The sequence below is a fragment of the Ochotona curzoniae genome, unplaced genomic scaffold (assembly GCF_017591425.1).
Source record: "Ochotona curzoniae isolate NIBS_2020 unplaced genomic scaffold, NIBS_Ocur_1.0 contig_883, whole genome shotgun sequence".
Classification (NCBI taxonomy): Eukaryota; Metazoa; Chordata; class Mammalia; order Lagomorpha; family Ochotonidae; genus Ochotona; species Ochotona curzoniae.
This window is the reverse complement of record NW_024466599.1, coordinates 22019161-22073604: the sequence shown is the minus strand read 5'-3', so window position 1 is coordinate 22073604 and position 54444 is coordinate 22019161. Positions and strand designations below refer to the sequence as shown.

The following is a 54444-nucleotide window of genomic DNA, read 5'->3' as shown; positions in this document are numbered from 1 at the left end:
GGTGCCTTGGCCTGACCCAGACATGTTGTCCGGTTCCCCTCACCTCTAAACCACTTTGTCTCAGCTCCCTCACCTACCTGTGCGCACAGTGTCCCAGTCTGTGGAAGTCATCTCTTCCCTTCTTCCCTCTCAATTATGCCCTCTATTGTGCCTGATTTTTAAATCCCCAGATAATCATCAAGGCTGAAGTCAGGGCTAAGGCATAAAGGTGGTTTATTCAGGTTAGCCTAGGTCTCCCAGCCACCTGCCCCAGCCCAGCATGGCTGGGTGGGGGAGGGGCAGCCACAGCGAGGCTGCTGCAGGATCCACACGGAGGGCAAAAGTGAGAGCCAGAGAGAGAGAGAGAGAGAGAGCGCCCAAGCCCCCAGTTCTTATACATTTCAGGCTATTAATTATACAGTCATGATTTAGCAGGCTTCTATTGGTGGGTTTGAAACAAGCAACTTTCAAAAAGTACAAATTGATGAGCTATTGGGCTGTGAATCTTATCAAACACCAGGTACCTCCTTCCTGAGGAGTGGTCTGCCTACGTGACCTGCCAGGTGTCCTGCCGGGTGTCACGTAGACTATCAGGCCTGGAGTTCACACAGCCTCCAGCCAAGCCATTAAGGCAGAGTCACACAAAAGGCAGAAAACATCTAGGTTCTTCACCTCAGCTACTTACTCCAGTACATCCTCAGACCCCCTTCCCTAGGGAATCTGCAAACCACCCCTTACCCGCTGCCTGAGGACAGGCTAGCATGTCCCAGTCTGGCATTCCCTGTCTTCCACACATGTCTTTTTTTTTTTTAAGAGAATAAGCAACTATGCTGGCCTACTGGTATAGCTAACACAGATTTAGCACTAGCCAGGTCCAAAATGCCTGCCAGCTACTAGCTGCTTTTCTCCCAGCAGTTTAACACCTGCCTAAGTACAAGGCAACCTAGGTAACTGCCTAAATTTGGGGAGAACACCTGGGTTCTAATCATGACCCTGAATCTGGGATCTTCTGTGATTCACATCTTACCCTGGGCCTTTAGTTTCCTCATCTGCTTTTACATAGTTGCATCTCCCTAGGCTGTAAACAAGAGCTAGAGGGCTTCCTGGGGACTCTCAGAAGACCATTTATTCCATTCATCAGGGCTCCACATTCACAGCGAAACTGCCTCCTAGATGCCTTATCTCCTAATACCATCATACTTACACATACACATATTGTGGAGGCTCAAACACTCGGTCCACAGCCCCTGCCACTTCTGAAGGTCTCAGACCCTTGTCCTCTGTGAGCGTGCCCAGATGTGCCTGGAGAAGTGGCACTAAGGATACAGAGGAATCAGGGAGGCCAGGGAGGAGGTCATGGCTAACCTTTGGGCAGGTGGGGATGAAGGTCCAATACCCTGAGGTTTCTTTCTAAACAGGATAGCTGGGGACAGAACTCAAGCAAGAGTGTTTGAAGGTGAAGTCACAGGTCTTAGCACCTCCGATAAACAGCTTGAATTTTGGTGTTGGAGGAAGAGGGAGGAGTAAAGAGCAGCAGGAGGGTTTCAGTGTTGATGCCTGGGATAAAGTGATGCTAGCATCTACAGGGAAGAGGAAGCTGGGTTGGAGTAAGGAAGGAGTGCTCCCTTAGAGGTACCACAGGGAGTCTCCCTGCCTCCATCCCTAGGGTATGGCTGGGTAGAGAACTTGAAGCTGAAGTTGTCCTTCTGGATGTTGAACCTCCCGCCAGTGTCCCCAGATCCCCCGCAAGGAGGCCAGGAGACTTGTGCTGTCCAACTTGTATTCTCTGAGTGTGCACAGCCACATCTCATGACCTTAGAATCCCAAAGGGGCAGTTCATTTGTGACACATTGGGAGCTGCTCCAGGAGACAGATGCTGTTCAGGGATCCATCTAGGGAAAACAAAGAGGTAGGACTGCCCCTCTCCCATACAAAGTGCTGTGAGAACTCTCTGGAACTTAGGCTGTGTGGCCAGGACTTGCTGTCAGAGGTACCAGCCATGACCTACTCAGGCAGCTCCATCTCTGAAAAGCTATTTGCACGTGTCCTGCTCTTTCTGGGAAAAGACTGATGGCTCCTGGGATGCAAGCAGAGAAAGCTAAGGAGATGACAAACATTCACCTATGGGTACCAGCCCTTCATGACGGAAGGAGCACCTGTCTCCACCAACCATGGATGGGAGGGAGCCCTAGACCTGCAGCAGGCTCAGAGCTTGCCAAACAGCTGCACTGGCTCCAAACCATCCCTTCTGGTTAAGCCTCAACTCCAGACTGGTTGTTTTTTAAGTTTCAACAAGATTCAAACATGCCAGTTGCAAAGCTGCTCCACGAGTCTTTCAGAGTGGGATCTCGAATAGATGTTGACACAGCCCGTGGGGCTCTGCCTCCTGCCAAACCCCCTTCAAGACTCTGAAGATGATTATTTAAAGTAATAATGGAAAGCAAAACAGGAAATTCTTATCTGTTGTGGCAGGAAATTCTTCAGCTATGTGGAAGGTGCTGCCTGGGGGGTTTGCACCCTCCAGAAACTGTTTGGAGATGAGTGATGGTCCAAGATGGCGCCAGTCCTTCCTTCATGCCTCCCTCCCCCAGCCGAGAAGACAGAGAATTAACCAAGTGCTGGGAGTCAGGCTTTGCATTATCTGGGATGGTACATTTCTCTTGATAACATATTCATTGTCTCCACTAATAAATTATGGTTCTGTTTTTCTCCTGCCCTGGAATGAGAAGTATCAAAATCAAGCCAAATTAAGATATTCCATTTTAGGCTTGCACGCTTCTTTCTTTTAGTATGTGCTGTTGGATGTGAAATCCCTGTGGGCCTGAGGGTGCATTTGCCTTTACTAAGGACATGTGAGTTCCCTTAATGGTGACCCCTTCTTTCACAGACATAAATACTAAGGCCCAGCGAGATGACACAACATGGTCAAAGTCATGGGATCAGGCACAAGTGGCAGCAGAAGATGTAGGATTGCAATAGGCTGTGTGGGACATGAGGGCCCAGGCAGGTAGCATTGCTCTCCACTGCAGATAACAGCGATCCCCTCCTCAATAATTTTAAAGATTTTTTTTTAAATTGCGAAGTCAGATATAGAGAGGAGGAAAAACAGAGAGGAAGATCTTTCATCCAATGATTCATTCCCCAAGTGATCACAATGGCTGGAGCTGCACTGATCAGAAGCCAGCAGGCAGGAGCTCTTCCAGGTCTTGCACGTAGGTGCAGGGTCCCAAGGCTTTGGGCTGACCTCAACTGTTTTCCTAGGCCACAAGCAGGGAGCTGGATGGGAAGCGAGGTTGCTAGGATTAGAACTGGCTCCCCTGTGGGATCTCAGCATGTTCAAGGCAAGGACTTGAGCAAGGACCAGGCCAGGCCTGAGAGCCAATGTTTCTGTCCCATTACTTAAATGACTGTTAATATTTTTCATTGAATCCTTGGCTGTCATCTAAAATTCCTGTTCAAAAGATTTACTTATCCTAGCTCTTGCATTTGGACAAAATCTCATCTTGGCAGCTCCAAGCAGCAGTGAATTAATGTTCAAATCTCCTTGTTCACACCTTCTCTGCTCTCTCCCTTAACCATGCATTGCTTAGGAGTAAGAAGTTCCAGATTCTAATAGCAAGGCTGTCACTGAGCCAGTTTCCCCATCTGGATTTTGTGTGACAGCCAAAGATTTTGTTTTCCATGGAGCTTTAAATGTCATTCTCTAAAGGCCGTGTGAGCCCCAGCCCACTGTGACTCCAGCATTCTTTACTGAAATGTACCTGTCTGGCTCCTTGTTTCTTTTGGAGTTTGAAAAATCAGCCAAGGTAACTCACATGGTCTCTTATGGTGCCAGTGGGATTTGATCCCCATGTGGCTCCCTGCTCCCCCGGCACTGGCCTCTTTTTTAAGATGTTGTTCAGCAGTGGCAGCTCCCTTGCTGCGAGGCCTCTGTGCTCTGTATCCTGACATCTTGCTTCTCTTCAAGCCACTGGCTCACTTCTAACTTCTTCCCTTCTGGGCTCCCAAGTTTGTACCCGGCCATCCTGTTTTAGACTGATGCCAGTTAGCATTATCTGGTTTTGAGGTTCTCCCTAGGCCTGACCCGAACATTGCCATACCCATTCATTCATTCATGTTTTCATTTGTCGGTTTTACATTCTAACTCTGTTAATTTGTGGCTGCAATCTTACTTATAGTGTGCCTTGAAATTTACAAATTGCTTCTGTTTATCCCTTCCTACGCAGTTGTTAGGCTAACACTTGGCAGCAGGTATCCTGTGTCTGTGTTCATCTGTTCAGGTTGCTGGAACAAAATACTGCACAGTGATCAGCTTGGAAACAATAAAACATTTCTCACAGTTCTGTAGTCTGAGGTGTACAAGATCAAAGTGTTGGCCTTTTCAGTGCCTGGTGAAGACCCAATTCTTGGTAGGAAGGAGGTAAGGCAGGTCTGGGTCAGGTGGAGGCAGGTGGGCTCTTCTGTTAAGGTGGCTTTTCTAAGAAATCTTTCCCAATTCCTTCTCATTTGAGATGACTCCGTCCTTTTGTTCCTGGTTGTGGTCCAGCTGCTGTGGGCATTTAGGGAATGAACCAGCATATGCGAGATCACCCTCTGTTTCTTTGCTGTTCAAATAAATCGATTTAAAAGGCATGAAAAAATCAACTTCTCAGAGTCATTTGACTAATCATGGAAAGGGTAGCAATGATTTCCTGGGTTTCTGATTCTGTCCTAGATGAAATGGAAGAGGTGGTGTGTGAGCTTGAGAAAATGTTCTAAATTGTGAAAATAGGGATACATGAGAGATCCCCATCACAAGAAAAGAGGCAGATTAGATAGGATGAAGCCCTAGAGGAATCTGAGAATGAGACCCTGTAGGTATATGGCTAGATGGGAAGCTAAGGATGACAGGGGACTCTCCAGCTTCCAGTACACCTGCTACAGGTCCAAGTACTTCCTCTCCAGGCTGGGCAACCCCTGGTAAGAGCTTGAGTTTTTCAGAAAGAGGCTGTGTCAGAAGCTGGAAGCCAAATGCAAGTGGCTAACCATGGGTGAAGGGCAGGACACAGAGTATTTGGGAGGTGCTCTGGAGGAGAGACAAGTCCTCAGAATTTCTGTACATGGAATTGAGGGGACTTGTCAGCATCTGGCAGAGCAATTTGATCAAAAACAGAGGACCTGCTCCTCACTAAACAGCCTTTAACGCTTGTCAGGGCTGAGGACCAACAGAATGATAGCTTGTTCTGGAGGAGCTGAGGGTCAATGACCAGAAAGTACTTGATGGCAGGAGTGAGCAGATCCATGAGCATGAAATTAGAGCAGAGAGAGACTTTTTCCCTATGCCAAGTTAATTGAGCAAGTGAGAGAGTGTTTCTGTAATTGAAAAAAACATTTGTCCTTTGTGTGTCAAGATACTTCTCAGAGGAATAAAACTGGTACAAAAAGCGTTTGTCCAGAAGCTTTTTAGTTTGATATAGTTTTATTTGTTTATTTTAGCTTTGTCTGCCTGTGCTTTTGGTGGCTTTTCTAAGAAATTTTTCCCAATTCCTATATCTTGCAGAGTGTGGCCTATACTTCCCTCTCCTAGTTTGATAGCTTCTGGGTGCAGATTTAGATCCTTGATCCATTTAGAGTTGATTTTTGTATTAAGTGACAGATGGGAGTCTTACTTCTTACCTCTGTAGGCTGCTATCAAGTTGTCCCAACAGTATTTGTTAAAGAGACCAGGCTTTCCTCCTGGATTATTTTCAGTTCTCCTGTCAAAGAATAATTGGCTGTACATTTGTGGGCTCCCTCCCAGGGTTTCTGTTCTGTTCCATTTATCTTCTCTATTTCTGTACCAGTGCCAGACTGTTTTGATGACCACTGTTCTGTAGTATATCTTGAGGTCTGGGATTATGATTCCTCCAGCTTGATTTTTATTCTTTAGGATAGCTTTGGCTATTCATAGTCTCTTGTGCTTCCAGATGAACTTTTGTATCATCTTTTCTGAGAAGAATGTTATTGGGATTTTGATTGGGATTGCATTGAATCTGCATATTACTTTTGATATTATGGTCAATTTGATGATGTTGATCCTGGCAATCCAGGAACACGGTAAGTTTCTCCATCTTTTAATGTCTTTTTCTACTTCTTTTTAAATATTTTATAATTTTTTATCATAGGTGTCCTCCACATCTTTGTTTAGATTAATTCCTAGGTATTTAAGATTCCTCTCCACTGTTTGAAAGGATACTGTGCTTACAGTTTCTTTCTCAGCCCTGGAGTTATTTGTGTATACTAGTGCTATCAATTTATGTTCATTATTTTGTTTCCTGTTACCCTGCCAAAGTCTCTTACGAGTTACAGTAGTCTCTTGACTGAATCTTTTGGTTCTCCTATGTGGAAAATCATGTCTTCTGGAAACATTTGATTCTTTAGCAATACATTGGTCATTTAGTAGCATGTTATTTAACTCCATGTTGTTGTAACTTCTCTATTTTTCTTACTAATGGTGATTATGTTTTATGGCTTTTCATTTTAGGGGATGTGTGGTAACTGTAATAGAGACTATCTTATATGAAGATACAATGCAGTGTGAATCTCTACTTCCAGATCAAAGATGGACTCCCAATGGAACTGTGAAATATATCTTGACACTAGGATGGTGGACTCTACCATTGTCCATACCTACAATGTCAGGATAAACTTAAAGAGCAGAATGACAGACTTAGGTCTATTTATGAAGGACTGTACTACAGTAATGATATGGGCTGGAGCCAGTACGGGGAGGGGACTTAGGGAGAGAGTAAAGGAAATCCTAGAGCCTGGAACTGTATCATAAAAAAAAAACCCAGAAAGTGTTTGTCTTCCTCTCCCAAGCTAAACTTTCTGCCTCCCCCAGGAGCCAATAATTATCTTTGTGTTTTATGGGAATACCTGTCCTGTTGGGTTTGTCTATGACATAACTGGTTTTAACAAGAAGAGTTCCATGTCCCAGGAAACCCACAAAGCAGGACAGTGAGTTACTCAAAAGTTATTTTTGTCTACTGAATCCTTTTTATCACACAACACACACACACACACACACACACACACACACACACACACACACACACACACACATCTCCTCTTGGTTCAACAGATTCCCTCTGATATCCTACTCCATTTTTGTTCACCAATGGATTGTTGACCTTTCTCTAAGTATAGTCAATGTTCTCACTGTGACCCCTTCCATTGAGATGACTCCTGAGCCTCCCTCCATCACTCCTCACCAGCCCTCACTCTTGGGAACTGTCCCATCGTGTTAGGCATCCCTGAAGTCTGGGGTTTCAGTTTCTTCTAGTCCTGCAGCTGCCATGTCTCTGTCCAGGGAATGTCTTCCCTGTTCTCACTTTGCCCATTTAGGATACTCCTCAAGGCTCGCATGTCAGTGTTGTGTTCCCATTGATTTGCACCAAAGCCTCCAAGAACCAGGACAGCAGTGTTATCTGACAGGTAGGTCAAGCAGAAACAGAGTAGGATGGAGTGCATATGCTCCAAACACTGACTGCTTTTCATTGTAGCAAGCTTTCAAAAGAGTGGACCACCCATTGGTTTGTGTGTGTGTGTGACTTTTAGGGTTCAGTGCCTCATGGAGGAAATTTGTAGGAGAGCACATGATTGAGTTGGGGCAGGGATTGAATTGGGCCAGCGTCATAGAGATCAACCTGGAGACATGTTAAACAGCAAGAGCACACTTCTCTGCACTTTATGGGAACATGCCTTGAGAAACTAGCTCTTGGCTTTCCAGTGGGTTGAGAGAATTCTTTTCCTTTCTGACTTTGTACTATTCTCAATCCTCAATGGCTGATCAACAAGTTCCTTGTCACACAGGTCATCAAACTCCAGTCATGTCCTTGATAGGAGCAAATTAGGACCAGCTAGTCAAGTCCTGGGAGCCTTGTTAATGTGAAAAAAAAAAGTCCTCCCAAATAATGAAAGTCTTTTCACTCATCACAGATTCATTCATCTTTCCATTGTAATTAAGAGTCAGGGGTGTGACAACATAACCCATAATGATAGACCACTAATGAACAGATAGTGCACAAGTAATTTTAGACATGGGCAAGGTCAATGACTTGAATATTTAAACTGTTCATGACATTCCATGTCACAAGCCTAGAAAGAACTCTGAGGAACAATTTGTTTATTCTTTGGTCTCTGGTTGGACTTTATGTAAATATCCTTATTATTTCCTGCCTTCTAAGTTTTCTTATTTCCCCAGGCTTTGTGCCCTTTGCTCCTTTTTGTTAAATTTTTTTTCATTCCCTTGTGATCATTTTTGGTGTGTTTTATAGACAATATAGTTGGATGTAAATGCAGAAAGGTATAGCTCCATCCTTGAAAAGTTTTCAATATAGATGGGGAGACAGAACTTTCTACTGTTAATCCCGGATCTGTCACTTTACAGATGGCAACTTTGGTCATAGAACTTTGTCTCTCATGTATCATAACCATAACCTTTAAACATTTTATTTGCAAAATTGAGATCATAATAATGATGTTTATCTAAAAGAGCTGTTCTGGAGTTCCAAAAAAATTTATGTAAGAAACCTAGCCCGATACACTTTAAGTACTTAGCAAAAGTGAGCGATCACTTCAAACTTTAAAACTCAAAAGAGTTCTCCTGATATAACCTTGGTTTCACAAGTTAAGAAAATGAACATTTAATTACCCAAGACTACTACATGGTACAGTTGAGTTTTCAGCATTGACCTGCTGACATATATTTCTGTTGAGGATCCTTCCTATCCCCAGTGTACCAGTTTTATACAGTAATAGATTCTGGAAACAAAAGGTTTCAGTCCTCAGGAAGCAGGATTCCACAATGGTCAAGAAGGAAATAGTCATAGAAATTGGGGTTTCTTGAGATCTCTGGGTGTCTGACGGGTGTAGGGAAGTGCCTTACGTCACCCGTGAGGAAGGGGACTTGAAGCTGAGCTGTTGACATCAGGAACACTCTTGCTCTCCAAGACTTGTCCATGTCACTAGGTGTCTGCCTCAACTTCAGAGGACAGAAGGGCAGAAGAAAGGTCAGAGGTCTGCCCCTGGCTTCAAGGACCAATTACACATGTATGACCACATGACTTGTGCCAAGTCAGAAGCTGTCCCAACTGCTGCCCTTGAGAGTCTCCATTCACTGGGCTTGTGTGCCAACATGCACAGCTAGAACCACAAGCAGGTGGTCTATAGTTAGAACAAGCAGTGGCGAAAGAAACAGAGGGAATAGGAAAGGCAAGCCTGCCTGAGGGTAGCTTACAGCCAAGTTGGCAGACTAAAGGAAGTTACTGGAGTCCTCAGTGAGCAGCTGTCATAGGTTATCAGGTTTTAAATTCCTGAGTGCTGTGAAGCTCAGGCTCAGAAGAGGGACAGGTGGCTGTGGATTTGTGTCCAAGACTAAAAGGAGGAGGAAGAGGTAGTGACAAGCAGGAGGGACTCTTCCCTACCTGCCTTCAGGGGGAAGCAGCGTCAGGAGAAGAGGGGACAAAGCCATGCTTCTGCTTAAAGCAGTGAGGGGGTAGAAAGCAAGCGTTGCCCTGTGAGTGCCTCCACTGTGCTACATGCATCCCAGACCCTGTCTTGGTTGGTTCTCAGGAGACTCTATATCGTGGTTGAACTAGCTGTGTTTCCCAAAGGTGGTCCAAAGAAGGTTCAGCAAGCTGCCCAGGTGGCAGCCTGCAGAGCACTGCCAGGGGGCTTCGTAGCCTTGAGGATGGTTTGTTAAAGTGGTGTATATCATCATCCTGCATCTGCAGGTTGCTTAACCAGACATACTATTTGGTGTCCCCTTTCCAAAGCTGCAGTTGCTTAGTAAAAGCAGGAGGGGAAGGAGCTCTTTCTAGAAATTCTAGAGATTTGCCAACTGTTGGAGTGCTAGAGAAACAAGAACAAAAGCGTTATCAAGCCTGCACCTGAGCACATTCACAAGCATTCACACAAATGTACATCACACATGTGCATACACAGATACAGGCACACAGACAAGTACTCACACACAAATGCGTAAACATAAAACAGCACATGCACAAATGCAAACAGTTTCCCTCCCTGCATAATTGAGAATGTTGATGCCCTGTGGACCCTGCAAGGCTCCCAAAACTTGGCAAAGTTAGATCAGGCCCAACCACTACAAGAACAGCAGTGTCATTACATGCAGCAGGAGGACTTGGCAAAAGGACAAAGGAAAGATTACCATTTATCCTTATTTAATTAATGCTCCTAGAGAAGGGGGTGTACTGAAACTGACCTTTTTTTCTCTTATCACAACTCCAACTTTATTATGCATACAAACTGGCTTGAGAACACATGAACAGTACATCTGGCTTTCAAAGGACATTTTATTTTTGTGTTGGAAAAAACATTGGAGTTTTTATTATTATTTTTTTTACTGATGCAAATAGTTGCATTTCCTGCACTGCAAAGAACAAACTCTCTTTCCCTTCTCGTGACTTGGCTCCTTTTCCTTCAACCAGAAGTCATCCTGGGTTACTTTTTTTCCACACAGGGATCAAATGTGAACCAAAACAAAGGGAAGTGATGGGACAGGGTAACCTCAAAGCTTGGCTGTGACAGAAGCAGGTTCTCAGTGAGAGAACTGAAATGAGGTACAGAGAAGGGGAACCCAAGACAATGAAACCAAGAGCTCCTAGATAAATCACAGCTGGAATGATGAGCAAACTGTAGATAATGGATTCAGTGACTGTGCTCTAAACCATGGCTCAGAACACTAACAACTTCTGGTAGTACTCAATTGATTTTCTTCTTAGGAGGTAGAAAAGAATGGAACAACTTGGCTGACCCCATTATACAGACAGCTGTCTTTTATCTGCACAGAGAGAGCCTTGATTAATTCAATTACTGCCCTTTCTACAACTTGATAAACTCAGTCTTATAGCAGTTTTCAGTTCACAGTTTAAAAACAAAATTTAAAGCTCTGTGTGCTCTATATACCTCTTGTTTATATCTTTATACACCTCCCCTTTTATCAACCACAGGGGCATTTGGTGCTTGTGATGAAATATGCAGACACTTCACTGTCACCTGAAAGGCATAGCTGATTTTAGGGTTCACTCTTCAAAAAAAAAATGCATTTATTTAATTTATTTGAAAGGCAATGATACAGAGGGGATACACAGAGATAAAGAGGTCTTCCATCTGCTGGTTTGCTCTGTGAATAGGTACAATATCTGGGACTGAGCCAAGCCAAAACCAGGAACTAGAAACTTCATCCCATCCAGGTCTCCCAGGTGGGTAGCAGGATCCCAAGCATTTGGGCCATCTCTGCCTTCCCTGGTACATTAGCATAGAGCTGGTTCAACAGTGGCAACGCTGGGACTAGAATTAGCTGTGGAATGGCAATGTTCATGCGGGGGGCAAGAATTGTAATGAGTAGATGCTACTTCGAGAGGCAATTGGCTTGGGCATGTAGATGTCCAAGGATGGTCACAGGGAAAGAGAACTTCACTGGTGGGTGGTGAGACAGGTGAACATGGTGATTTCCAATATCCCACCCAGCTGTAATATTCAGGTTCTGCACCTGGTGCGATAACCTAATGGCTAAATCCTTGCCATGCATGGGTCAGATCCCATATCAACTCCAGTTTGAGTCCTGGCTGCTCAGCTTCCCACCAAGCTCCCTGCTTGTGACCTGGGAAAGCAATAGAGGATGGCCCAAAGCCTTGGGACCCTGCACCTGTATGGGAGACCCAGAAGAAACTCCTGGTTCCTGGCTTTGAATCAGCTTAGTTCTGGCCATTACAGCCACCCAGAGAATGAACCAGCCAACCAAAGAGCTTTCTCTGTCTCTCCTTCTACCTGTAAATCTTACTTTCCAATTAAAAACCTTAAAAAAGAGAGAGAGATTGAAAACGAGAGAAATTTTAAAAAAGAGATTAACCTAGACCATCCTCCATCAGCCATTGATATAATGGGAATATTCTAACCCACTCTGTTCACTAGGATCCTCATCATAAAGATCCATTGAGGGTGACTATGGCCAAATTGCTATTTGCTTCAAGGTATTTGAACAGATTATTTCTCTTAAAATGTTTCACATGATCAAATGAGAATATTGAATAATAATATATGTATATCTTATTATAGCAATAATGATATAATATACCTCACATGATATACAATCTAGGTCTGGTATTAAATGTAATTCCTCTTCATGGGAAAATTAGTGAAAATTAGGGTGCCTACACCCCAGCACCCCAGTTCTCCACCAAGATAGTCACTGGGTTGATCCCAGAAGCCACACAAAGCCCAGATTTCTATGGTGGTTCCATGGACATTTGTTACCCATCCATGGCCACTTGGGCTTTGAAGCCAGCTCTGGGTATCCTGATCCCTCTCCTGTCTTCTTCAGTTGTTCCAGCTCTTTGTCATCTACTGATGTTTTACATCCTACACGTTTGCAATGAAAAGCAAGTCCTCCTTATCCCTGGAGCTCTTATATCACATTCTGAGCTCAGGGATGACACTGGCTGCTCATCCATCTCATTCCCAGAGAGGTGTCCCCTCCAATACTTGCATTTCCAAACAGCTGGGTTGGAGCTACACCCTGGGAAAGGATGTCCTTTCCTTCCTCTCCCAGGCTTGGTCCTTCCCTGAGCTGTGGCAAGTCTCCAAACAGGAGGGATTTGCTCTTCCAAGTGCAAATTGAGAACTGAGAAATAGTCTCTTTCTGCACAGAATCTAAGTCCGGTGGTCTCCTTTCATCACTTTCTCATACCAACTCTCTGCATGGAGCTGCTGCAGGTGTACTTCTGGGGCCAGACTCACCTTTCCCTACATGGTGCATGGCTATGTCTTCTCCTAGTCATTCATAGCAAGTCTGGTTGGATGCCACATGGTGCTTACATTGGCAAAGCCAAATTACCTATTGGTATGGTTGGATAGGGCCCTCCTCTGATGAATTGTTAGATTATTCTGAAATGCATCTATGGAATAGCTCCTGTTTGTCAGATGCCCAATACAGGTCCCACTCCCCAAGAGGCAGTCTGAGACAGGATTTTGCATGCAGGAAGTTTATTCACAGGTGCTCTTGGTTTTTCCACTTGAAAGGCAATGGCAATGCTGTATGGTGGCATAAGGCAGGCGAGCCCCAAACCTCTTGGGGTTTGTAGCTGGTGGAGATGGTGAGGATCTGGTGTCACAGTTGTTTGTGGGAACAATTGCACTGGGTCTTGGTTTGAGGAGTTTGGTCACTAATCAGCAAAGTAACCTGATTGAAGTCTTTGGTAGCATAAAGCCAGGGTTCTTTTACCCAGGCTACCAGGTTAGACACGAAGTCCCCAAGCCCTGAGGCTGAAGAGTGATAGCTCTGGCCAAGTGCTACAGCTCAGTGAAATTGGCTTGTTTTCTCCCCATCTCAAGAAGTTCCAGGAAATATGGCTGGAGAGTTCAGGGCCATGGTTATCTTGGACCTCAGTTCCTGCACTCTTGGCCAGGTCAGGGTATCAAGAGGACAAGTCACAGCTGCTCAGGGGCAGGAACAGTCACCCTGCTTAGGGCAAGGGGTTCCCGCTGACTTCTCTACAGTGATTTATCTTTCTGTTTCCATTGCACAAGGACTTTCTGGAATGAGGGAAATTGGCTTATTTGGCCAAGAAAGCCATGGGGGCCATTGGGAGGCAGCTAAGATCCGGAAGAGAATTCTGCACATGAGCAGGTACAGACTGCTTTCCTGCTTTCCTGTCAGTGGGTGGGATTCTCACTTCTTCCCAGAACTGTGCCTCTGGCGTTTATGCCAACACGACTCACCCACGTGGAGTATTGAGGCTGGTGGTGCACTCTCCCACCAGCAGTCTGAAATGTGCCCCGTGTAGAGGAGGCACAGAGGCATAGAGAAGCCATGTGGTTGGCCTGGCACTGGAGCTCACTTCACCTGTCTCTCCAGCCTGACTCCTCCCAGTCTACCTCTGCACACTGTGATGCTCACATGGCGACCTGTCCTCAGGCCACGGCTGCCACCATGGTGCTGTAGTGATGTTCCCGGGGCTGGGTGTGGGGAGATCCATATTTCACAGAATTCTAAGAGGAGATAGAGCTGCTACTCCTAACAGACCCTTGTTTTAGACTCAAGTCTCCTGAGCAAATACACTCATAACTATGGAGTCTTAAAAAGGGATTATTGCCTTGGAAACTTCCTAACATCATTCTCTCCTCCCAACCTGGCCCAAATACACCTCTTACACCTGCTCTAGGAATATTCTTTCATGTAAGATCCCAGGTGCCTTCTGTGTGTCTCCTGAGATGGAGGTATCTGAGTAAATGGGCAACACAGTGAGTAAAGAATCACTTAGTTCCATAGCTTTCTATTAGAAAGGGGTTAGAGTGGGCAGAGACTAAGGTTGCTCCTCCTGGACTGCAGCCAAGGTGCACACATGTTACCTACCACTTTTCTGATTAGACCAGCCAAATGCCACTGCTCACTGTTTCCAGGAGGTGAGAAATCAACCCTCGCCTGGCCCAGGGGGCAGGACTGAAAGGTGGGGCACGGCACTAATCAGGAGGGCTGCATGTTCACATCCCTTGTTTCTGCTGCTGCTCAGCTGGGAGAGCTGGCAGTCTCCGCGTGCCATGATTTTTTCCCTCTGGGCACTTCAGATTTCAACTTAAAAGAGACTAATAGAATTTTTACAAGATAATGCCCTTTACAAAACCTAGCATTGTCTCTAGAGGCAAGATACTAAGCATGCCTTTCCCCAGATCCCTCAATCATGATCCAATAGGCTGAGAATTCTGTGTGCATTTTACCTAAAACACTGGCCTATCTTCCTTGGATTGGGGAAGGACAAACCTGCAAGGCCTCGGGCTCAGCCTGGGTGCCCACTCTCGCCCTAGACTCTTCCTAGCTCTTCAATCTGCTTCCCAGAATGAAGCCTTTTTTGACACTCCCACTCCAGCCTACCCCTGCTGCATGCTCCCTTGTGACGTCACCAAGTGCACAAGCGCTTCATTTTCCTGGCTAGGCTGAGAGCTTTCTGGATTTCTAGGAGCTGGGTTAATTTGTCTAGAATCTAGCACACAGATGGCCTTATACCTTGGAGAGATTTATGGAAAGAGTCTCTGTATTTTCCAAGAGTGTTTTCTGCAGGAGGTGCCTGGTGTCTTAGGAAGGAAGGAAGGAAAGATGAGTGGGTTGATGATGGGAGAAAGATGGATGGATTAAAGAACAAAGGGCTGGATGTGTTTGGAAGCCAGCTGAAATCTAACAGAGAGAATAAAGAAACCTGTATTTTCTACAGATGGCTCCAAACCTGATTAACTCTGGGAAAATGGGGGACCAAAAGGGAGCAAGGATGACCCAGGGCCACCTCTCATCACTCCGCAAACTGAGGTCCATGCTGTGTAGAGCTAACAGTGTCAGGTGCACATACCAGTGACTACATTTTGGTCTTCAGGCTAAGGTAAGCCTCACTGGGTCAGGAGCACAAGGTGTCATCGATTTGCCCAGGTGGTCTCCAGGCTTTGCTGAGTAGAGTGAGGTAAAGGGGCAACAACACAGGCACTACAGGTTCGTTCTGTGGGAAGGCCCTGCTGCCTCTGCTTCCCGTGTGCAAGGGATTCTGGGTAAACATGGGAGATCTTCCCAGGCCCCTGAAGTCCAGAAGGGATCAGCAGGCTAAGGCAGCTAGAGACAGGGGATACTCACACGGTGACCTGTGCCTGTTCCCCTCCTCGCCACTCCCCCTTGTTGGGAACATCCTTGAGTCCTTCACTCTTCAAGGGAGATGGCACCAGTGTATCGGGGAGGCCCCTGGCTGCTGTCTTGAAGATAGATGGGGAGAACAGTGGAATGGAGAAGGACAGGGACATGCTGCCTATGTTCACATGGCACCGGGTACAGGGGAATCAGGCCATCCACCTTTCTTTTAAAAGGACAATGATCTTGCTTTCCTCTTATTTCTCCCTCTCCTCCGTCCTTTTCTGCTTCAGCTCAAAGAAAGGCAGAGCTGAGAAATGGCCCCCTGCTGGATTTGGCATTTGGGGTTTCCTCCAGCAAAGGCAAACTCAGAGGTTCAGGGACCTGTTTCACTCCAGAGGAGCAGGGAACTATGGCCCCAACAGCTTGGTCTGGGCTGGTCATGGAGCCCCGGAAGGCCCCAGATCCATGTGGTGCTGTTAGTGGATGCTGGTCTCTGGGCAGCTCTGGAGGTTTGTCCTTTGCTGCAGATACTGACAGGAACCAAACATCAAATACCCAGCCCCTTCCCCTCAGCTTCCGGCGCAATGATGCTCAGGGCCAAGTGGGTACCAAAGAAGTGTGCTATATTAACATGAGGGTTGATGACAATGCACTGCAGTAGCAAGCACATCAGATACATAGAGTATTCTCTCTAGTCAGAACATAGATACAAAATAAGTTATTCTTGCTTTGTTTTCCATCCCAGGAGCAGCATAGCATATGAAGTGAGTAGACAAGTGACCATGGAGCAAGCCCAGGGTAGGGAGGATCGCAGAGAGGGCTTAGGGCACTGAGTGTAGTGGGAATCCACAGAGTCCCTGGGGAATCACCTCTCAAGTAACCTTTTCAGGAGGTGGTCCCACCTGATACAGGAGCAGTGGCTGTGTTGCAGCTGGAGAGATGCAGGTGGCTGGGGTGGGAAGCCAGGCAGGGACAGATCCAAACAGCCTTCAGAAGGCTGCCTACGTTCCTGTTGGTGCTGCTGGCCCTGTATTGTGGCAGGAACATGGGAAGCATAGCCAGAAGGCACAGTATTCTAGGGAGGTGACAGATGGCCAGACTGATGGCCCACCGAATGCTGGCGAGGCCTTCTGCCTCCACCCTTGCCAGCCTGCTATGTGAGAGGCTGTGAAGGGGTCCTGCGGGTTGAATCTGTGCTCTTGGCTTTATCAGGGAGCAACAGTGCTGGGATCCCATACATATCGCAGTGTGTGTGTATGTGAGTGAGGGGTAATCTGAATTCTAAGGCCCTGGCTGTGCATGCCCTCTGCAGCCTATGACCTCTGGGAAGTGGGAAGGTCAGCTGGGCTCTTCTGAGTCACAGAGGGAGCAGGTGTGAATGCACAGTGAGCTGGGACATCAGTGAAGACCATACAGAGTAATGCACACAGCTGGAGCGTTACTGGGGGGTCAAGGGCAAGCATCTCACAGCCCAGCTCCAGGCCAGCGGTGCATGGGGCTGGTTCTAAACAAAATGCTGCAGCACAGCTCCCTCACTCTTTCCTACCACTATCATCTCTCCTCTTCTGGGACTCTTTGAAGTTCAAAGTCAGGTTGGCTGAGGAGAATCTTCTCTTGGAAAAGAGTAGGATGGAACCTGGTGTCCTGGAAGAGACAACCTTTCTTCTCACCACCCATGCTTCCTCTCCCAGCTGCAAACCATTCCCTGACCTCACACCTCCTAGCCCCTGAGAACATTTCTTAGTAGGAAATCAAAGAGGGAAAAATAAAAGCACAGAAGAAAAGCAAATTGCTTGTTCAATAAAGTCTTCTCCATCTGCCCAGAACCAAAGTGTGGAGGCACTGGAGGGAGTGGAATGTGCAGGGATGGGTGGGCCAGCTCTGTGGCAACTGATTTACACTGGCTCTCAAAGAAGATGTAGGGACATAGGGACCAGGAGTGCAACTTCCTTCTAGAACTCCAGGAACCTGGAGCTCTGTGCAAACAAAGGTCAGCCTGGAGGTGTGGGGCAGCAACAGAGGCATTCCCAGGACTGGCCTACCCCTGTGTGTGTGTGTGTGTGTGTGTGTGTGTGTGTGTGTGTGTGTGTGTGTGCAGTCATCACTCTCATCCCACTCTCTAATGCCCCACCTGGCAAGTACTTCCCACCCCACCTCATCCCATCAGTCAGTGACTTTCCTCTTGGAGGGGGGCACAAGGTGGGCAGGCAGCTCATTGGGCAGCTCATGGCCCTCCAGTTTGACCTTGATGAGGTGGTTGGCCAGGGCGAACTCCTCATCATCCAGCATGCCGTCCTTGTCAATGTCGGCTAGCTTCCAGATCTTGCCCAGCACGCTGTTGGGCAGCTTAGAGCGCACCATCTCCTTCTTGGCATTCGCGCCCGTGATCTTGCCGTCCACTGGGGACAGTGTGAAGAAAATCTCATCATACATGGGCTTGTCCCTGGCCACCACCCACTCGGCGTCATCGATGCCCTCCCCAGCTCCTTCCCCGTAGCCATGCCCAAAGGGGCCTTGCAGGGTGCCCTCAAATGCTCCGCCTTTCACCATCTGAACGGGCCGCTGGGTCTCCTCCTGGCGCACCAGCACCATGAGCTGAGCAATGTCGTGCGCCAGCATGTCATCCACCACTTCCAGCAGCTTGCTCTTCAGTGGCTGGAATTTGCTAAAATCCTGGGCCTGGAGCTGGTCCTGGCAAGAGGGAGAGAAGAGAGAGAGGAGATGAGGCAGCCTACAATAAGGGAAGGAAGGAAGGAGGCAGCCACATGTACGAAACACACCTTGTGCTAATGGCAGAGTATTCCCAGCCCAGCAACTCTGAGTGCGTCACTTCGTGGGATCATGGAAGAAAGGAGAGAGGCAAGGAGACAGGTGCAGCAGGCCAAGGTTGCAGCCTGTCGGTGGTAGACAGTGGCAGGGGTGGGAAACTCTTCATGGATGTGGGTATGGTCTCACATAATTCTGAGAGTAAATCTCCTTCTTTCTCTAGATAGGTTGGGCTATGGAATGGACTCTGCTTCTTTCTTGGGTATTCAAGATCACATATGGTCGCTGATCCGAGTGGGGACAGTGGGACTTGTGTGTGCTGGGCTGTGGGGGGTCTGAGCTATGGGGTCTCTGCTTCAGGGAAGCTTCAGGCTTTAGTTGTATCTCCTGGGCCACCATCTCAGGACCCTCTGAAAGTAGGGAAGTCACACTCCAGCCCCAACAAGGGACAGAAAGTGAACCAAGCCCTACTAGCAGCCAATCCATGGGTGTTCAGGAGGATGCTGGCTGGAATGACCTAGGAAAACTTTTCCAAATGCCAGTTTCTCCCCCAAGTGGGCAAGGCAGACTCTCAAAGGCCCCCTCCTCACCTTAAGGGACCACCTACCCACATGGTCACAGAAAGACCCTCCACTCTGCACAGCCTCATGATGTGGAAGCATTCAGGGTCTCTATGGGTGACAAGCTCAGCACTTTCTACTCCTGCCCTGGCTCTGGCCACAGCACTGGGAACAGGCCAGTACACAGGGAGGAGCACACTGGGTTTACCGCCGAAAACTCTAGAAACATAGCCACGTGTCAAGAGCAGGAGTGAGCCTGGGAACATCCCACCCATATGCGAGGGTGAGACTGAGCAAAGGAGGCAGTGGGGACTAAACCGGGCTGTGGACTGTAAGCAGTCGATGTGGGGGTGCTCCAAGGTGGGACTCAATGTTTTCCATCACCCACACACCCCTGTCACAGGACAGCCATGGACACTATTGATTTAGTAGAATCTACAGACAGAAACAGGATACTATAGAAGCAAACAAATGAGAAAGTACAAATAATTTGTGTTGTACAATGACTCTTCACATTTAAAAAAACAAGTAAGGCTGGCATTTTAATGGGATGAGCTGCCACTGTGATGCTGGCATCTCATTTGGGCACCGGTTTGAGTCTTGGCTGTTCTACTTCTGCTCATGTGGTTGGGAAAGCAGCAGCAGAGTGTGTGTGCTTGGATCCCTGCACCTATGGGGGAGACCTGGAAGAAGCTCCTAGGTTCAGCCTTATCCAGCGCTGGCTGTGGCAGCCATTTGGGGAATGAATGCGTGGATGAAAATCTGTCTCTCCCTTTCTTGGTCTCTTTGTAACTCTGCCTTTCAAATATTTTTTAAAGAGTGTCTGCACTCTTGCATGTGCCAGTGAGTGCACTTTTGCAGGTGCCATCTTCCCAAATATTTGTCTACTGGCCATTAAACTTTGAACTGAAGGACAAAGTACAGCAATCTAAGCCAGCAGCTTTGCTATCTGTGCCTGGTCACAGCAGGCAGTTGTAGGAATGCATGGCCATCAAACACATAGCTACTTAGGATGTGTGGGGCTTTGCTTTTCTATTTCACCAGATGGGAAACAAAGAATGCCTATTAGGGCCATGCTGATGTTTTGAAAATCTTAGTAATGAGCATAGAACCCAAGGCCCAACCTAAAAATCCTAACAACAGGAAGGGCAGAATCTATTATGCATTTTTCTGTAGTTTTTGGTTTTCTAATATTCTGATAAAAAGATATTTCCAAAATTTCCAGTTTATTTGAAAGGCAGAGAGTGAGACAGATCTTCTATCTGCTGGATCACTCTCCACATGCCCACACAGTTGGTCTCACTCAGACCTAAGCCAGGACCCAGAGCTCAGTCCAGCTCTCCCATGTGGGGTGCCAGGGACCCAAGTCCTTGAGCCATCTCCTACTGCTTCCTGGGGTGCCCACTAGTAGAAAGCTGGAATAAGAGGTGGGATTTAATCCAGGCACTGCGACACAAGATGCAGATTTCCCAAGCGCATCTCAACCCCTGGACCAGATAGATGCCTGCCCTTTAAACTACACTTTTATCCTGAGATGGTGATAGAATCACAGAAGCTGCAAAAATTATATACAGGACAGGTCCATCTGGTGTTCCCACTGGTAACCTCACAGCTGATGACAGCTACAGTGTCTGAAGGACCCAATGTGGGTGTGATGTGAAGTGACTTGGACCAACCAGAGCTCACACCACTTGCACAGGGCGCTCTTGGCAGCCTATTTATGGAAGAGACAGATGCTCAGCCAGCTCCCTGTCTCTGCAGTATGGTGGCTTCTTCCTGGATTATGGAGACAGCTCCTGGCAGTTCTACCTGCAGCCTGTGTGGATGCCACTCTCAGAACCCCAGCCTGCTCAGCTGTCAAAGTGGACCGAGATGCCTGCTCTGAGGACCTGGGCCCGATAAAGAAGCCTGCAATGTGGTCCAAAATTGGCTATCTCCCTGCTTCTCCATGGCATGGGTCCCGAGGAGACCCTGTCAGGACTGGAGGGCCTCAGTCAGGGAACAGTTCTGTTGTACAGGAGCCATTAGGGCTGCCAGGCTTGCAGTGGCTAGAGATGATCACAGGCCAGAGGGGTCAGCCTCCAGACACCAGCATGGCACCTTGTACTCCCTGGCATCATTGCACTCTGAGTGTCTTCTCAGGCATAGCACCCATGGGCAGTGAGTGACAGCAGGGAGAACAGCTCAAGGGCCACCACTCTGACTTTGGATCCCAGGCTGAATCTTCCCCATGGTCTCTAAACAGGCTGGCAGAGCATGACACTGTCCCTTCTCCAAGAGTCCCCGATGTTCCTCACCTGCATCCGCTTCAGGTTGGGGAAGTCCCCAGGTGAAATCTGGTGCTCTCGTTCGATGCGCCCGTAGATCTCGGCTAGGTTGTTCACCAGCTCCTTCTTCTTGTTGTCCTTCCCAAACACTGAGGGCATCTCCTTCTTCAGGGAGCTGATGATGTAGGCGTGTACCTGGCAACAGGACCACATGGAGATCCTCCCTTAAGGACCATGCCCACCCCTACCCTCCTCCTGTACCTCCCTCTGAAGTCCTTTCCCTCTCCAGCCTCTTGCTCTAACCTGCTGGCAGTACTGGGTTGGTCAAGTACTGGGCCTGGCAAAGGAAGGTCAAGGTGGGGGGTGGTGTGGGAGGTGTCAGTGCAGGTGTGACTGAACACCCTAACAGTGGCCAGCAATTGCTGAGCACTTCTTAAGGTGCCAGGCGCTGCAACAGGGACATTAGTGTGGTTGATTCCACTTGCCCCCCTCACCCTCTCATTGTACAGATGTCTCCACACTCCCCGGTCCTCTAGGGACCTCTAGGGCTGGCCTGGCTGACGTTCGTGATGCCTATCACTAAGGCAGACAAGAGCTCAGCCCCCAGAGGCAGCAAGCCTGGGCTCAAGCAGACCAATCCTCAAACTCTCAGCTCTGTCTGCAAGGTCATCTCCCTGGGAGGGCAGGGCGGTAGCCTCACCTTGGCCAGCCTGGCTCTCTTGATTAGGTCGTTGAGCTTGCGCAGGGCAGCATTTCGTGGCAGACTCTGGATGTCCTTGAACAGGTCCTGCTCCTCAGCCTCAAAGAGCTTCCGGTTGTCAGGGATGAGAAGTGGGTGGGACCAGAAGGAGCCGATGTAGACTCGGATCACCTCGGGCGTGTTGACGATCTTGCCCAGGGACCACATGAGGGCCCCGTAGACGCGCATCAGCTGTTGTGTCTCGATCTGGTCAGCCTTGTTGAGCACCACCCGCATCTTGTCCTCATGGTTCTTGAGGGCCTTGATGACCTCTGAGAACTCATCTGAGATGTCCAGCTTGTGGGCGTCGAAGAGCAGAATGATGCGGTCTACCCGCTCAGCGAACCACTCAAGGACAGCTGCGAAGTCATAGCCTGCCAGCAGAGGGATGGTCAGCAGAATGGAGCCTATGGGGCACCTGCTAGGTAGGGGCTTGGTGAGGGCGGGACATCAAGGGACAGTACAAATAATGCAGATGGGGGAGTCAGATCTGAGTTCTGATCCTGGCTCCTCCACATTTCAACATCTCAACCTGTCACAAATTACTGAGTCTCTTGGAATTTTTCCACCTCAAACATGGGCATTGGAATGGTAATGGATAAAGGGAGCTCACCAAGTGTTAGAGATTCTCAACACGTCTAACCCCTGAGCTATGCACCCAGCAGCCAGGGTGCTGCCCCAGCTGTGAAAGTCACTTCAAACATCTAATTTGAGTGAATGACGCCTAGAAGCAACCAAAAGGTAAACTTGACGATACTGGTGATGCTGGGCCTGGAAGAAATCAGCAATTCTTGTTAGGATACATGACTTATTCTCATGTGCACTCCTGGGGTACTTTTTCCTTCTGCATCTGCAACTGCCTGGAATTCCCAACTCTCAAAACCACAAGGGCTTTCTTCCTTAAGATGTGACTAGATGTCTCACTGTGCCACCTGGGTTACAGGAAGCTGCTTCAGGTCAGGGCAATACCAGGCACTCCAGAGCACCTGCTTGGCTCACTCTCCCATCATGTGGACCATGGGAGGGGGAAGAGGAGGCTGGATTAGGAGTTTATATAATCAGAGTTGGAAGGAGCCTTATTTCTCTGTCTTAGCCCCCTCTTGCATAGAATAGGTAACCATAGGTAAGGGAGTGAGGCTTAGAGGGGTCAAGTGGCTGTTCCATGGGCATACAACCCTGGTACTAAGGCCCCCTTCCCTTGGTGCTGATGGTATCACCAGCACAAGTACTCAAAGGGGGCACACCGTGGGCACCCAACACCCACTACAGTGTTTGTGTGGGAAATCAAGACACTAGGCAGACACAAGCAGTTCCTGCCAGGGACCAGCAGGCAAACCACTGGATGCTGAGTGATGAACGTGGCCTTGGGAAGCTGTGACAGCCTGGGTCAGCAGTCTTCAACCTCGGTTAGCCATCATCCATTTCCAACATGTTAAAATCCACTTGTCTGGAGCCTTCCTACCCCTAAGTTTCTGACTGGGTAGGGCTGGGTTGGGCATTTCACACTGCTGGGCCACCCTAGGAACTACTGATTCTTTATCAGCATTACCATCATCTTTGCCTATACACATACTTGTAGAGCACTCACCAGGTGGCCAGCACTAACCCAAGTGACCCCCTCCTGTAGCCCTCAGGATGACCCTTCAAGGTAAACACTCAGCTTAGCCCATTGTTTCCAAAGAGTCACCAACATCCCAGCGGGGGGCATGTGGCTCCAGGCCAGCACTCTTAACCCACGACCCCCACCGGGGCCTGTGGGCAGCAGTTTCAGACTAAGGTTCAGATGCAGCGGGGTTGCAGGTGGATGGGACCTGAGAGCCAGGATTTAGATATGCTCCCCACCTGCATGTGTATGAAAGCATTATGGCTCACCCCCTTCATACAGAGCTGCCATGAGAGAGAGTGGGTGACCAGAGGAGCAGAGAGTAAGCCCATATCAGTGTGGACTCAGCTATAAACGGGCTGTGTGTCCCCAGGCAGGCAGGGGACCCTCTCAGATCCTTGGTCAAACCACGATATTGAGCTGGGCAGTCTGTGAGCTTACAATTCTTATTGTAAGCTCTCATTTCTTAGCTTACAATTCTCTGTTGCTTAGATAAGGCATGACAGTAGGAAGCACAGCAGCATGGACTGAAACTAGGATGCTATCTCCACTACCATGGCCCGGGCTTGCCTAGGTGAAGTCTAAGCCTGCCTGATCCAGGCAGGTGGCTTCCCAGAAACCTTTCTGTGACTTCCTCCTCCTCTTGCAAATGTTGCATGCTCTAGCAGGATGCTGTTAAATGACAGACACAGCCAGGCCCAGGGCCTTTGCCCTAGGAGAGGCTGTGAGGGCCGAGGGCACCGATTGGGTGATGCCTTCCGGGGATCCTGGGCAGCAGAGCCTCCTTGTCTGCAGCTGGCCCAGAGTGGATGGGGCCTTCATGCCAGTGCTTTGGCACTACTGTGATGTGGATCTGCATACACAGTGTTAGCTGCTCCATTTCTTTTCTGGGCAAGCCTAAAGCTCAGTTTTCTCAGCTTCTAAAATGGGACCAATCATGACTATAGGAGAGGTCCATGATGGCACCATGACAACAAATGGGGTGGCAGAGGCAGGGCTGTCCCTAGTCTGCAGACTCTGTTTCATGCGCAGGTGCCTTGCATGTGCAGGCCAAGCCCCATCCCATCCCTGATCTCAGGAACAGGAACCCAGGAGCCTGTTCCCCCAGCTCAGGTTGTGAGAACACAGACTGGGGGCTGGGTAGACAGGCTGCCCTTCCTGGAATTCCTTTAGACAAATCTGCAGGCTCTGAGATCTGGGGGCAGGCGCCAGGCTGGGGACGTGCAGCCTGCAGGGGCCTGTGGTCAGCTCCCCCACCCCTCACCACTGACTGCCTCAGCTTCAAGCTCCAGGGGACTGGAACAAAAAGCATTGCTAAGTAGTGCCTGGCAGAGGGAATCGATGAGCCAAATGCAATCAGCAAGGCTGCTCCTTCATCACCCGCCAGCCTCCTACACAGGGGCCTGGCTCTACACTGACAGTGGCATGAGCACATAGGATCTTGGGAGTTCTGTGCCAGCTGGGAGGCAGACAGGGCGGGCACCTCTGACAGGGCAGGGAGAAAACAGAGGCCAAAGGGCTTGGCAAGCTCACACAGCCGGGGGTGTCAACTCAAGCCTAGGATCCAGACCCCGGCCTCCTGCTTTCCTCTGAGTCGAACCGAACATGAGTGTGTTTCCCAGGCCTGAGCCCTCCACCGAAGCACGCCCCTCAGTGGGCTCCAAAGTCCCAAATCTCTCTCAAAAAACAAAGCAAAACATACAAACAAACAAACACATGGTTTAAGGGTGTTTTAGCAAGACAGATGAAAATGTATCAATTTCCAAAATGATACGCACTAATTCCCAAATTCCCTAGGAAAAGATGCCACATGAGGCACCCCCCTGGAAGTAAGTCAAGAGTGACCTGAGCAGACTGGTCCCTTTTAAGGGTACCATGCTTCAGCTGCTGGGTCCAGGCACTAGTGCCCACATGGGCTTGAATGGATAACTGCAGGCCTAACTCTAATGCAGGTGCCATGGATAAGACAGACAAGGGATGTGAGGCTGAGTGCATCAGCGTGGATTCTCCAAGGTCTGAACCCCTAAGCACTCCCAGGGGAAGCTTGTGCATGAGATTTGCTCTCCTTGCTGCCACTAGCCAGCAGAAGTCCTAGGTGGCTGGTGATGATGCCCTGTCAGGAGATCAGAGCATCAGCTGTGCAGCAGCTGTGGAGCTTGGGCAGGACTCTGGGCTGCTCTGGCCCAGCATTGTGTACCTGTCAGGGCGGGGTCCAAGGGCAGCAGCCCCTAGCCATGCACCTGTGCAGGGAGCACAGAGCCCAAAGGTGGCTTTTCTAGGGTGGGGAGGAGGGGGCAGATTTCGAGCTGAGAAGCGGCAGGAAATGTGGTTCCCAGTGCAAGGCCACACGGCTTTCCGGAGCCCACCCGCTGCTGCCACATCCTTGCTCCTTTCCAGTAAGAAGGCTGGGTCTGCACATCCTGCTGCTTCCAGGAACTGCCTCCTTCCTGCCTCTCCTGCCCACCCCAAGGAGACAAGCTGGTCTGACACAGCTCATGCTTGGCTTCCCAGGTGCTCCTGGCTTCATACTACAGACTCCCCCAAGCCTGAGGCCCAGGTAGAGAAGCCACACCCTGAGAACGGGCCACATGTCTCTGGGTCTGGCCTTGGGAGCAGCTCACCTTCCTAGGGGGCAGGGATAATCCAGGGTGGCTGTGGGAGCCCCTGTGCTGCCCTGGCACCAAATACCTCCTTTTCCTGGTGAGTCAACCCCAGGCCAGACCTGGGCAGGAGGCTCAATGAGCAGAAAGGGGTTGCATTTCACGCTTGTGCATGGCCAGAAGTCTGCACACAGAGCGTGGTCTGCAGACCTAACCATGGTCCTGTGCTGGCTAGAGGCAGTGGGGGAGGGAGCATGAAACTGCCTCTGTGGCCCAAACTGGGCAGCTAAGAGCCCAAGCTAGAACTTGAGACAAAATGAGCTCAGGTTGCTGTACATGTGTGCATGTGTGCACACACAGTTACAGGTGGGGAAGTAGCTGCCACTGAGAAGATGGAGCGATCTGTTCAGTGGGTAGCTTGCCTGGCTGGGTATTCCTGGGAACGGAGGGTGTCTGTAGGCCCCTGACCCCCAGTCTCTCAGGGTGCTGAGGCCAGCACTACCCCAGGCTGGCAATGCAGTGCAGCTGGCCTGGTCCCCAGCTTGCTTGCATCACTGGCTGCTTTTGCTAGCAGCAGCATTTATGGGTAGTCTGGACTCAGAAGGGCAGACCACAAAGTGACCACCGGGCTCATAAAGGCTGAGAATACAGGGGCTGTCACTTCTCCCAGGGATGGGTGGTAGCTGGTGCTTGGAAGGAGATGGGATGGGAAGTGCAGGCAAGCATGCCAGCCATCCAGGAAAGGTTGTGCAGGAAAGTCACAGAGGGTTTAACAACCAAGGCAGGAGAGAGGGCAGAGGAATGGGAAAATAGACTGGCAGCACAGCTAAGGAAGGCAGGAATCACCGAAATCAGGGCTGTCACGTAAGGGGTGTACAGGCTGAGCACTGCACAACACAAGGGAGCCCACTGACGTATACGACTTTGGAGCTGTGGCTGGGGAATGGTGGGGGCAGTGAGAGCACTCACCACGATGCAGACCAGAGCTGAGATCTCTGTCTCCATCCAGTCAGCAGACCTCAAATGAAGACCACATGGTACCTCACCCTTTGGTGCCTGTGAGGACACTGAGGCTGAGGGAGAATGTGCTTCGTTGAGCCCTAGTGCAGTGCCCTTGGGAGCCCCTGAGGCTGGAGGCCTCTCTTGTCTCTGGTCAGTGGATGCTGACCTTGCAGGAGCTGGGGCTGCTTGGAAGGGAGGGGCATTTGGGGACCAAGCAGAATGAGACTGAGTTTGCCTCCGCAAGGGCAGGAGGCCAGGGGCTTCCCACGGAGACACAGTGGGAGATGCCCCCTCCTCCCAGGCACAGGCTTCCATAGCTTTAGGCCAGCCCCCTTCCTCTCCGCTGCCTAGCCCTGAGTTAGGCTCCCTGGATGCCTGCATGGGACACGTGACACCCAGTGGACAGTTTCCCAAATGCTCCCCTGACTCAGCTTCTTCCTTCCCTGCTTTCACACCCTGGCAACACAGGCGATAGGACAGGGGGTGGAGCATGAGGGACAAGGTGGGGCTTTCTCTCACAGATTCTCAGTCTTCCCCTCTCTCCACCCGCACTGTAGCAGAGACTCCAGGCTGAAGGTCCCTTTAGGACAGGACATGGGGGTGCGGGGGAAGCTTGGCCCTTGAGCCTGCAGCCAGGGCAGACTGTCCATTCATGCATAGCACAGGGTACCCCAAAGAGCCCCACCTGGGCCTGTCACCCTGTCCTGCTGCTGTCCACAGGAGCACCCAACTGAAGGCCCAATCCCCATGATGCCACAGTCTCAGGCAGCCTAGCCCCAGATCTGCTGCAGCGCAACAGCACAGGGTTGAGGCTCACTGCCAGGCAGAGATCCCAGCCCTTCCTGGAGACCTATCTCCCAGTGCCCGACTGTCTTGGCTCCAGTTCCAGTTCCTAGCACCCAACGCTACGGAGGGTCTGGCTTTATCTGATTTTTTTTCCCCCAAAGATTCAACACATGGCACAGACAGGATGGGGGCAGGGAGCTGCTGTGCATATCTTTAAAAGCATCAACCTGGTACTTCAGCACTGGGGAAAACGGATGGTGATGATGATGGTGATGATGCCTTGTTATTCCTCATGCAGACCAGATGCTGGCTACATGCCAGCCACTGGCATCTTGGCCCACAGTCTTTCACTGAATCTTTAAAAACTCCTGTAAGATGAGTAATGCTCTTTCCTAATGTTAGATATGCGGCCCAAGTGAAGACACACACCTGCTCAGAGGTGACCAGTCTGGCCCTAGATTCTGTCCTTGTAAGAACACGTGTGTGTGTGTGCGTGCACACGCACAAGAGCTCACAAGATTTCCACATGTCCTGTCCTCTCCCCCTCAGGATCTGAGCATGGGGTTACCTCTACATGCACCCCCTTCTCCATGCCAGCTAGGATTCTCTGTGGGCAGTGTGGAGCGGCCCAGCCTCAGCTGGGCCCATGAGTTGGGACCATGACAGATTCCCCTTGGAGAGTGAATATGATGGGCTCAGCAATGTTTCCATTCTTTCAGATGAGAGTATTGAGGCCAGGAGTTGAGCTGTGTGGTTCCTACATTCATCTGCTTGCCCCTGCCATGGAGCACTTACACAGCACACCTGGTGGGGTGGGGCAGCTTGAGGGACAGCAGGGCCCCCGAGGCTTCTCCTGAGGCCCAGAGGAGTGATGACACAGGATCCTCCTGGGAAGTTTAGAGCCACTGCTCATGCGCCTGGCTTACCTCGGCTGATCCTCTGCTTCTCCCCGGACAGGATCCCTGGCGTGTCGATGACGCTGATGCTCTCCAGCACGGGGTTGGGCAGCTGGGCACACACAAACCTGCATGGGCCAGAGGAACCCTGCCATCAGCCCTCGTGAGCCAAGCATCAACCAAGTGACTGCATCCTGCACAATGATGGCTGAAGCCCTATTCTAAATAGGACAGTATGTGGTTGCCACAGGGCAGAGGGCCACCTTTGGGTAAAGCCCAGGAAGCAGAGGCTACTGGGGATTTTCAGAACCTCAGTCCCTGCCCTCAAAGAACCCAGCTTGGTGGAAGACAGGGATCAGTTCTACAGACAAAGGAGCAGTGAACCTGCACCCACAGAGGACATCAGTGAAGGTTCTAGAAGACAAATGGCTTCTGTGGAGAACTTCTCGGAGGATGTGGTGCCAGAGACAACCTTGCAGGAACAGCTCTTCAGGCGTCTAGTGGCTATGCGAGCACCAAACAACATTCCCACCATGAACGGTCTGCCTTGTTCAGAACTCTGATGGGGGCTGTAACATGGGACTGTCGTAGCAACAGCATGGCAGTGAAAAGCTGGAAATCTAAGGTTCTGGTTGCAGTGAAGTGGGTGGCAGATGGAAGGGGCCTCCCCGCTCTCCGATCCCTGCAGTCTTCCCAGCGGATGTGCCTGGCTGACCCCATCCCATCCACCCACATGGTGAGTGCTCCTGGAGAGAACTGCAAACCCTTCTCCGTGAGTGGGCACATTCTTCCATTCTCCCTGCCTCACAGGCCTCTCCAGTGCCCTGCTGTGCCTGCCCTCAGCTATCACGGGTTCCCTCATTGCCACAGCTCCATGCACTGGAGTCTGCCTACTACCTCTCCCACCCTCATACTGGTGGCCCCCCTCCCCCCCATGAGGTTCCCATAGCTACTGCAATGGGGCCTAGCATCAGTTGGAAGAAAACCTGAACTCTGCACCACAGCAGGGGCCAGGGAGCTGGTGGGCTGTCAGTGCTCTGCAGGGCCATGTTTCTGGGTCTCCACAGGCTGATGCTGCAAGAGCAGGTGTAGGCTCTCGGCTGAGCCCACTTTCTCAGGCTCCATATTTGCTCCCTCAGTCACAAGCCTCGCCATTGATTCCAGACCCCATGAAGGCAACACACGCTCTGTGTCTGCCATCCTCATCTCAATGCTTTCCCCCATATTTCTGTTCTAAGTTGTTTTTGGTCAAAACAAATGTACGATGTAAGCAACGTAAAGTATAGGAAGGCATAAAGTAAAAGACAAAGGCCCACTCCCCCTCCTGTACCTACCACCCCAGTTCTACACCTTGCATTCAACCAGTGTAAGCAGTTCAGGCTGCCACACCGTATGTGGCTTTTCCCTTTCTCCCTCAGCTTTGCCTTACACACCTGCAGGAAGAGATGCAGATGGCTGGCAGTTTGCATCTTCGTTCTTTCATAGACAAAGGTGATAAGGAGGTGATGGTCCCAGACCCTTCCTCCTGGTTTTCAAACATCTAACAGCAGTGTTAGCATGACTTCCAGGCTTTAAGTCCTGGCATGGGGCTCCTGGGAACACGTCAGCTTGTGACGGTAATGTCACATCTCTTCCCATATACCGTCATCAGCAGAAGCATGACAGTCTAAAGTAGGGTTAAACACTAGCCCCATGTTCCTTTCTGCCAACCATGCTAATGACCTCTGTGTGCCCCTGGCTTTTCCCTCTTCTCTCTGCTCACTTCTACCGTCAGCAGGAAGCTATGCCTCACCTGATTCCATCACTCATTGCAACTCAGTGTGTCCAAATTCACATCCCTCAGCCCCTGCCCCCATGTCACTTCCTCTGCTGGTCCTTCTAACTCACTCTTCTTAGCCAGGCTTGCCCCTCAGAATGGAAGGGAGTGCCCCTGTCATTGAGAAAAGAGGGCAGAGTCAAGTTCATTGTTTAGAAGAGTTGTCCGGAACCTTTTGCGCAATGAACCTCAACTTTCACAGCTGGAAAATGGCACTGGTGAATGCCTGCTTCGCTCACCAAGTAAAGGAACTGGAGGAAAAAAAACTGCATTGCCATGCTGTGATACTCCTTGTTTGTTCCCACATGCCAGGTGCCAAGGGCTTCGTTATCTCCCTGTGCCTCCCTCTGCCCCAGGAGAGATCCACCACCATCTACTCTGTTAGAGAAAAGGTCAGATAGAAAGATCTTTAGTAACCTGGTCACAGTCGGTGGACTGGCAGCAGCTGAACTTAAGCCAAAGCCACAATCTTCATCCATTTTTTTAAAAATTATTTATCTGCAAGCAGAGAGGGACACAGAGCTCCCATCTGCTAGTTCATTTCCTGAATGTGTGTAATCACCAGGCCTGGACCAAAGCCAGGAGCCAGGGAGCCAATCTAGGTCTCCCAGGCGGAGCCATCAGTGCTGCTTGCCAGGGTCTGCATTAGCAGGAAGTGGCTGGGACCAGGAGATGGGGTACACAACCTAGGTGCTGTTTTAGGAGACAGTGGCAACTTGATCAGCATCTAAAGCAACTCCCCCATCCCTCCAACTTCTTCACCTATACTCCAAATACCTCCAATCTGAAAAAAAAAACCTAGTTTTAAGAGTACTAGGTGTGATGTCATTTAAAACTGGATATATAAGAAAAACAAGTGCAATCAGGAGTGGCCTGCCCTTTAGGAGGTCAACTACTGACACGATGGCCCAGTTAGCTTGCCAGGCATTCCCTCACGCTGCCCCACTGAGGCCCTCCTGAGCTCGCTGTCTGCTGGCCTGAACTTGTCCCAGGGAGGGAGGCATCCTGTCTAAAGACACACAGTAGGTGCAGTAGGAGTCAACACTTGAACACAAGGGTTCTTTGCACCAAATACATCCAGGAACAGGGAAATATTTCCCAGATTTTCTGCAGCTGGCTACAGATCCCACCCATCACATGGGCGCATGCAGGGAGCTCTGTATAGCACAGCCTTCCATGGCTGTCTCGGGAGGAGGCTGAGATTAGGGTACCATAGTTGAAGTCCCCAATGATCCTATGCTGCTTTTTCATTAGGAGGATCATCCCAAAGATTGAAGCACCCCCATCTCCTGGTGGCAATGGACACAGCCAGCAGTGGACACTCAAGACGCTCCAGGTACGGAAAAGATCCTGCCCCTCCCCCACAGCCCTTCACTGTCTAGACTCCTCAGGAGGCGGTACTTCCTGTGTGCTCACCTGTTCAAGAAGGCGTTGCCAAAGGCGTTGAGCTTCCTGAAAGGTTTCTTGGGATCCACCACGAGGGCATTTCCAGGAATTATCCCCTCCACGTCTCCCTGCATTACTGCAATGAAGGAGTCGGTGGTGGGCTCAGGTCCGATTCTCATGCCTGGGAAGTCCTGTTCCAGCAGGTACCTGGCGAAAGTGAACACAGTCGTCAGAGATGCTGTTCATGAACCAGGCATGCGCAGAATGGGAGTGCCAGGAGGGGTAGAGCCACAGAACTTGGCTGGGGAGGTGGGACTTCAGCTCTACCTCAAATACCCAAGCTGTTCCTTGGGCTTTACTTTCCCTGATTCAGAAGCATTAGGGCAGGGGGGCAGAGGACTTCCTAACCGGAGGTACTGCCCAAGTACCTTCAGGAAAGCATGTTGGGAACTAGGCCACCCACAGGCTGCTGGCTTTGCATGGGTTTGCTTATTTTTGTGGCATGACCTACCTGGGCAGGAGAGCCAAGATCTAATACCCTCCCTGCTTGCTGCGGTGGAGACCTCAGGCAGTCCTCCTCCCTTCTGAAGGCTTCTTAGGACCCTGGTCAAGGTGGTTCCTAAGGAACCTTCTATTCTAGTAACCCATGCTCTTTGACCCACCGCACACAGGGTCCATTTGTGGATGGTGTCTGGGCTGTGATGGCTCACACCCACATTGCTCCTGCCCACATGGGCACTCCTGCTGGGCAGACCGACCGTTCCCTTGAGTGTCTGGCTGTGGCTGAGATGGGAGGAATTTGCTCTTTCTCTTTCTTAACCTGGGTGGTGTGAGGTGTGAGTCCAAGGTCACTTGCCTCTGGAAGTCAAGTGCAAAGGCACTGGAGAGTCAGCACGAGGAAGGAATGGTATCTATGGATTCCAGAGCCCCCTGGGAGCACAGGGCAGCTTTGTGCCCAAACAGCAAGAGGTCAGATGGAAGGAGGGAGTCCAGAACCACCTTGTGGTTGTGACAGGCCAGAGCAGACTCCCGGCAACATGGTGCAAGATGCTGACGTCCAGGAGCTAAGGGCTGCTGCTCTTCTGGTGAACCCTGCTGGTGGTGTGAGGGCCTCAGGCCCAGGTTCTGGACCATTCCATCAGGTGGGGCTCTGACAGCTATGAGTGCAAGAAGCTCCCCAATGTGCCCCAAGTGTGCAGCCAGAGCTGACAACTGCTCCTGACCAACCCTCTGCTTCCCTGAGAGCACCCACGACATTCAGTGAACAGCCACACCCCATTGTTCTCAACATTTTGGTGACTATCTCCTCTAGGGCTCTGTAGGAGATTCCACAGGCAACTGAAGGACAGGGAAGGAGGATGCACTGTCGAGTTACACAGCCCAAGTAGAGCTGGAATACAAACCCATGTTAGTGTGACAGCAAGCCCTATACTCTCACCCACTGGCTCCTGCTTCCCAAGGGAGCAGGTCAAGGTCCCTTAGGCGGTCAGAGCAGAGCTACCACAAACCCAGGCAGGGCCTCAGCTCCATCAGTAGGATCAAAACTTGGGGTCACAGTTCAGCCTCAGAACCCAGGGTGTGACATGCAAGGGCTGTTAACGATCAAGTGGCCAACTTCAAGATTCAAGTCTGAGCTCTACTACCTTTGCATGCTGGATCAGGGCCAGGGAGGTGTCCTCCCAGCTGCTACCAAGTTCATGGACATGTCCACTGGTGCCTTCGAGAAACATGAGCTGCTGCCAGACTGTAATCACAGGAGTATTTAAGCTGAATTGCTACAGGAGTATTTAAGCTGGGTTGCTACAAGCTCCCTCCCCAGGGAACAGGTGGATGATCTGTGGAAGGTTAGGCCAAAGCTGATGATCTGCTCAGTACATGGAGTGCGGTGGCCAGTAGGCTTTCTGGCTGTCTTGGAAAAGACTGTAACCTTCCAGGATCCCAGCCCAGCAACTGGGGTGGGAAGGTAGGATTTTCTCTGGTCACAGGATTATTGGGAAGCTGGCACTGAGCGCGATAGAGAAGACACTTCAACAGCAGTACAGCTGGATTGCACAAATGCCTGCTCCTTTGGGGAGCCATGGAAAGATGGGAACCTCAGCACCCTGGGTTTCTCCACCCACAAGGGCTATGCCCCTCAGAAGGCACGCACCTCTGGCCCTCAGTCCCTGCCAACCAGAGCAGGGGATGACAATGCAGATGTAAGGCGCATCTGTGAGGAGCCAGGCCCTGTTCTAACCCTTCCAGGGAGTCCCTCACATCCCCTTCACATCTCCTCTACTGTCTGTCCTATAAACCCTCCCCATAGGCTGGGCTGAGAGCTCTGTAAACACAGACCCAGCACCTGGCACCAAACCCTCACCTCACTGTAAGGAGCAGGAGGCAGCGTGAGAACTGGCCCCAAGTGACGCATCAGCCCTTGGATGGGAGAACCTGTGCTCCTAACCTCCTAACGGTCAGTCCCCCCTTTTGCTTCAGGTCCCACCTAGGCCAGTTAATGCAACCATGTCTGGGTACAGACCACCCAGCATTGGACCCTGGGGAGGTGGGATAAGAAAGGCCAGGAAAGAGCACACTTCAGCAGGAGACTGACTGGGGACAGCTGAGGCTTTATTTACCCCCTCCATCCAGGAACAGCCCCCTTCCATAGATAACAGCCCTGGGATTCACAGCTCAGCATCCGGGTTAGGGCTTGCAAAATCTGCAGCCCTGAGGTGACTAAAGCTGAACCCGGGCATACAGGCTCTGATAGGACCATTGTGGCACTCACAGAGTAGAGGGCCACATTCCCCATGACAAGCAGGCGTGTGCTGCGGTGACAGGAGCACTGGGAGGAGGAGCTGCAGGCAGGGCCCAACACATGTGCATGGTGGGTGGGGTCATCAGAGGCTCTGCACAAAGCTGGAGTGGATAAGGGTGGACAGAACCCCTGCAAGGCTTCAAGAAAGCTCAGAATGAATAGGGCCAAACAACACCGATGTGAGCGGCTCACATCCTGTCCCCGAGGGAGGTATGGTGTACCAGGCAAGTAGACAAAGGGTGGTGTTGCTGACCTGACAGAGCAGCTTCCAGAGTTGGGGGAGGGGTAATAAAGCCCTATGTTGGGCTTGCTGTTCTCAGCTACCAGGACCCCAAGTTTGCCAGCCATAGAACAACATCCAGGAAGCAGGTGCAGCCAAGTAGAGAGGCAAGGCTGGGGACACCCTCAGGGACACTTGGGCATGGCATGCAGCACCAGGTGCCCAAATCACAGGTACCACTATGCCACAGAGAGGAATTTATTAAGGAATCTCACACACGGCTTCTCTGTGGGGTGGTGCAAGCATTCCCACAGCAGGGTGAGAAAGAGTGGTCAGGTCCAGGTGGGAAGAGTTGGCATCCCCCAGGGGAAGGAGGGCCAGGACCGTAGTCTTTTCTCCTGCTGTGTGCAAACTCAAGTAAAGGCTGCCCATGTTCAGGGTCAACTTAGGATCTGAAAGAGTCCCAGAGCTGAAACGGTTTGGGTGCACCCCTCCCTTGCCGTCCAGCACAAATCTTGCAAATACAAATACCCCAACAGGTGCATAGAGGCCCAAGGCAGTTCTGACTTAGAGTTTTTGTGAGCACCACTTTTTTTCATGTTTGCTGAAGGATTTCATCACATTTCTCTTAGTTTTCCGGGCCCAACTTGGCTGGCAATTGAAGCCAATAGCCAGCTTCCCTGGTGACCTTAGTATTCGAGATAAAGTGTGGCACTAAGTGTCTGAAGCTAGTCTGTCCCTGAGGTCCCATCCCTGCAACAGTGAGGCCAGGACCATAGGCTGCCACTGTGACCATGCCCAGAAGAAGAGAAGAAAGGGGTGGGGCTCACAAACACTGTGGATGCAGGCATGCAACTGGGGCAGGGGCTGCAGCAGGTGGTTCAGCAAGGTGGGCAAGCCAACCTACAGCCTGGGTCACCTGGCTTCTGAAATGGGAACAGGAACTAGTGCCAAATAACCTCAGCTTGAGTGAAAGTCTGCAATCACACGAGTTTCAGAAAAGCAAGAGCTGCATTAGACATTGGGCCATTTGGGCAGAGACAGTAATTACAGAAAATGAACAGCCTGGCATTGTCTGTATGCAATCAGCATATTCCTGCCTCATTCTCAAATCCAGTTCAAACACCTCTTTCATGAAGGTTCCGTGACTCATTCCTACCTCGTCCCCCAGCTGGCTTGTGTTACCTCACTTTCCTGTAGGCCTTATAGCTCTGAATCTGCACACCTTTTAGATGCTCTAAAAGACTTGGCACTTTCTACAGGAATTCAGCTAATATATCCATATTGCAGCTAAGTTCATCCCTAAGCCGGAGTTTCAGCTTTAAAACCAAGATCAGGAAATAAATTCTTGCCCTGTCAGCGCCATGCAGGGCTTTGGAGAAACCATAGAGTATCCACAGACACAGAGGGGGGTAGATGGAAAACTCTGGAATGTCAAATTGAATATAAAGCAGAGTCCACCAGGCAATCTCATCTGACAGGAGAGTCAAGGGCCCAGGCTGCCCACCTCCTGCTGGCCTCCCCTAATCCAACTGCGTGCACCCTGCAAGAGTCCAGCCTGCCCAGACATTATGCTGCTCTGCTCACAGAGGCTGGCCTCATGAATATCCTCCAGCCCTAGGAGGCATGGGGATGTGCCATGCCCCTCCCTGACATAGCAACTAGAGCCAGAGGAAGGCTTCCTCCCACCTGCTGAGGCTGAGGTGCCAAATCCAAGCAGGGCGTGGAACATAACCACTGTCCCTCTCGTAATCCTGTCATCCCAATGGTAGCCCTAGAAGGCAGTGACTACTATCCACATGATGCAAATAAGGAAACTGAGGCACGACAGAGCTGGGAGGCCCGACCTCAGGTCACCTTCCTAGCCCAGGACTCCTGGCTCGGCAGTGGTGGAGCCTGGGTCTTGCTGACTTAGCCCGGGTGTCCTGGCCTCTGTCCCACTGCCATTGGCCTTGGATGGAGGCCATTTTCCTTCCAGTGCCTGTGAAACCTGATAACCTCCAGGCACCTGACTTTTTAAGGCAGATCCTAAGCTGGACCTGAGGCAGGCAGATATGGTTTCTCTGGCCTTGGGGCATCTGTGTCCCTCTAGGAACCTAGCCCCATGCAGAGACTACAGAGCAGAGCTCTGAGAGAACCAGGACTGCCACTGCTCTCAGAGGCATAGAGAAGAAGGCGGATGCAGGCAGCATGGCTTACAGGATGGTCTCCTTGTGGGTCCTCAAACCCTCTGGTTTTCTAGGGCAGCAAGGCTACCATGCCTGCAGCAGGAAGGCCTGGGCAGGGAGGTCCAAGTAATGACAAAGGACAAGGAGCTAGAAGCAAATGGCAAGTCAACTTTGGGTGAGGTTAGGACACAAACCAACAAAGAGTTCCAACAGCATGGTAGGCTAGGAGGGCCAACGGAATGGTTGTCACAGAGCAGCACTTTTAGCACCTGTAGCCTACTGAGAGCTGGGGCCTAAGTGTCAGGCACCTACCTGGCCACACCTAATCCCTAGGACCTGTCCCCTGACTCAGCATGGCCCAAGGATAGCTCCCTTTATTGGGGCCTTGGAGCAGCCAGCCCCAAAGGTTCCCCTGCAGAGGAAAGGAGCTTCAGTGTGGGCCAAGAGGAGGGAGTGGAGGCTGTGTGCCACTGCGAAAAATGGTGAGGTGAGAGAAAGGATACAGGCAGGAGCAGGCAGCCGGGGCCGAAGGGACACTGCGCTACTGTTGGGCAGAGAGGCACTCTGTGTGGCAGGGAGCAGCCAGGCCCATTTACTGTTTATTTGATTACTCAGGGTTGCCGGGCTGGGAGCCAGGGAAGTTATTTCAGGCAGAGATCACAGCACATTAATTAGTTGTTAGAAGAATGTCTTTTTGTGTGTGTGTTTCCTGAGACAAGAAACGGTCCCCGTGGCAAGCACATCAAGCTGCCAGTGGATGGGTGCTCAGTGGGCATGGGGCTAAGGGCTGAGGACCGCAAGGCAAGGCTGTGTGGATGGAGACTTGGGCCCTGGGGCAGAGGAGTTAACGTCAGCAGAGGACAGACGCAGGAAAGGGGAGAGGGGAGGAGCCAGGAGCTGGGGAAGGCATGCCTCATCCACTCTGGGAAGCTACATTTTGCACCCTCCTTGGAAAGCAACTGTGAAATAAGGCTCTTGATAGAAAAGTTGGGAAAGCAAGAATTTCAGAGCAGAAGCGAGGCAGCACAACCTTTTGCCCGATAGCTCTGTTTCTGGGAAGTGCTGAGGAAAAAGTCCACGTGTGGATGGAACTGCCTGGTGATTTGACCTTGGCCAGAAAAGCACTGATGATGCCAAACGTTTTAAAAGAAAGTGGCCGGTCCAATGAGTAATTTTACATACACACACACGAAGAATTTTACATACATACATACACACAGAAAACTTAGGCGAGACTCCAAAGATCAACCTTATTAGGAGGCAAAATGTTTTGAAATTCATGTATCATTTTCTTTCATAATATTCATTATACACGACCTTTTCAAAATCCCCTTGTAGAAGACACAGTGATTTATTACATAGCTGTTAAAGCTTGAAGCATTTTTCCTGGAAGCGTTTAGAAAACAGAAAGAAAGAAAGAAAATCCAGCATCTAAAATGATATAAATGGCAGGATCTTCTTTGGGTTATAACATAGCTAAAATTACTGGGAAGATAAATATATAATATTTAAAATGTTTTCCCACTGAGTCATAGCATTCTGGACCTTTTTCTTTCCCCAATTTATTCTTCTCCACAATTTCCAACTTAAAAAAAATACTTTTTTTTTTTTTGCATTTGCAAACGAGTATGTTGTTTGGTTTTGGAGGGGGTCCCTGGGGTACAACCCCTCATCAGTGTGTTGACTGGCTGTCTCTCGGGGGAAAGAGATCTGGATGCGTGAGTTCAATCCAGTAAGTGACCAGAGCACGCAGGGAGAAGTCCTGTACGTGGAGGATAAGCAAGCAGAGGTCTCTGCCTGGGCTGGCCTTCCTGGCTCCCTCAGATAAGGAATAATCTGTGGTCATTCGACTCTGCCCCTTTCCAGGACCCAGGAACAGCCAGCAGGAACCTAGACAAAGCCAGGGTTCAGAAGGCCTCTGTGCTACTTGCACACTAGCCTGTCCCGTGTTCCCCTCCTGTTTTGAAGCACGTCTGTTGGGAACCTGCTCTGGGTCATGTCCTGGAGGTTGCCTTGTTGAGGGCCCGTGCCCTGGGCTGCAAGCGCATGCAACAGTGAGCTGAAACACTCCCAAGAGGGGAGGCTAAGCGAGGCCAGGAGCCATCTGCAAACAGTGTGTGCATCCTACCAGGCACAAACCAAGCCAGGTGGCGTGTGGGGGGCGGGGGGAGACAGCGATGGCAAAGGAAACATCACCCAGAATCTAGGGGGCTCTCATGGGCCTTGGGCAGTGATGGCGTTTAAGGAAACAAGGGTATGGATTAGATCAGAAGTTCTCGCCCTGAGGAACGCAATATATGGAAACGCAGGGATGGATGGCATTTTCCTAAAGATAGGTCTGTAGCTTCTATCAGATTTTCCAAGGAGGTGCTGATGTTTAAAAAGGAGCCATGGACTGCAGTATTCTCTAAGGGTTCTTGCCATTCAAACAACAGAAAAGAGACAGAGGCCAGTAAGCCTGTCACCTCAATCCCGGTCCCAAACTTACTCAGCAATTAGCTGGCCTCTCAAAGCTGCCAAGTGAATTGCTGTCTGGCTCGCAGGAACAAACTGGCCTGGTTTTCTGGCCAGGCATGTCATGTTAGCACAGTACACACCCAGCTCTCACAGGCTGTGCTACACACTTCACCTTGGACAGCCATAGTTCCCAGAAAACCAGGTTCCACACTCAACCTTCCCGTTTTCCTTCCCCAAAGCATGGGGTTCTGCAGGTTACAGGGACTCCCACAGTGCCTAGAGGGGACAAGGGGATCCTTGCTTTCAAACACTCTATGGGAGACCAGAGTGCCCTGGCTGTAGGGAGGTGGGGGTCACTGAGTGAACCCTGTTCCCACGTTGTAGGTGCCTACCTGTGGGGCAATGGTGGTCAGTGGCCTGGCCTTGAAGCCCATATGGATTGAGGACCTGAACAAAGCCTGCCCTGTAAGCAAAGGAAGGAAGACAAGGACTTTGGTGCCTGCAGGATGGACATGCTGACTTTTTGTGGCTCTGTCCAGCTCAGCCATCCGTAATTCAAGGGCCTGGGTGACTCATCCTCAAAGGGCCAGGCCTCTGGCCAAACATCCTCTCCTGTGCATCTGGGACTAGCATCCCAGGCCGGCCATGTACCTGCTATATGGTTTTAGTTGATTATTTATCTCCCCTGCAAAGTCAAGGCCTGGATGAGACAACAATATTCCTGTGTGTCTCAAGTCTTTCACAGCTTTATTAAGCCATTTAGACGGGTATGCATAGGAGCTCAGCATCAGAGAAGGAAAGGATGAAAGGACAGCAGGTCCTGCCTGCCAGGCACCCAGGTGAGCTCCAGGTCACCTCTGTGCCCAGGCCTACTCCTACCTGCGGCCGCCGGCCTTTCACTTACACCTTCCACCACGAGAGGTAGGCCTCTGAGAGGGAGCTGGCCCGCCCAGGTCATCCCTCAGAGAGACGGTGTAAAGTGCCTCCACCGCCATAACTTACTGGAGGGAGCAGCAGCAGGTCCGTCCCTTGTGCCTCTGAGGCCCAACCTCATCATCCATAAAATAGACAGAACGGGGATGGCTTTGAACTTAACCACCACTTGGGGACGAGGGCAGACGGGGAGGGGGCGCAGCAAGGAAACCATAGGGGGGATAAGCCTTCGACGCCACTCACAACGACTGCCCACCGGGCGCCAGCACGAGTGGCCGCTCACCTGATGAAGGTGGTCTTCCCGGTGGAGTACTGGCCAACCAGCAGGACCATGGGCTTGTTGTCGAAATCGGCATCTTCCAGGGCGGGCGAGTGGAACTCATGGAAACGGTAATGCTCTTCCAAGGGCAGCAGCTTGGTCTTGTAGAGTTTCTTCAGCCCCTCGCCCACCGTCTGGAAGACCTCGGGGTCCTTCCTCCGGCGATCGTCACTCCCCAGCCAGCTGAACATCGCTACGGCCGCGCGCCCCGCCGCCCAGGCGCAGGCTCTCGGGGGAAGGGAAGGGGCAGCTCACGGGGACGGCGCGGGGCTCAGCCGCACCATGGCCGGCGCGCCGCTCGCTCTCTGCTTCATCCAGCAGCGGTGCAGGCGGTGCAGGCCGGCTCGCAGGTTCTCTCGCGGGGCTGGAGCCAGAGCGTGGCGGTCTTGGAAATAAACGCAAGGAAACCGCCGGAGGCCGGAGCTCTGCGTCGCCGCGCGCACCACTGACTTAAGAGATGCTCGGACAGCTCCTCAGCGGCATCCCGCGGCCCCCCGGCGCCGTTTAAATGCCAGCCTTGCAGGAAGCCGGCGAGTAAAGGAAGTCCCCGAGTCCTGGCAAGGCCTGGCTGGCCATGCGGGCCTGGTGACGAGAAGCCGAGCAGGGCGCCGCCATGTCTGAGGGCAGCGCTCTGGGAGCTGAGGCCGCCTGCGTCCCCATGGGAACGCGCCAGGCGTCTGTGCCCCCGCCCCAGGGGCCTGGCTTTGCGAACAGCGCCCTCCTCAGGGACGGCTGTGAAGACAGAATTGACCGCTTGCCTGAGAACCTGAGGTCCAGTCCCTGGGAACGCAGGTAGTCTAGTGTTTGGCAATATTTTTAGGGGGGAGTGGAAAAAGAGGTCCAATATCAGGTTAAGTAAAGCAACTCCAGTTGTCTCACCAGTGGAACTTTTTGCCAGGTGGAGTTCCCATCCATTTACTCTTTGGTCTGTTCCTTCTTACCGATGAGACGCAACAGGCCCCGCAGCGCGAGTTCTGAGTCCTTTAGCACAGGGCAGGCGCAGGAGCCGTGATGGTGGCTACCAAGTGGAGTACCACATACACTCGTGTCCTGTAGCAGCCATCAAAGCGAGAGGCTTTGGGAAACCAGGGGAGCACGGCTGCCCCAGACCCTGACTGCTGGCTGGGGCTTTGGTCATGAATGGACAGAGGAGACGTTCCACCAGAGCAGTGACTAGCAAAGGTCTAGCAACACGGAGGCATCTGGTGTTTGCACCGCTGGAAGGCTCTATGAAGGCTGTAAAGGGATGGCGGAGACTAGATAGGAGGAGCTGCGAGTGCCAAGGCAATGTTTTTCCTAGTCATTGTTATACTAACAAAATGCTGCCAGTTGCAGGGGCTGGGGCTATGTTCTCTGCAAGTGCTTTCCTCTAACCTCTGCAAGGTTTCCTCTAACCTTCAAAGCTGCTGGGATTTGAGTAAGATATGGCTCCTGATCTCATGAGGGAGGTCAAATCCCAAAGACCTAGATTGCCACGATGAAGAACATGGAAACGTAATCCAATTTTGGTGTTGTTGAGGTAGGGCCTAGTGGGAAGTTCTTAGGTCAATTAGGGTATGCTGTTGCGAAGGCGTTCTCCCAAAAGGGTTGGTTGTAAAGGTCAAGCTGATTGGTTAAGAACTTGCATTTTTTAACATATTGGTTACTCAATACCATGTCAATTAATTCCATAATGTTGTAAATTGTTGTTGATGTTATGTTGGGGCTTTAAATTGATCAGGATGATATTTTGCCAGCTCTACCTTCAGACCAGAGATGGTCTCCCCAAGAAACCATTGAATTTATCTGCACAATGAGATATTGGACTCTATGCTTGGTATATACTTACAATCTTGACTGAATTTGAACAACAATACTGCAACAAGGTGGAGGAATCCACTATGGAGGGAGGGCAGGAGGAAGGGGTGGGGGAATCCCAGACCCTAAGAAACTGTGGCACATAATGCAATGTAATTAATAATAATAAAAAAAAAGTTCGAGCTGATGCTAATTGCTCTGATTCCTGGTTTACCATGTGATCACTCCTTGGCCACCTTCATCAGTGGGGTCCAGCTTGTCTAGGACTCCAAAACTGGGAGCCAAGAGAAACCCTCTTTCTTTGTAGCTGGCTAGGTGGGGTATTTCGTTGTCATGATGTAAAGCTGATAAAAGCAGCCAGCCCGAGAGGCCACTGGTATCATCTCCAGCATTGAACCAAGGAGAGTGGGTGGCAATATTGGCCAGGTATAGGCAAATGGAAGTATATTGTCTTGGGGGGTGGGGAGTGTTATCTGACTGATCTGCTCTGTGTTAGCATCATTGTAAACAGTGTGCTCCCATCCAGGGAGTGAGCCCAGGACAGCCAGAATGGCAGGGTGAAATTGGGATGCCCGTTATGGAAATGTTGCAAAATTTTAGTTGTTCTATTGTGCCACTAAATGTGCAGTCTGAATATCTGATTTACCTTGTATCTGTTGGCACTACTACTCTGGTCTAAACCCTAAATATGTGGCAATATACCTTTTTTTTTTTCAAAAAGAATCAGGTAATAGTACACATTTATATATACTAGCAATAAGTTATAAAAGAAAATGTAAATATCTCTCTATATAGATATATATGTATCTCACTTACAAAATACCAAATAACTTAGGAATGGATCTAACGAGGCATACAAGGTCCTCTTATGGAAATTGATAAAAATTTGATTGAAGTATGTGGAAGAAATGTGACATATTTCATCAGGGAAGATTGCATGGCACAAGGGTGTGGATTCCTGACAGCATATGAGATGGCTTCAAAGAGTTCATGGGAAAGTGGAAATATCAGGCATGTGTTCCATGAAGCCCTCTCATAACTGATAGAACTCCTCTAAATCAAAATCTAAAGAAATTAACATGGCACTTCTAAAATATATATATGGAAAAATGGCGTAAGAACTACTAAGTTTCCCCAGAAGACGAAAGAAGACAAGGAGAAAGAAGAAAGGGAGCGTAAGAGGAAGACAAAGGAGAAGGAGGCAGCTGTGTGAACAACAGGAAGAGCTAAGTGAAAGGAACTTGCACTGGTGGGCACAATGATAAAGTCACACTCGTGAAGATAGTGTGGTTTGGCACAGAGGTAGACCGATAAAACAATGACACTGTAAAATTGCCTGCAAATATTGGCTCTGGGTATACACAGAAGTTGCAATAGAGATCACACATTACAGATGGTAGAGTCAGGAAGAATTCCTTGAATAAGACACCGAAAGCACAAAATATGAATTAAAAAGCTTGGCAATAGTAAAAATAAGAACTTTTGTTTGACTAAAGATACAAAAGACAGAAGATACTTACATTACACTAAGCCAACAAAAGCACATTCTGCATACGTAATTAGTACCTGTCTGTCAATAAAAGCCTGCAAAAGAAAAAAAAAATACTGGCGAAAGTTATAAAAATTTCTTTTACACAAGAAGCTATGCAAATATGCTGAAATCAGTCCTAAGTAAAGATATCAAAACTCATTGGACACCAAGAACATAGAACAGCAGGGTGGGGACCATGTGGTCCAGGAAATCCTTTAGTCTGGCCCTGCCATGGCAACTTCAGGTGGAATTAGAAATTCAGTGAGTCTATGGCAGGCTAAATTTTAAGTTGATAACTCTCTGTGATCTGCAGATGATGTCATACATATCAAATGACCCTTGGCAGAAAAACAAAAAGTCTCCCCGCCATTACTGTAGAGCCACGGGACTCCTTGAAGACTCCTGGTGGGTGTGTAGATTGGCATTGCATATTGAAGCTGAAAATATGCAGATTCTACTCCTATGTCATACAAGTCCATCCCAAAGCCTTATCAAAAGAAACCCTTGTTCTCATGTGTGGGGAGATAAGTATGTTAGTGACAGCATCATTTGTGGCAGCAAAAAGGTGTAAACAATTGTCCCTCACTAAATGATACTGGATTGAACAGAACTGGGCTCCTCAAATACATGTATTATGTTGGAACCCCAAAGGCTTTTGCCAACACTTCTTTAATGGATTAGCATTAGCAGTGGATGGAGGAGGGTGCAGCGAGGAGGTGGGAGCAGCAGGAGATCCCTAGGTCTTTGTGGATTTGCTTTTGGCAGGCAGTCCCTTAAGCAGAGGCCGGCTTGTTTTTTTTTCCTCTGCTTTCTGACACTCCTGGTGATTGTTTCTCTCTGCCTATTCCACCATTGTCGACCTCCACTAGGTGCCAGACTAGGAGAGCCATCCAATTGTGGACAATTAGCCTCCAAACCCTAAGCCAAAAAACCTCTGTCTCAGATATTCAAAATTATGAAAAGCTGACTAATATATCAAGAAAAGAGATGCATGGACCATATTGATGTAATAGGAATACATAATATATGGAGGAAGAATGAGGCGAGTGGAGCTATCAATTCCAAAAGGGAGTGTTGAGTGAATGAAGCCAGAGGTGATGAATAAAGCCATGTTGGTTTTGTTTACAATTTGAATTACACAAAATTCGCTGTCTTGTTTAAGATGCATGTGTATGTGGAGAGAAATTTTTATATCCAGAAGAAAGTAATAACCCTAATTGGGAAATTATCTTATGGGAACAAGAAAAGTAAATGGAGCTGAGGATGGATACACAAAGGCCTTCAGCAATCTTTGCAATGTTTTGGTTCTTAAATTTTGTAATCAAGACTTAGCTGTTACTTTCTCATTCCCTTATCTTTTTTTATTCTGATCTCCAGAAATAAAAATATATTTTTTCATAATAATAGTATAAGACAAGCTCTTTATACCTGACTCTCTTAATCCTTTAAAATGACATGAACCATCCAATTCAAGGACTTGAAAACGGAGCAGTAATTACTTCTACGCACATGTTCTTCCCCTCTCCTGTCCCCTGCCCTTCTCCAACCTTCTAGAGACGGGGAAGCCCTGTTATGACTTTGCTACATCTTATTCCCTTGCTTTGTGAATTAGCACCGTTATATAAAAATACTCGTCTCATGAACATACCGTTGGAGGTTTTATGTTTTGGAACTTCATGAAAAGTATTTCTTCCTGGGTGTAGCTCCCAAGAAACTTGGCTTTTCTCCCAGTTTGCAGCACTTGTGTTCAGGCCGCTCTGGGTCTTCGGGGCTGCTAGCAGGTGCATCTCCCACACCCAGCATGTGGCTGCCTTTGCTCAGTCACCTGGCAGTGTCTGGGTGTCTCCAGTCAGGCAACCTGCACTGTGTAGTTGCCTGGTCTCTCTGCATCTTTTCCATGTGACCTCTGTGGAAGTAGCTTTGCTCAGATCCCAGCTGAAGGCATTTTCTTGGAATTAAAGGAGACGATGCATGTACAGTATTTAGTGCCCTCTAGGCTGTTAATGTGTAATATTATAATCACTATTACTTGTGTTTACTGCATGATGCTGCCTTGTGTGCCATTTAATAAGCTACTTAATAAGCTCTTGAATATACTTAATGCTTAGAGGCTTTAATAATTAATAAGGTATTTAATAAGCATATAATGCATGAATAGTTCCTTTTAGTTCATTTGTGTTTTAATTGAGATGGCTCACTGACTTCAGGGAATATAATTGTGAATAGTGGAGTCTTTGGCATTCACCTTGAAGTTGACACTGACGCAGTGATCCTTCTAATCTCTTCCTTTGCTTATCAAGACCCCCCATGGTCTGGCCAGGAAAGAAGGGATGGTGTGGGAACTGCAGTGACAGTCTAGGACATAAGCATGAGGCCCAGATAGGGAGGTTTGTCAAATCAAGAGACATAGCTCAAGCACAGCCAACTGTCCGCCATCCTGGGAGTTCAAAGTGTCTCTCAGCCAGGCCCCACTTCTTGCTGCTGCCTGGGGAGCCTCCTGTGGTCTTGCCTGCCCACATGATGCCCTCTCAGCAGTGCTGGACTGGACTGCTTCCACACCCTGGCCTTGTACCATAGTCTCCTTCCTTCTTCCCCCTGCTGGTGAGTGCCCACTCCTGCTTTGGGACTCTGCCCAGTGGTTTCCGCTCTGAAGGGCAGGGTTGGCAGTTTTTGCTAAGAGCTGGCTGCCCTCTCTGTCTGCTTCTGCCAAGCTTTTTTTCTTTCTTTTTCTCACCTGAATCTGGAGTCTCATTTATTGTATTTGACCGTGATTCTGTGTTCCTATGATTTGCCTCCTGAATAGATATTGCACCTCTGTGGCCCAGTACCCTAATGGTGTTTTAGTAGGGTTGGGCATCAGCTTTGTGTCTTCCTGCTGTTGAGGATCAGGCTGGGTTGTTGTGTTTTGTGTTGTGTTGCTACCACGAGATCCTTGAGATTGGACAATCGATCATGGACACACAGTGAGTAGCTCCTAGTTCTGGAAACTGGGAAGCCTGAGACAGAGGGACCATCATCTGGCAAAAGGACTCTGCGTCATCCTTCAGTGAGAAGGCAGTCAGGTGAGAGGAAGCAGGAGATGGAACTCCCAGCTGAACCCTTCTATAATCAGCTTTGCTCCATTCCCTGGGATGGAGCCCTTGTGACCTGAACACCCCCATCAGGTCCTTCCTGCCATCACTATTGCATCAGGAATCAAGCTTCCCACACAGGCTTTTTGGTGTCACAATCAAACCGTAGGAGCTCCGTACCCTGCCTAAGACAACACTCTTAACTGTAACATCAGACCCAGTGATCATACTTTATAATGTTGCTAGGGGGAGGAAGATGAGAACCTAATACATTTGTGTGTATTGATGGAAAACAGTGCCCATGCGCTGTCCCTACAGAAAACACTTGAATAATGCTAGTCCACTTCCCCTTGCAACATCTAAAACCAAATGGACAAAAGGGATGGAAAGTCTGGATCACAAATAAATCCTGGCTGCTCCACTACCGATCCAAATGCAGCTTCCTGCTAAGACTCCTGGGAAAGCAGCAGAAGATGGCTCAGGTGTGTGGGTCCCTGCCAGTCTTGTGGGAAATTTAGGTGGAGTTCTAAATTCTTGGTTTTGGCCTACCTAAGCCCTGTATGTACAGTGTGCCCCTTTGGGGAATGATCTACTAGATGCCAAATTTCTATCTTTTCCTCTTTACCTCTGCCTTTCAAATAAATGAATACATCTTTGAGATATGTTTGTGTGTGTGTACATGTGTGTATATGCACAAAAAAACTACCCATCAGCAGCTACATCTTGATTTTAAATTTGTATTTATCTTTTTCTTTCATTTGTATTTTACTTTTACTGTTTATTTACTTTAAAATGGTTTTAGAACAATAGGTAATGTTTAAAAATTACTTTTTCCCACAATATATGTAGAGTTTTTCTGGATAGAAACTTGACAATTTGTTTTTCTCCCAGTGTTGGGAACAATGTCTGTGGTTTTAAATTTCTGTGTGAGACCTACAATGCCTTACCTTGTTAGGGTATAGAGGTGAGAAGTGAACATGGTTTGGAATGCTGCCTTGTGAACTCCTTTAGTCATATCGCCTTTCATTCTCTTTTGATACATCAAACTTCCTAAGGAGCAATTATTATAAATGATTGAGTAATTTAAGCCCTATCTCAATGTTACTTACTTTCTTTCAGTGAGCTATTCATCTATTATTAGTAGAATGCCAGTTAAGTGATAAGCCATTATGACATGTATAACACAGTTAAATATCCAGTATGGATAGCACCCTGTTTCTGATCAGTGTATTCTAAAACTCACTTCCTCCTCTTCTTTTCCAGTCTTTCACTTCTTCTCATTGGAAAGCAATGATGAAAATCAGGAGTTGTTTTGCTTCAGTCTCTGCCATCCACCATGTGTATTTATTAACCAACTGCTCTTCTCTCTCAGCAGACTTCATGCCAGGAGAATTTTTACATATCCTGAAAAAAAATTAAAATGATTAAATCAGAGTAAATGCTAATTTTCAGTTATATGAAGATGCTGTAATTTAATTAGCTGTGGTTAATGATGGATGCACAAGGCATTTGCACACTTGTCAGGGATAGTCAAAGCTCTATTTCACAGTTAGCGATTCTGTTTTTGTGATCGCAAGGCAGAAACAACACTTATATACCTAAATCTTCATCCACAGTTTTATTTACTTAGTATATATTTGCAAATGGAATTATTGAGAACGTTATTACTACTTGAAATCCTGATCACAAATTGGCTTTTTAAAGAAAAGGCATAGATTTATGTCCTTGCTCTAAGATCAGTGTTCCTTTGATATTCTTCACCAGAACCATGTGTCATCACACAAAAGTTAGTTTAAAATTTTTTATCTTATAAAAATGTATTAACTAAATACAATATCATTTTTAAAAAGTCACTGGGTCAACCATGATAGCCAATCCTCACCTGGCACACTCCAGGATCCCATGTGGGTGTTGGTTCATGTCCTGGCTCCTCCACTTCCCATCCAGCAACCTGCTTGTGGCTTGGGAAAGCAGTCGAGGATAGCCCAAAGTCTTAGGATCCTGTACCCATGTGGGAGACTCGGAGGAAACTCCTGGTTCCTGGCTTCACATCAGCTCAGCTCTGGCCAATGTAGGGACTAAACTGGTGGATGAAAAATCTTTTTTGTCTCTCCTTTTTTTCTGTAGATCTGACTTTCCAATAAAAATAAGCCTTTTTAAAGTTTTTTTTAAAGATTTATTTTGTTTTCATTGGGTGTCGTTTGATTGGGCTTTGCTGCAGCATCGGTTAGTAGATGCTGGCACAGGGAGCAAAGTCTGTTAAGTTAAACTGCAGAACCACCTGGAGAGTGCAACATCCGGGCGTGGAAATGACCCAGTAGGGAAACAGTAAGTACCTCTGTCTTGGATTGCCACTCTAATTGGTAAGCATGAGAACCAAGACTGGGGCAGGCATGGCTAGACAGGCATGTAGCAGACATGGCTACACTTGGTTTGTGTAGAAGACAGGACTGGAGACAGAACTGACCCAACAATTGCAACTAGCAGTATGTGTGATAAGACTGTGCCAGACCCTGTATTGGCATGCACACATAAGAATCAGGTCTAGGATCACCTCAGATGAAGTTTCTGTGGGGGTCCTCTAACTGAATCACTGGACTTAGAACCCCAACCATGGACTTAGAACCTCAACCATGGAGTGCAGGTTCCATGGTCTGACCGTGGAGTGCATGTGTCAGAGCTGGACCTCCTCAGTGGTTTAGGTAGAGCAGTGGACAACATATCCAGGTGCACATTGAGGATATGGCAGTACATTGGAGCCTACAGTGGATGCCTGGTATCATAACAGAGGATGGAGGACAGAACAAATTGATCAGCTACCCCAGCCGAATGTTGGCAGTGAAAATCTGGGCAAGCACAGACACTTAGGTGGACTATATCAACTAGTGGAATCTGGAGAGATTTCATCTTGCTTGGAGTGGCAAGATTGGCAGTAATTCAGAACTGTTTAACTCTCAAAACCACTTGAGCTGGACCGTCAGAGCTTGCCCCACACTGGGGACCCTGGGATGGTGTCAGGTGGCTGTCCTCCATCTTAGGATATGGAGGCGGTTGGGAGGCTTGGATGTGGCTCCGTGCAGCTGACTGCCAGGTTCATGCTGCATCGTCCCAAGGTGGGAAGCTGAGTTTTCTGCATTCCCTCTGGTAAAGGCACCTCTCTCACTCATGAAGTCTTTGGCTCTTGATATAACAGCCTCCCCACCTGACCCCATCACATTGGGTTTAGGGTTACTACACAGCAGTTTGGGGAGTGAGAGGAAACAAGCGTTGTGTCTGTAACACCTTTGAACTCTGAATCTGTCTGTTTCTGAATGAGTTAGTCTGAATGTGTTTAGGCAAATTACCCTCGTTTCCAGGAGTTAGGAGTTTCCCAAAACCTTCTCAGTAAGTACTCAGTCCAGTCCCTAGGGAAAAATTCTAACTACTAGTTAGCAAAATTGATTTTTTTTTATTATGTGTCAGGTCCTGGACTTAGGGTTTTATGTTTATTATGAAATGAATAATCCAAATTGTCCACTAATCACATAGACTATGATCCCATTCTTCAGAGATAACACTAAGGCCCTCCAAGGTGAGTCAATGCTTTGAAGCTCTTCCACTCATAAGGGGTAGCTCTAGATCAAAGGCTGGGTCTGCTTGCCTCTGAACAGAAGCTCTTTCAAGGATGCCCACTCTACATTCCTGGAGAGCGCAGAGTAAGGTGAGGATCAGGTGTGAGGGCACCTGGGTAGGGTGGCTTTCATTTTCAGAGCCACTTCCTTATTCGCTACTCAAAAGCTTATAGACATTATGTTTCTCAGTTAAAGGGACATTGGGATATTTTCTCTTTTGAGATGCCTTTTCACTTGGAGTTGCTGAAGGAAAACATCCTTCAGCATGGATCCTGCCTTGCTTGTATTGCCGAGGTTAGCCTGAAAACCTCATGAATGCATGTTATTGTTTGAGCAGAGAGAAAACAGTCATTTTGAGATAATGAGATCGTTGAGGGGCCAGTTGGTGCAGTTGGTGAGTTCTTTCTTGGACTGTGGGTCCAGAATGTTCCGTAATAGAGACATCACTTGAGATCCTTGTGTTCGATGGCACTCTCTCCAGATTCAGGACCAGTGTGTTGGCAACTCCTGCCAGGGACATCAGCCCAGTTGGGTGCCATGGATGTCAGGACTCTTTGACTTCCCTTCTGGCATTTTCTTGGTATTAGATATGATGAGCCCTCATTTTTGCATCCTTGAGAGTACTCAGGGTTTCACTGTTGGGATATATTCCCCAACTCTACCCATGATGACATGAAATACCTTGTACTGCCCCTCCTCCCTTCCCAGAAGGAAACTTTGGAAACTGTATGTTTTCATTGGCAATCAATTTTCTCAGTCATGAGCATCATCCTGACAAAGTCACTGTTGAGAAAGGCAGGTCAGGTTGCAAGTTAAAAGGAAACAAAAGCAAACAAACCGAAACAGGCAAGCAAGCTGCAGCAAAATGGCAAGACAACTTGGGAAGAAGATCTAAGCACCAAAGAAAGGGTCAGGAAGAAGACCATTTAGAGATAAGGTTTTTTTTTTTTAAGATTTATTTTTATTTGAAAGGTAGATTTACAGAGAAGAGAGAAAAGTTTTTTTAGTAGCGTGTTGGTATAGATGTGGTTAACTATGTCAAGGATACAATTAAGAGTGGAGGCAGGAAATAAGAGATGTACACCATGAGACTTTGAAAAAGTTTAGGCAGCATTGTAATCTGCCAGGGAGCCAGACTAGTTGCTAAAAATGAAATGGAAAAGCAAACTGTCCTGTGGAGACTTGTTTTGTTTTGTTTTTCTCTCTCGGGCAGCATTTGTTTGGAATAATGGTCTATCATCTCTTGATGGTGTGGTTTCTGGGTGTACCAAAAAGACCCATCTTGCTGAACAAATTGCTCCCCACCCTCTTGCCCTCCCACCCAGTGGCTTACTGTTGATTAAAGTTCTAAGCTTTGAAGTCAGTGTCTTTGGACTTCACTGTTCCTAACCCTTGACCATTAAACTATTACCAATCATGAAGTCACTTGATCACATCCTTTCCAATGGTCATGGAAAGAAAGCTTGTTAAAGCAAGAACAGGCCGAGAATGGATTCATGCATATTTCCTAAGCTTGCTAGAGAAATGCTGACATGTACTGCCTAACAAAAATTGTGATGCACCTGTTCTATATGTGTGACTTGCCCCAGTGTGACTCCAAGACCTGCTATCTGGACCCTGAAGCTTTATTTTGATAACTGCTTTTATTCTGTTTGATTGCCCACGATCAAGCCATTATCCTGCATGCTAACAGCACTAAGGACTATGTGCCCAGAGACTAAGTTCAGACCAAAGTCCACCAGCCTTGTCCCTGTCCCATTTTCAGGAATCCGCCAGTGCTCCGTGGCCAGGTCACCATGGCTGATTTGGCTCCTTACTGTTAGCAAGGAGTTTGACCTTGGGATGTGTGTGTGTATGTACTCACCTGTGAAGTCCCTCCTGACAATTGCCTAGTGCTGGGACAGTGCGCTCTGTCCTCCTTGTTTCCATGACCAGTATGGCTCCGGTCTCCAAGCCCTTCCCAGGCAGAGCCCATATGGTCAATTTAAGTTCACTTAGTGTATGGCTTATCAATCAATGTCTTTGAAATTCTAATGAGCTCTCTGATGACTTAGGAAGATACCCTCCTGCTGAGAAAATATCTCATCTGCTTTTATTTCCAAACTTCACCATGAGTCCCCTAAGGCATATTTTCTGATGACATTCTGAAAATATTATGACTGTCAAGGAATTAATAACCTAGGGCTTGAAATTTACTTTGGAACCTCAGAGATGATTTTAAATTCATGAACCATCCCACAAAGCCTCCTTTTATTGTTTTGGGTTTGGGATAGATTTCTAATGCCTGAAATTTACAAGGGGATCAGTAATTACTCCTTTTCTTCTTCTGAACTTTCTGTTCCTTCTCCCACTCATAAAGCCCTCTTTCTCATTTCTTTGATTCTGGTTTTGAATACCTATAGGGAATGAATGAAAACTGAATGGGAAAAAACAATCAAGGAATAGTACAACCTGTTGCCTTAAAGTGTTTGAGCACAGACCCTTGTGTCAGAGCCTTGCATCATTGTCCCTAGAGTTGCCAGGGACATTACTGGCTAGAGTAATGGTTACACATATGTATGTCATTGCAATTGTGTTGGACATATGATTTGTTTTTTCAAAATATTTATTTACCTGAAATAATTAGAGGAATACACACACACATGGAGAGAGAGAGAAAGAGAGAGAGAGATAGAGAGAGAGAGAGAGTGAGAGTTGAGAGTTAGTTAACCCTGGTTGATTCTCCAAATTGTCACAACAGCTAACAGACTCTGGGCCAGGCTGAAGCTAGGAGCTTCCTCCAAGTCTCTTAAGTGGTTGCAGGAGCCCAAGCACTCAGTCCATCTTCTAACTGCTTTTCCCAGGCACCTTAGCAGAGAACTAAATCAGAAGTGGAGCAGCCAGGAAACAAACCAGTGCCCATGGGATGCAGGAGTTGCCAATGGTATCTTTATCCACTATAGCACAATCCCACCCCTAATTTACATGTTTTCAAAAAATGTAAGTCTAATAAAATAATATAGATGACTTGTACTGTGATGAGCTGTCACTGTTTGCTAAAGCAAAGACCTTAATCTATTTTCCAACTGGACTTTTTCAGTTCTTTTTTGACTGTTCCAAATTATATTAATCAGGGATTCATTTGGGTCAAGGGTCTTCTACTTAAGAGAGTGCAACTACTAAACAGGCAGTAGGAAGACTAGTGAACCCATCACTCTTCAGGGGAAACTAGTTTGATCAGACTTTCCCAGGCACTGGAGAAATGAGGGCTTTGACTGCAAGAGAAGAAAGCAGCTACTTCCAAGAGTGTACTTGGATTTATGGGTATAGGGCAAGTTGTTTAGGTCACTTGGGGTTTTCTGTAAGAAAGTACGATGATGTGGGCCTAGATTGATGGCTTAATGGCTGAATCCTCACCTTGCAGGTGCTGGTATCCCGTGTGAGTATTGGTTCATGTCCTGGCTGCTCTACTTCTTATCCAGCTCCCTGCTTGAGGCCTAGGAGAGCAG

The 54444-nt window shown here is 48.8% G+C and overlaps 1 protein-coding gene across 1 annotated transcript; it reads right to left on the bottom strand.

Moving 5' to 3' along the window:
• Positions 1–16237: 16237 nt before the first annotated feature.
• EHD3 (EH domain containing 3) lies at positions 16238–41584 on the bottom strand. The gene is made up of 6 exons (XM_040993023.1): positions 40911–41584; positions 32083–32259; positions 28881–28978; positions 21925–22337; positions 21255–21419; positions 16238–18322 (listed from the first exon to the last, which is right to left on the bottom strand). The coding sequence occupies exons 1-6, from the start codon at positions 41135–41137 to the stop codon at positions 17795–17797; spliced, it is 1608 nt and encodes a 535-aa protein (XP_040848957.1). The 5' UTR covers positions 41138–41584; the 3' UTR covers positions 16238–17794.
• Between the last annotated feature and the right edge of the window lie 12860 nt (positions 41585–54444).

What these genes read in the sequence shown, in the direction of transcription:
- EHD3 (XM_040993023.1), bottom strand. Translation starts at nt 41,137, where the DNA reads ATGTTCAGCTGGCTGGGGAGTGACGATCGCCGGAGGAAGGACCCCGAG. An exon ending in AGAGAGCCAGGCTGGCCAAG is followed by an intron (nt 21,420 to 21,924) that starts GTGAGGCTACCG and finishes TCCTGTTGCCAG; the next exon opens with GTACACGCCTACATCATCAG. An exon ending in CCAACCTGAAGCGGATGCAG is followed by an intron (nt 18,323 to 21,254) that starts GTGAGGAACATC and finishes CCCTCTTGCCAG; the next exon opens with GACCAGCTCCAGGCCCAGGA.